Source organism: Loxodonta africana, chromosome X, assembly GCF_030014295.1.
Source record: "Loxodonta africana isolate mLoxAfr1 chromosome X, mLoxAfr1.hap2, whole genome shotgun sequence".
NCBI lineage: Eukaryota > Metazoa > Chordata > Mammalia > Proboscidea > Elephantidae > Loxodonta > Loxodonta africana.
Genome location: NC_087369.1, coordinates 72118290 through 72190378, shown reverse-complemented (window position 1 = coordinate 72190378; position 72089 = coordinate 72118290). Strand labels below are relative to the sequence as shown.

General features: G+C 44.3%; 2 protein-coding genes across 4 annotated transcripts; both read right to left on the bottom strand.

Moving 5' to 3' along the window:
- Window positions 1–23878: 23878 nt before the first annotated feature.
- AMER1 (APC membrane recruitment protein 1) lies at window positions 23879–59207 on the bottom strand. Of its 3 annotated transcripts, XR_002786457.2 has the most exons (3): window positions 59015–59207; window positions 25450–31045; window positions 23879–25244 (listed from the first exon to the last, which is right to left on the bottom strand). XR_002786457.2 is itself a non-coding variant. In XM_023551461.2 (2 exons), exon 2 carries the CDS (start codon window positions 30948–30950, stop codon window positions 27510–27512), a length of 3441 nt encoding a protein of 1146 aa, XP_023407229.1. In that variant the 5' UTR covers window positions 30951–31045; window positions 59015–59207; the 3' UTR covers window positions 23879–27509. The 3 variants fall into 3 exon arrangements, 2 of the variants coding, with proteins under 2 accessions (XP_023407229.1, XP_064134448.1); XM_023551461.2 differs by having other exon boundaries at window positions 23879–31045; XM_064278378.1 differs by lacking the exon at window positions 59015–59207 and adding an exon at window positions 32231–33570 and having other exon boundaries at window positions 23879–31045.
- An 8543-nt stretch (window positions 59208–67750) lies between these two features.
- ASB12 (ankyrin repeat and SOCS box containing 12) lies at window positions 67751–71793 on the bottom strand. Its single transcript, XM_064278376.1, has 2 exons — window positions 68357–71793; window positions 67751–67965 (listed from the first exon to the last, which is right to left on the bottom strand). The coding sequence occupies exons 1-2, from the start codon at window positions 69180–69182 to the stop codon at window positions 67832–67834; spliced, it is 960 nt and encodes a 319-aa protein (XP_064134446.1). The 5' UTR covers window positions 69183–71793; the 3' UTR covers window positions 67751–67831.
- Window positions 71794–72089: the final 296 nt, after the last annotated feature.

The window sequence follows — 72089 nt, the reverse complement described above, 5'->3', positions numbered from 1 at the left end:
AACATCCGAATAGCCTGAGACAGAGGGAGAACTCTGATAGGGATCTGACTGCATTTTTTTTAGCGGATTTTCTGGAAAAACTAGTTTCCCAGTGATGGCTCGGAGACAACAATCCATATCAAACCACTTAAAGAAGCAGACCGTGACAGATTCTCCAAGCCCCCAAACAAAAGAATCAAAATCTTTCCCTAATGAAGATACAATTCTGGAATTATCAGATACAGAATATAAAAAACTAACTTACAGAATGCTTGATGATATCACAAATGAAATAAGGCAAACTGCAGAAAAAGCCAAGGAACACACTGATAAAACTGTTGAAGAACTCAAAAAGATTATTCAAGAACATACTGGAAAAATTAATAAGTTGCAAGAATCCATAGAGAAACAGCATGTAGAAATCCAAAAGATTAACAATAAAATTACAGAATTAGACAACGCAATAGGAAGTCAGAGGAGCAGACTCAAGCAATTAGAATGCAGACTGGGATATCTGGAGGACCAGGGAATCAACACCAACATAGCTGAAAAAAAATCAGGTAAAAGAATTAAAAAAAATGAAGAAACCCTAAGAATCATGTGGGACTCTATCAAGAAGAATAACCTGCAGGTCATTGGAGTCCCAGAACAGGGAGGGGGGACAGAAAACACAGAGAAAATAGTTGAAGAACTCCTGACAGAAAACTTCCCTGACATCATGAAAGACGAAAGGATATCTATCCAAGATGCTCATCGAACCCCATTTAAGATTGATCCAAAAAGAAAAACACCAAGACATATTATCATCAAACTCGCCAAAACCAAAGATAAAGATAAAATTTTAAAAGCAGCCAGGGAGAAAAGAAAGGTTTCCTTCAAGGGAGAATCAATAAGTTCAGACTACTCAGCAGAACTCATGCAGGAAAGAAGGGAATGGGACGACATATACAGAACACTGAAGGAGAAAAACTGCCAGCCAAGGATCATATATCCAGCAAAACTCTCTCTGAAATATGAAGGCGAAATTAAGATATTTACAGATAAACACAAGTTTAGAGAATTTGCAAAAACCAAGCCAAAGCTACAAGAAATACTAAAGGGTATTGTTTGGTCAGAGAACCAATAATATCAGATATCAGCACAACACAAGGTCACAAAACAGAACGTCCTGATATCAACTCAAATAGGGAACTCACAAAAACAAACAAATTAAGATTAATTAACAAAAAAAAATACACATAACAGGGAATCATTGAAGTCAATAGGTAAAAGATCACAGTAATCAAAAAGAGGGAATAAATACAGGAGGCATTGAACTGCCATATGGAGAGTGATACAAGGTGATATAGAACAATACAAGTTAGGTTTTTACTTAGAAAAATAGGGGTAAATAATAAGGTAACCACAAAAAGGCATAACAACTCAATAACTCAAGATAAAAGCCAAGAAAAACATAAAGACTCAACTAACATAAAGTCAAACACTATGAAAATGAGGACCTCACAATTTACTAAGAAAAATGCCTCAGCACAAAAAAGTATGTGGAAAAATGAAATTGTCAACAACACACATAAAAAGGCATCAAAATGACAGCACTAAAAACTTATTTATCTATAATTACGCTGAATGTAAATGGACTAAATGCACCAATAAAGAGACAGAGAGTCACAGACTGGATAAAGAAACACGATCCATCTATATGCTACCTACGAGAGACACACCTTAGACTTAGAGACACAAACAAACTAAAACTCAAAGGATGGAAAAAAATATATCAAGCAAACAATAAGCAAAAAAGAAGAGGAGTAGCAATATTAATTTCTGACAAAATAGACTTTAGACTTAAATCCACCACAAAGGATAAAGAAGGACACTATATAATGATAAAAGGGACAATTGATCAGGAAGACATAACCATATTAAATATTTACGCACCCAATGACAGGGCTGCAAGATACATAAATCAAATTTTAACAGAATTGAAAAGTGAGATAGATACCTCCACAATTATAGTAGGAGACTTCAACACACCACTTTCGGAGAAGGACAGGACATCCAGTAAGAAGCTCAACAGAGACATGGAAGACCTAATTACAACAATCAACCAACTTGACCTCATTGACTTATACAGAACTCTCCACCCAACTGCTGCAAAGTATACTTTTTGTTCTAGCGCACATGGAACATTCTCTAGAATAGACCACATATTAGGTCATAAAACAAACCTTTGCAGAATCCAAAACATCGAAATATTACAAAGCATCTTCTCAGACCACAAGGCCATAAAACTAGAGATCAATAACAGAAAAACTAGGGAAAAGAAATCAAATACTTGGAAAATGAACAATGCCCTCCTGAAAAAAGACTGGGTTATAGAAGACATCAAGGAGGGAATAAGGAAATTCTTAGAAAGCAACGAGAATGAAAATACTTCCTATCAAAACCTCTGGGACACAGCAAAAGCAGTGCTCAGAGGCCAATTTATATCGATAAATGCACACATACAAAAAGAAGAAAGAGCCAAAATCAGAGAACTGTCCCTACAACTTGAACAAATAGAAAGTGAGCAACAAAAGAATCCATCAGGCACCCGAAGAAAACAAATAATAAAAATTAGAGCTGAACTAAATGAATTAGAGAACAGAAAAACAATTGAAAGAATTAACAAAGCCAAAAGCTGGTTCTTTGAAAAAATTAACAAAATTGATAAACCATTGGCTAGACTGACTAAAGAAACACAGGAAAGGAAACAAATAACCCGAATAAGAAACGAGAAGGACCACATCACAACAGAACCAAATGAAATTAAAAGAATCATTTCAGATTACTACGAAAAATTGTACTCTAACAAATTTGAAAACCTAGAAGAAATGGATGAATTCTTGGAAAAACACTACCTACCTAAACTAACACATTCAGAAGTAGAACAACTAAATAGACCCATAACAAAAAAAGAGATTGAAACGGTAATCAAAAAACTCCCAACAAAAAAAAGCCCTGGCCCGGACGGCTTCACTGCAGAGTTCTACCAAACTTTCAGAGAATACTTAACACCACTACTTCTGAAGGTATTCCAAAGCATAGAAAATGACGGAATACTACCCAACTCATTCTATGAAGCCACCATCTCCCTGATATCAAAACCAGGTAAAGACATTACAAAAAAAGAAAATTATAGACCTATATCCCTCATGAACATAGATGCAAAAATCCTCAACAAAATTCTAGCCAATAGAATCCAACAACACATCAAAAAAATAATTCACCCTAATCAAGTGGGCTTTATACCAGGTGTGCAAGGCTGGTTTAATATCAGAAAAACCATTAATGTAATCCATCACATAAATAAAACAAAAGACAGAAACCACATGATCTTATCAATTGATGCAGAAAAGGCATTTGACAAAGTCCAACACCCATTTATGATAAAAACTCTTAACAAAATAGGAATTGAAGGAAAATTCCTCAACATAATAAAGGGCATCTATGCAAAGCCAACAGCCAATATCACTCTAAATGGAGAGAACCTGAAAGCATTTCCCTTGAGAACGGGAACCAGACAAGGATGCCCTTTATCACCGCTCTTATTCAACATCGTGCTGGAAGTCCTAGCCAGGGCAATTAGGCTAGACAAAGAAATAAAAGGTATCCAGATTGGCAAGGAAGAAGTAATCACTATTTGCAGATGACATGATTATATACACAGAAAACCCTACGGAATCCTCCAGAAAACTACTGAAACTAATAGAAGAGTTTGGCAGAGTCTCAGGTTATAAGATAAACATACAAAAATCACTTGGATTCCTCTACATCAACAAACAGAACACCGAAGAGGAAATAACCAAATCAATACCATTCACAGTAGCCCCCAAGAAGATAAGATACTTAGGAATAAATCTTACCAAGGATGTAAAAGACCTATACAAAGAAAACTACAAAGCTCTACTACAAGAAATTCAAAAGGACATACTTAAGTGGAAAAACATACCTTGCTCATGGATGGGAAGACTTAACATAGTAAAAATGTCTATTCTACCAAAAGCCATCTATACATTTAACGCACTTCCGATCCAAATTCCAATGTCATATTTTAAGGGGATAGAGAAACAAATCACCAATTTCATATGGAAGGGAAAGAAGCCCCGGATAAGCAAAGCACTACTGAAAAAGAAGAAAAAAGTGGGAGGCCTCACTCTACCTGATTTTAGAACCTATTATACAGCCACAGTAGTCAAAACAGCCTGGTTCTGGTACAACAACAGGCACATAGACCAATGGAACAGAATTGAGAACCCAGACATAGATCCATCCACGTATGAACAGCTGATATTTGACAAAGGACTAGTGTCAATTAATTGGGGAAAAGAAAGCCTTTTTAACAAATGGTGCTGGCATAACTGGATATTCATTTGCAAAAAAATGAAACAGGACCCATACCTCACACCATGCACAAAAACTAACTCCAAGTGGATCAAAGACCTAAACATAAAGACTAAAACGATAAAGATCATGGAAGAAAAAAGCGGGACAGCCCTAGGAGCCCTAATACAAGGCATAAACAGAATACAAAACATTACCAAAAATGATGAAGAGAAGCCCGATAACTGGGAGCTCCTAAAAATCAAACACCTATGCTCATCTGAAGACTTCACCAAAAGAGTAAAAAGACCACCTACAGATTGGGAAAGAATTTTCAGCTATGACATCTCAGACCAGCGCCTGATCTCTAAAATCTACATGATTCTGTCAAAACTCAACCACAAAAAGACAAACAACCCAGTCAAAAAGTGGGCAAAGGATATGAACACACATTTCACTAAAGAAGATATTCAGGCAGCCAACAGATACATGAGAAAATGCTCACGATCATTAGCCATTAGAGAAATGCAAATTAAAACTACGATGAGATTCCATCTCACACCAGTAAGGCTGGCATTAATCCAAAAAACACAAAATAATAAATGTTGGAGAGGCTGCGGAGAGATTGGAACTCTTATACACTGCTGGTGGGAATGTCAAATGGTACAACCACTTTGGAAATCTATCTGGCGTTATCTTAAACAGTTAGAAATAGAACTACCATACAACCCAGAAATCCCACTCCTCGGAATATACCCTAGAGATACAAGAGCCTTGATACAAACAGATATATGCACACCCATGTTTATTGCAGCTCTGTTTACAATAGCAAGAAGTTGGAAGCAACCAAAAGTGTCCATTAACCGATGAATGGGTAAATAAATTGTGGTATATTCACACAATGGAATACTACGCATCGATAAAGAACAGTGAGGAATCTGTGAAACATTTCATAACATGGAGGAACCTGGAAGGCATTATGCTGAGCGAAATCAGTCAGAGGCAAAAGGACAAATATTGTATAAGACCACTATTATAAGATCTTGAGAAATAGTATAAAGTGAGAAGAACACATTCTTTCGTGGTTACGAGGGGGGAAGGGAGGGAGGGTGGGAGAGTTTTTTTTATTGATTAATCTATAGATTAGAAATGCTTTAGGTGAAGGGAAAGACAACACTCAATACATGGAAGGTCAGCTCAATTGGACTGGACCAAAAGCAAAGAAGTTTCCGGGATAAAACGAAGGCTTCAAAGGTCAGCGGAGCAAGGGCGGGGGTCTGGGGAACATGGTTTGCGGGGACTTCTAAGTCAATTGGCAAAATAATTCTATTATGAAATCATTCTGCATCCCACTTTGAAATGCGGCGTCTGGGGTCTTAAATGCTAACAAGCGGCCATCTAAGATGCAGCAATTAGTCTCAACCCACCTGGAGCAAAGGAAAATGAAGAACACCAAGGCCACACGACAACTAAGAGCCCAAGAGACAGAAAGGGCCACATGAACCAGAGACCTACATCATCCTGAGACCAGAAGAACTAGTTGGTGCCCGGCCACAATCGATGACTGCCCTGACAGGGAGCACAACAGAGGACCCCTGAGGGAGCAGGAGATCAGTGGGATACAGACCCCAAATTCTCATAAAAAGACCAAACTTAATGGTCTGACTGAGCCTAGAGGAATCCCAGCGGCCATGGTCCCCAGACCTTCTGTTTGCACAGGACAGGAACCATCCCCGAAGACAACTCATCAGGCATGAAAGGGACTGGTCAGCGGGTGGGAGAGAGACGCTGATGAAGAGTGAGCTAATTATATCAGGTGGACACTTGAGAGTGTGTTGGCAACTCTTGTCTGGAGGGGGGATAGGAGGATAGAGAGAGAAGCCGGCAAAATTGTCACGAAAGGACAGACTGAAAGGGCTGACTCAAGAGGGGGAGAGCAAGTGGGAGTAGGGAGTGAGATGTATGTAAACTTATATGTGACAGACTGATTGGATTTGTAAACGTTCACTTGAAGCTTAATAAAAGTTAATAAAAAAAAAAAAGAATTCCAGAACGCTTAATTGTGCTCATGAGGAAACTGTACATAGATGAAGTGGCAGTTGCTCGGACAGAACAAGGGGATACTGATTGGTTTAAAGTGTAGGAAAGGTGTGCTTCAGGGTTGTATCCTTTCACCATAAATCTGTATGCTGAGGAAATAATACGAGAAGCTGGACTATATGAAGAAGAATGGGGCATCGGGATTGGAGGAAGACTAATTAACCACCTGCATTATGCAGATGACACAACCGTGCTTGCTAAAAGTGAAGGGGACTTGAAGCAGTTACTGATGAAGACCAAAGACCACAGCCTTCAGAATGGATTGCACCTCAACATAAAGAAAATAAAAATCCTCACAATTGGACCAATGAGCAACATCATGATAAATGGAGAAAAGATTGAAGTTGTCAAGGATTTCATTTTACTTGGATCCACAATCAACAGCCATGGAAGCAGCAGTCGAGAAATCAAAAGATGCATTGCATTGGCTAAATCTTCTGCAAAGGACCTCTTTACAGTGTTGAAGAGCAAAGATGTCACCTTGAAGACTAAGGTGCGCCTTACCCAAGCCATGGTATTTTCAATCACATCATATGCATGTGAAAACTGGACAATGAATAAAGAATGAATAAATAAAGAATGAAGAAGAATTGACGCCCTCGTATTGTGGTTTTGACGAAGAATATTGAATATACCATGGACTGCCAAAAGAACGAACATAACTGTCTTAGAAGAATTACAACCAGAATGCTCCTTAGAAGCAAGGATGGTGAGACGGCGTCTTACATACTTTGGACATGTTGTCAGGAGGGATTGGTCCCTGGAGAAGGACATCATGCTTGGCAGCGTACAGGATCAGAGGAAAAGAGGAAGATCCTCAGAGAGGTGGATTGACACAGTGGCTGCAACAATGAGCTCAAGCATTACGATTGTAAAGGTGGCTCAGGACCGGGCAGTGTTTCGTTTTGCTGTGCATAGGGTTGCTATGAGTTGGAACCGACTCAACAGCACCTGACAACAACAACAACAAGAACAACGTGGACTTGTCTATTTTTTCCCTCATTTTTGTCTGCTTTTTGCTTCAACTCTTGGATAGCTGTGAATATTAGAGATTTGAATTCCTTATCAGGTAGTTCCAATGCCTTTTCTTCTACTTGAAAGTCATCTGTTGTTTTATTTTGGAGGCCTACTGGAACAATTCTGTCCTTTTTTTTTTTATTATTGATTTGATATTGTTTGGTGTGTTTGAGACATTCAGTGGCTATTTTCTTCATTTGTTTATTGTGGATTTGTTTATTTCATCCTGCTTTTTTGTTTTATTTGGTTATGCCTGAGCAGGCAGGCTGTGTGTTCTTTGTTGTTTGCTCATCTGTGGGCACAATACTTTTTACTTCCTTGTCAAATAGGTGGAAACCCTAGTGGCATAGTGTTTAAGAGTGACAGCTGCTAACCAAAAGTTCAGCAGTTCGAATGCACCAGGTGCTCCTTAGAAGCCCTTTGGGACAGCTGTACTCTATCCTATATGATTGCTATGAGTCTGAATCAACTCGACGGCAACAGGTTTTTGTTAAATGGGCAGGGTCAGTAGCTCAGCTATGGAGTAGCATGGGAGGTCCAACTGAAGGGGTGGGGCTGGGCTGGATTGTTTATGGCACCTACTGGAGCCAACAGGGTAAGCCAGGGATCAGTGCAGGTTAGGTTTCAGTAGGCCATGCCTGTGCTGCTTGGGGGTTCGATGCTCAGCTCACAGTGCAGACATGCAGAAGTGAGGGGAGAGGTTGTGATGTGCAGAGTTAATGTGGATAGGGTAAAAAAGAAAGGAGAAAGAAACAGGAGCCAAAAAAAAAAAAAAAGATGTTGAGGGAGCTTGCTTTGGGAGTGGAGAGACAAGAAACTGAGAAATGAAGAAAAAGAAAAAGGAAAAAAGATAACAAGAATAAAATAAATAAATAAAATTTTTAAAAATGTCCCCAGGGATCCCATCGGTGACTGGAGTAGTGGCTCCCAGGCCTTGGGGCACAGCCCATATAGAGGTGGCAGAGATGGCACACAGCACCAAATATTTAGGAGACAGGAAAAATAGGAAAGTACAGGGAGCCAAGAAACCGAGAAATGAAGAAAAACAAAAAGGAAAAAAGAAAAGATAATAATAATAAGTAAATAAATAAAAGCCCCCATGGTTCCCACCAATGCAGCTACACAGACTGGGGGAAATGACTACCAAGCCACACAGTACTGTCCTGCTAGAAGGGGCAGAGATGGCACACAGCTGTTCAGGACACAGGAAAACAAGTTAAGTAGAGAGAGACGAGAAACTGAGAAATGAAGAAAAAGAAAACAAACAAAAAAGGTCACAGAGATCCCATCAGGGTGGTGGCACCATCCAGGGAAGCAGTTCCCCAGCTGAGTGGCACTTCACAGCCTGTCAAGAAGAAGCAAAGATGGCACACAGAGCCAGGTGTTCAAGAGTAAGGTGGGAGAGGAGGTGAGAGACAGTGAAGAAACCAAAAGAAGCCAAAAAAGCAACATCAGCAACAAAGAAGTGGCACTATAGGAGCCAGCTGGTATGTGTGGAGCAAATCCAAGCAGCACAGAGCTGGCACCTCCTGGACAAGCGACCTCGGCCCACTGGGAAGCAGTGGAGGCTGAGCAGAGAGATGAAGGAAGGGGGTGGGAAAGCATGTATGGCTGGTTACCAGGTGCTCTGTCTCCTGCTGGGAGCTCCACGAAGCTGCTTGCCTGTACTCCCTGTCTGCCATGCCAATCTCTGACAAGAGTCCAAGATGGCGAATCCATGCTGCATTAGCTGGTAAGGGACCTCCACTCCATATCTCTCCTCACTGTCTGTTCTCTGTCAGTTTCTTATTCCATTTGGTGTTTGGTTTAGCTCTTTATCTCTTCATTCGATCTTTAAGTTTCCATGATTGACGTTTGTCTCTGTTTTATTTAGCTTTTTGGGTCTTTGCTGTGGAGGAATGGTGTGGCGTTTCTATCTATAGTGCCATGTAGAGAAAATAAATTTCTGTTTGTTAAAACCACCCACTTGTAGTATTTCTGTTATAGCAGTACTAGATAACTAAGATAGAATTTGGTACTTAGAGACTGCAGTGCTGCTCTAACAGATAACTAAAATGTGGAAGCAATTTTTGAATTGGGTAGTGGGTAGAAGTTAGAAGAGGTTTAAGGTCCCTAATGGTAAAAACCAAGATTGCCTTGAAGAGACTGTTGGTAGAATTATGGACATCAAAGGGAATTCTGGTGAGGGCTCTGAAGGAGTGAGGAAAGCTATATAGAAAGTCTCTATCATTTCAGAGAATACATATGGCACCAGTGACAAAATGTTGCTAGAGGTGGACTTTAAATGTGGCTCTGGTGAGGTTTTAACAGGAAATGATGAACATGTGATTGGACAATGAAGGAAGGGTGATGCTTTTTATGCAGTGGCAAAGAACTTGTTTGTATTGCATTCAAATGTTCGGTGGAAGGTAGAAATTTTAAGTGATGAATTTGGATAATTGGCTGGGGAGATTTCTAAGCAATCTCTTAAAAGGGCTGCGTGGTTTCTCCTTATAGTGAAATGTGAGAGGAAACAAATAGACTTAAAAATGAACTGTGTAATATGAAAACAGAACTTAAAAATTTGGAAAAGTCCGTTGTACAAACTAAGGACATGTGGCTTAGAATTTTCACCAAGGATGTGGCTACACAATCTTTTGTTAAGGAGATTAAGCCTGTGGCTTGTGGATCTAACCAACTACCACGGAAGAAAATCCATCAGATTAGACCGAAGGGATCAGAGACAGGGTGAAAGAAAAGAAAACTCTCTGCCCCTTGGAATTCATTCTACAGACAAGAAACAGGCCAAGAAACTAGATCTGTTGTCCTCCAAGATAAGAAAAGGACTATCCCTGGAGCAGCTTGGAGATCAACTGAACTGTCGGAAGGAGCCTGGAAAGCAGGGTCTTCTTGGTTTCAAACTGTGGGACCATGGTCTCTTGGATCTCAAAAGGTGGGCCACTGCTTCCTAGATTTCAAAGAGCCAGACTATCACCAACTCTGTTCCAGAATGTGGGGCTGCCATTAAGGTGTGCCATGGCGATGGGGCTGCCACCAAAAACAGAGAGAGCTGAGCTGCCTTGCCCAAGGGGCAGAAGAACGGGGCCTACCAGGGCCAAGAGGGTGGGGTCACCACTCAGACGGACTAGGAGAATGGAGTCCCAAAGCCAAGGGAGCAGAGTGGTGTGACAGAGGGCCTGGAAGGCAAAGCAGGAGCCCAGGGCAGAGGGATCTCCATCCAGAATCCAAACAGAGTGGCCAACACCCAGAGTCTGCAGGGCAGGACCATTGCCCAGATGGACTCAGAGGACAGAGTATTATTTTCAAGCCTTGTTAGCTAATGTAATGTGTTCCTCTGGGTTTTGAACTTGCTTGGTGTCCACTATCCCTTTTTCCCCCCGATTTCTCCCATATGTAATGGGAATGTCTAGCTTGTGCCAGTTCCACCACTGTACTTTGGAAACAGCTTGTAGTCTAGGTTTCACAGGTTCACAGATGAAAAGGAATTTTGCCCCAGGATGGAATATGCCTAAAATCTCACCCATATTTGATTTAGATGATTCAGAAGATGAGATTTTGGACTTGGAGTTGATTTAAAACTTTTGAGAAGATGTGTTGGGGTGAATGTGTTTTGCATGTGGGAAGGACATTAATTTTGGGGGGCCAAAGGGTGAAATGTTGTGGATTGAATTGTGTTCCCCAAAAATATGTGTTATAAATCCTAACCTCTGTGCCTGTGGTTATAATCTCATTTGGGAATGGGTTGTCTTTGTTATATTAGTGAGGTAGGATTAGCATAGTGTGTATCTTGAGTCAATCTCTTTTGAGATATAAAAGAGATTAAACCCTGGTGGCCTAGTGGTTAAGTGCTATGGCTGCTAACCAAAAGGTCAGCAGTTTGAATCTACCAGGCACTCCTTGGAAACTCTATGGGGCAGTTCTACTCTGTCCTATAGTGTCACTATGAGTCAGAATGGACTCGAAGGTAATGGTTTGTTTTTTTTTTTTAACTAGAAGAAATGAGGAAAGAGAGGTGCCAAGCTACATGAAGAACGCCCAGGAGCAGAAGCTTGAAAGAACAAGGACTTTCCTCCAGAACCGACAGAGAGAGAAAGCCTTCTCCTTCAGCTGGCAACCTGAATTTGGACTTCTAGAATCCTAATTTATGAGAAAATAAATTTCTGTTAGTTAAAGCCAGCCACTTGTGGTATTTCTGTTATAGAAGCACTAATTAAGACAGTTTGTAATGCCATTAACTGGAATGTTGAATTCTTCTGTCTTCAGTAAATGGAAAAAGACATTATAGCATTTTTTTTCTGTATAGCAGTCTGCTGAGACATGAAGACTATCATTCTGTTGATAAGCAGACTTCTTTTCTTAAGACAAAATTCCTTTTACCTTTCCTCATGGATCATATTTTCAACAGTTATAATCATTTTCTTTTGCTCTTCTCTGGACATGCTCTAATCTTGGGCACTTTCAGAATGCAAGACACAGGACAAGTGGCAGAGATGGGGGTGTAAAGTGAGAGAGGGAAAGTGGAGAAGTAAGGAAGAGAGAAAGATTGTGTTGAAACAATGAGAATAAGGATGTGGCCTGGATTCTAACCTTAAACTTACAGGGGACAAAAGACCTGTGGTTATCCTCCCCCATCAGTAATCCAGTTCCTTTGTCAGGGCTTTGTCCATTTTGAGCAGGAATCAGAGGACAATAAGGAGGTATTGGAGTCTTCAGGGTTAAGACAGGGACCTTGGATTCCTAGCACTTAACTCCAGCTCAGCCTAAGAGCATCTAGGGGACCTTGGGAAATCCTCTTCCATTCCAGGCACTCTCCTTTGCTATAGATAACATTCTATTAGGTTGAACAAAATGAAATTGCCAATAGTCAGCTAGTTTTGATTGACACACATAGCAACATCCCATGGTTCAACTTAATACTTTTCCCTATTATAGTCATGTGCTTGCCTTACTACCTCCCCACAGCATGTGTGCATGCACATTCACACATACACACACACACACACACAGAAAACCCCTGCTGTATGGGCAGCTCCCTGATAGTTGTAACAGGTGTCTCACGATTTGCCACTGGATCTCTGGAAAAAAGGCCCTTATTTGTACTGTTTGCTAATTTTTATGGTGCAGATTACTTCCACCATGGCCAATTTCAAGCCATCAATGTGATGTCACTGAATGTGGAGTTGAGAAGAGATACACATAATTGGCTCTTTTGAGCAGGTTCAAGCTGGATCTAGCACACTATTGTTCATATCCCCTTGCAGTATCTAGCACAGGATCTCAGCAGAAGGGAAGTAAATGTTGATTTGAAGATGCTACATCCTTCTTGAGAAATCAAACTGCACGATAATGCTAGTAATAATGACAACCATTTTGGCACCTTGCTTTACAGTTTTCAAAATACTTTTTGTATCAATTTTACAGGAGGGACACAGGACAGGGATCCATATTTTTACCTGATGGATGAGAAAGCTGAGGCCCAGAGAAGGGCAGGGCAGTGCCCAAAATCACATATTGAGGGACAGGCCAGAAGTGGAAAGGCAGGTCTCTGATCTAACTCACAAGAGGACAGATGGATACTCTTAGTGCTGCTGGATTCTACTCACTGGAGTTCAGCTCCATGACAAGCTACAGAGAAGATACTCCATGATTCATGAAGCAGGAGCTGGGAGACTGTGGGCTGTTTTGACCAGCTGTCCACAATAACCCTGCATAGTGCCTACCATGAACATGGCCAGTCAGGGAGGATGAGGCCATCTGTGCTCTGTGTGGTCCTCTGGTCAAGCCAGGAACACTCTCGGCCTTGAGAGAGAGACAAAGAGAGATTAAAAATTGAGGAGAGATTAAAAGATTCAGAGAGACTGAGAGTGAGAAATTGAGATTGAGGCTTTGGGAATATCAGAACGGTGTATCCTTTTAAGTCTGACAATTTTTCAAAATCCTAAAAAAAATGTCAAAAATAAAACTCCAAATTCACCATGTACAATGACTGGGCTGTCACAGTGTGGAGTCTGGCTGCTGGTAAGTGCAAAGCACCTTTCGCAGGGCGCTGCCCTAGAAGAGAGGTAATCCCATAGAAGGCCAAAGTACTAGAGCCAAAGCATTTAAACACTACTACCACCTTGAATTTCTATAAACAACAACAACAAAAAAATCCATTGCTGTCAAGTCAATTCGAACTCATAGAGACTCTATAGGACAGAGAAGAAATGCCCCACAGAGTTTCCAAGGAGCATCTGGTGGATTCCAACTGCTGACCTTTTGGTTAGCAGCTGTAGCACTTAACTACTACACCACCAGGTTTCCTGCATTTCTATAGCTTTTTATAATTTTTTGAAGTACTTTCATATCCAGTGTCTGCTACATTGTTTACTGGGGAAAATTATGATGGCTCCACTGGAGTGCAGAGTTGGTGGGAGGGAGGCAGAGCAGACATTACCAGCAAGTAAGAAAACATGCTCAGGGCTGGGTGTGGACTTATCCAGGTTTTCAAGGACTGGCCTGCTACACGCTCTGGCTGCTCCCAGCACAGGCTTGGCTCCAAGCCATTTCTCAACTTTCAGGTGAGCGTATTTCTTACTTAGACTGATCTAACTCTAAGCCCACTCCCAAAGGTAGTATTAGAGATGCCCCACAAATACATGGCTTTAAGGCTGGGCTCTGCTCAAAGTAGCCTTCAAGGTAGGGACCCTGAAGAAAGCATCTTAGAAAGCCCCTGTTTGCATGCTGTATGCAGATCTGGCTCATTCACCCACACAAAAAACTGCTAAGAACTCATAAAAGCCCACCCTTGGCATGAAGCACCAGCCACTGTCATCTCCTTCCTGCTGACCTGCTTGGTCCCACACAATTCCTCACTTTTTTCCTCTCTTGGCACCTGGGCTTCTGATGCCCATCTCAAGCTCCTTAGTTGGATGCTGATTTTAATCCTGATTATGCAGTTCAGGCATTAACCCACTCTCCCAGGTACAGCCTGCTGGCTCTAGCCACTTCCAATTGCTTGTAAAAGAAACACGTGCTACCCACTCACCTTGAAGTCTTCATTCCTCTCTTCCCTAAGTGTGGGGTTTTGGACCTTGTGCTTGGATACTGACTGCCCTAACTCTCCTGGCACCCTGAGATCCAGCCACCAAGAGGCATTCACAGAAGTGGCTCACACACTTACTCCCCTAGTTGCTTAGGCCTGTACAGAGGATGACCAGTTGACCAAGTTCTTTCCTACCACAGGGTCCACATCTACCAAGGATCCAAAGTGAGGCTGCTTATGTGCAAAGGACATGAGCCACAAGGACACTAGGACTGGCTACCATCTAGACAGGGCCTGAGTGGTCCAGACACTGGGCAAAGAGGCTTTATAAACATTATCGTTAATCTCTACAACAAGAAACAGATTATTTCTCTCATATTGCAGACAAAGATGCTTCAGCTTAGAGAAGGAAGTCACTTATTCAAGGTCACACTGCTGGTAGGTCAAGACCTAGTTCTGTTTGACTCTAAAACTCATAATACCACATTACCTCTTACAGGTTTCCAGGGTAACAACAAAGGGCCTTGGTGAATTTATCCAAAGTGTTCACACTTACTGTATTAAAATTAATAAAACCATGTACTCTATAGTGGTGGATTTTGAAATTTATTCATTCTTGTATTCTTAAAAGAATGTCAGCGTTAAACAGATCTTATAGAACATCAAGGAAATCAATGGCGCTGCATCTCTCTGGCCAAGTTTGGCTTCCCATGAGAAATTATGTCCAGTTCTGGGCCCCACACTTGAAGGGGCCATAAACACACTGGGGTGCTCCCAGGAGACAGTGAGAAGGCTGGAGGGGTGAGACTTGAACACATGAGGGAGGGGTGAGACTTGAACACATGAGGGAGGGGTGAGACTTGAACACATGAGGGAGAGGTGAGACTTGAACACATGAGGAAGGGGTGGAAGGAGCTAGAGATGTTTAGCCTGGAAAAAGAGACAACTCCAGGTGACATGGGTCAGGTCATATCATTCTCCGCTCCCATCTTACTCAGTACAAGAGTCAAAGCCTTTACAGTGGTCTACAAGACCTTTTCCCATCTCTCTGCCCCAGCATTACCTCTGTAATCTCATCTACTATCATTATCCCCCTCATTCACTCCACTTCAGCCACGATGAATTCCTGTTTGTTCTTTAAATAAGCTTCTCTCACCGCAGGGGTTTACTCCTCGCTTAAATGTGACCTGCTCAGTGAGTCTTGACCAGACTACTCTTTTAAATTCAAACGCCCATCTCTCCTCCTCTGCTGTATTTTGTCCATTGTATTTATCACCATCTGAGATATTATATCTTTGTCTATTTATTTATTTTCTGTCTCCTTACTCTAAAACATAATCTCTGAGAGGGTAAGGGTTTTTATCTCTCTTTTTTTTCACTGCTGCACCCTCAGCACCTAGAACAAAGCCTGGCATACAACAGGCACTCAATAACAAAAGAATATGGTCTGTGTCTTCAGATTTAGAAGGGATACCACAGGGAAAAGAGAATAAATAGTACACAGGATCTGTGTGGTTCTCAGGGACTGAGCTAGGCTGATTCACCTCAAATTCATATGAAATTGCTAGTGGCCTTGAATAGCCAGAACAACCTTGAAAAACAAGAACGAAATAGGAGTACTCACTCTTCCTGATCTCAAAACTTACTACAAAGATACAATAATCAAAACAGTGTGAAACAAACAACAAAAGACAAAAAAGATAAATTGGACCTCATCAAAATTAAAAACTTTCGTGCTTCAAAGGACCTTATCAACAAAGTGAAGAGCCAACCTACAGATTGAGAGAACATTTTTGGTAACCATATATTGAATAAAAAAAAAAAATAAGGGTTTAATATTCAGAATATATAAAGAATGCCTACAGAATACCCAATCAATAATGGGCAAAGGACTTAAATATACATTTCCCCCCAAAAAATACGAATGGCCCACAAATCCATTAAAAGATGCTCAACATTATTAGTCATTATCATTCTTATTGCTATTGAGTCAATTCCTACTCATACTGACCCTATAGGACACAGTGGAACTGCCCCATAGGGTTTCCAAGGCTATATTCCTTATGGAAGCAGACTGCCACATCTTTCTCCCAAGGATCAGTTGGTGGGTTCAAACCACCGATCTTTTGGTTAGCAGCCGAGCACTCTAACCACTGTACTACCAGGGCTCCTTCTTTATACCACTAGGATGGCTATTGTCAGAAAAAGAGAAAATAACAAATACTGGTAAGGATATGGAGGAATTGGAACCTTTGTGCATTGCTGGTGAGAATTTAGAAGGGTGCAGCCACTGTGGAAGTGTGCACACAGGCATAGTGTGTGCAGTCACTCCTCTGCGCCTCCATTTCCCATCTATAAGATGGGGATTCAGTCCCCTGCTCTGCCCACCTGCTACATAGGGGCTTTTAGAAGATAACAGAGACGGAAGGAATTTGCAAACTAGAAAGCGCAATCCTCAGGTTACTTGTTCTTACTGGCTGGGTCTGGCTCCCAGAAGCAATGCAGCTCAACCCAAACTGCACGAACAGTTCGGCAGTTCCTCAAAAAGTTGAACATAGAATTACATATGACCCAGCAATTCCACTCCTAGGTATATACCTCAAAGAATTGAAAGCAGGAACACAGATAATTGTATACCAGTATTCATTGCACCACTATTCACAATAGCCAAAAGGTAGAAATAACCCAAGCGTCCAAGAGATGAATGGATAAACAAAATGTGGTACGTACATACAATGGAATATTATTCAGCCATAAAGAGAAATGAAGTTCTGATACATGCTATTACATGGTTGAATCTTGAAAACATTATGCTGAGTCAAATAAGTCAGTCACAAAAGGACAAATACTGTGTGAACCCACTTACATAAAATATCTAGAAATGCAAATACATAGAGCCCAAAGTTTATTAGTGGTTACCAGGGGCTGGAGGGAGGGGGATAGGAAGTTATTGCTGAAGGTATACCGAGTTTGTTTGGGATGATGTAAAACTTTTGGAAATAGTGGTGATGATCGTACAACACAGTGAATGTAATTAATGTCACTTAACTATATACGTAAAAATGGTTAAAATGGAAAATATTGGTTAAATATATTTTACCACAATAAAATTCGTTGCTGTTGTTTGTCATTGGGTGTGCTCTCCTGTCAATTTTTGACTCACAGTGACCCCATGTGACAGAGTAGAACTGTCCCATAGCCTTTTTTAGGCTGTAATCTTTACGGGAGCAGATCACTAGGTCTTTCTCCCATTCCCACAGAGCCACTGGGTGGGTTCAAAGCACTAACCTTTCAGTTAGCAACCAGCGCTTAACCATTGGGATACCAGGTCTCCTTACAATAAAGTAAACAGAAAACTGCCCCAGGAATCAAGCATCAAATGGGCAGGGTTAGGAAAGAACTGCAGCCTGAGATTCTATGTTCTCCTCCAAATTGAGGATCTGGGAAATCAATTTTCCATGAGGTGCAGGCAAAGCAGAGACTAGAATTTTGGTATCCTGACTTATATGCCAGTGAAATCACTTTTTTCACAATGAGGCAGTAATTTTGTGGCAGGGTAATTTCAGAAAATATCCATGATTGTTTGTGTCTATTGTCCTTCTATGTCCCCACCCCTCACTTCCCTGCTCTGTGGAGGAAACCAGGTCCTTAACAGACCTCTTGCAAGAGAGATTTTGCAGTGTGAAAAGTTGAAACAGGTTGAAGTCACTGAATCTATATTTCTTTTATAAGAGCCTGAAATCCCATTGAGTACATACTGTCCTAAATGCAAAGAGGAGAGGGAAGAGGCTTTGGAGAACCCAAAGAGAGAGAGAGAGATAGAAAAGAAAGATTCTCACCACCCTCAGCCCCAGCTGGAAGGGAAATGTCCTGAGTCTGGGGAAGTACAGAAGGAGGGAGGAAAGGTGCCCACAGGGAGGGAGAACCTAACCCCCAAGGTCCCATCTTCCCCTACTGAATGCCTGGGAAATGAGTATGTCAGTGGTGACTAGAGTAGATAAGAGATAGGTTACCCTTCCCCTAATTTCTGGGCACCACAAATGTCCTTCTGATTCCATGTCACCCTTGAGGAGCTGGGGGGCCCACAGTCATGACTGACATGGAATTTTCTGCTTCCCTAATAGAGAAGGGGGAACGTGGAGTCGAATTCAGATACTGGAAGGAAAACAAACGAGGATTGTTTCTTGCCCACCCACATCTGAGTTTGTCACAGAGATCAATGCCCATTCCATTTTTAGCCTCTTGAAGGACCTAACATTACTTTTAATTACAGCATTTGTGGCCAGACAGAGGATCCACTTCCTGTTGGTGCTGGGTGCTTCACAGGAGCCCTTGAGATGCTGCCAGAGGTGCTCCATGGACTGGAAGGACCACAAAGAAAATGTGCTGGGATATCCAAAGGGAGGAAGTAGGAAAGCAAGAGAGAAACTAAGCGACCAAGGGAGAGCAGTCTTCAAGAGCCCATCAGACAGTAATTATTCTCCCAGACAAAGAGATTGTTTCCCACTGTGGCTATTAAGTGATTTACAATTAAGTAACTCTTCATTTTTTTTTTTAACTCTTCATGAGGTGGTGCTCCAATTGACGGCAAAGTCTGGAGTGGCAGGAGGCCTCATTCTCCAGGCACTTAAGTGCTCACATCTATTGACTCACTTTTCAATTCATCATTCCCACTCCCCCCCAGCTGCTTATTAGCAAGTTCAAGTGGGAGAAGGGTTGGGTCTACCTGTCTGGGAAAAAATTCCAAGATATTCAAAGTTGGAGATGGGAGTTGGGGAAGGGAGTCCTAGCCTGGTCTCACAAGGGCCTTGGATCTTGATATGCTGACCCAGGCTTGGGGTTAGGAGGCTGGGCTGGGCCCAGTGGGATCGGGAGGCAGTCAGAGATCCCTTTCTGCTTTAGTATGCTCTGACCTGGGGACAGCTGCTGAGGCCATTACTGGGGTTCACCCCTAAGACCTGTAATGTACAGCTGACCAGCAGTTTCACTACAAGTGCAATGAGAAAAACAAGAGATTTGGTGTCCAGTGAAATGGCTGTGTGAACTTTGGGAAGGGTCTTAACCTCTCTAAGCCTCAGTTTTCTCATCCAGAAATGGGAATAACAACAGTGTCAACCACATAGGGTTAAGGTGAGATTACACAAAAGAACACAACTAAAGTATCTAGTGCCTGTAATCTTCACCTTGACCCTACGAAGCTGACACTCATTTTGAGATGAGAAAACAGGCTCAGAGAGGTTAAGACCCTTGTCAAAGTTCACACAGCCATATCACTGGATTCCCAATCTTGTGCTTTTCCTTTTGCACTTGCCTGGGAAAGGTACCCTTGTGGCATTGTGGTTAAACACCAGGCTAGGTCTGTAGTTCGAACCCACCAGCACCTCTGTGGGAGAAAGATGTGGCAGTCTGCTTCTATAAAGATTAGCCTTGGAAACTCTTTGGGGCAGTTCTACTCTGTCCTATAGGGTTGCTATGAGTCAGAATTTCCTTGATGGCAGTGGGTTTGGATTTTGTTTTAGTGCCTGACACATATTGAAGATGTTACTATTCATTTTGTGCTTGGAGAATTATTAGCAGTATACTTTCTCTCTCACCACCTCTTCTACCCCAGCTGGCCCCACCCGATTTGCAGTCTTCATTCTTTATTAACTTTGTCCTAACCAAAAGGTTGGTGGTAGGAATCCACCATCACCTCCACAGGAGAAAGATGTGGCAGCCTGCTTCCGTAAAGATTTGGAAACCCTGTGGGGCAGTTTTATTCTGTCCTACAGGGTCTCTCTGAATCAGAATAGACTCAAGGGCAATGAGTTTTTGGTCTGGGTGGCTCCTAACCCAGTAGCTCTGTGGGAGAAAGGCCTGGCAATTGCTACCACAAAAGATTTATTGTTGTTGGAAAAAAAAATTAAACTCATTGCCATCGAGTCAATTCCAACTCATGGAGACCCCAGGTGTGCAGAGTACAACTGCACGCCACAAGATTTCCAAGGCTGTGACATTTCAGAAGCAGATCACCAGGCCTTACTTCCAAGGCTCCTCTGGGTGGGTTTGATCCGCCAACCTTTCTGTTAGTAGTGCAGCACTTAGCCATTTGCCCCACCCAGGAACTCTTTAGAATATTAGAGCCAAGAAAACTCTATGGGGCAGTTCTACTTAGAATTGACTTGACAGCAACAAGTTGGGGTTTTTTGGTTCTATATTACTATGAGTAAGTCATTTCAATTCTCCATGCCTCCATTTCCTCATCTATACAATGGGGATGACATCACCTGTTCTGTACAGAGATGGAAGGAATTTGCAAACTAGAAAGTGCTATCCTCAGGTTACTTGCTCTCGCTGGCTGGCTCTGACTCCCAGAAGTAATGCAGCCCAGCCCAAGACTAGGAATTATCCAAAGAGGGAAGAACATAGTCAGTAAGGCCCAGAGCCTAGTCAGCCTTCTTGGGGATGGGGGCAGTGAGGAGCTAGCAGCTTGTCCACAGCAGTCCCTGCAATCACAAAATACTTGAGAGCAATTTCCCCAGGAGACCTCCGAAAGTGCTTGCACAAAGTTCTCTTATATGTTGGGTTTACATCTGCTCTAAACAGGGAAACAGGACAAAGCAGCCCATTTTCCAAGTACAACCCCGGCCCCCATTCTGACCAGGAGAACAGCACTGGAGCTGACCAAGGTAGGTTTCATGATCTTAGGATGATATTAGTAGGTTCCCTCCTCCAACATCCCACTGTAGCATTGCAAAGGAATCCCCAGGGGCCACAGTGAGGCCAGCCACCAATCATGGCAGAACTGGAACAGCTCTTGGCACTCATCTAGTCCAACAGGTCCAATGCAACCTAGTCACCTCAGGTATCACAAAAAGTACTGATAGAAAAACCCCACCCCAGGCCAACTGAATCAGAGTCAGGATTGGGAGTGCAGATTTAGGTTGCTGAAAAAAGTTCCATGAGTCACTCTGAGGTACCACAGTCTTCTGACTTGCACCTGGGAACTACTGTAGTCAAATCTGTGCCCGCACCACTCCCATATTACTCATAGGGAAACTGAGACCCAGAAGAAGGGATTTTCCCAAGCCCTGATTGATTAATGAGGGTCAAAACTAACAGAAACCCAGGCCACCCCATCTCCACAATCCCCATGAATTTCCAGTGGATGTAATGAGATTTGATGGACCTTCTTGGAAGGCCATACACCGAAAGCTCCCTTAGCTCCTTCCTTCCCTGAGCAGCCCAGGGCAGATAATTCAATTTCTGTGAAATGTCAACTCACCTCTCAGAAGGTTATCTCTTTTCTTTCTTGCTAATTTGCTTTTATTGGCTTTGCCTGATTCACAAGGTCTGCCAAAATCCTTTGCTGGTCTGGGAAGGGGCCCCAAGGAGCCCTCCCAACTGTGTCTAGGGCAGCACTGCCCACAGCACTTTCAAGCAGCTGCTTTTTCAGGTCTTCTGGCTTGGAGATGAGAGTTGGGGGGGAGACTCAGGGTAGCCACCACAATAGGTGCCAGATATCCTTGCTGGAAGGCTCCACGGGCAAGGGTAAGAGTCTGGATTAGGAAAACCAAAGCCACAAGGACAATCACCTTCTCCTGGTTGGTGGACCAGCCAGGTCTTTGTGTGAGTAACAGAAAGTGGCAGGTGATTTCTATCTGGGCTAGGACAGGCCTGGAAAATCAGGACATAACTGCAAGGTGAATAGGTTGTTGCTGTGGTATACCCCTGGTGCCCTCAGGATCAGATACCCTGCAATAAGAGGCAGAAGCCACATACCCCCTCCAGCCTCCCAGCCAAATAGGTGGCCATAGACTTAGGTGAAGGATATCATCCTTGCAGCTTGGCCTGATAATCCAGCCATCCTTTTGACTGAGCCATCAGTAGGCAGTCTACACCTCCACCTCCTGGCTGTTGGGGAGACCAGCACACTTGCATCAACTGAGGCTAATTTCAGAGGTGTTAGCCAGCCCCTAGAAGTGCATGGGATTTAAGGGACAGGCCTTGGAATGTGGAAGGTGTGATGGAGAGAGTTTAATAACACTGACTGGGTTGTAGGACATGGCTTGAATGGATAACTGAAGTTTCTTCTACTTATGATTTCAGCTTTGATTTCTATATCCCCCGCTGGGTGCCCCCCACCCATCTCCCTTCTTGGTTCCTCAAATTCCCTTCAAGGGCAAACCCAACAACCACAAGTAACAGGCATACTGGTACGGAACAAACCACAAGAATACTCTTTAGTGTCGGCAGGGGGTCCCTCTTGAACCCAGAAGTTTATTAGCATTCAGCAAAAGAAACATATGTCATTACAAACAGGCAGTGCATCAAGATGTTAGTGAGAACTAGGAGTGGAGAGGTCACATCCCAGATGATTCCATGATGCCTGGGGGATGGAGAAGGTGAAGCTCAGGAGGAGCCAGGGGCCTCGCTTTCCTTTCTGCACTGGGAGAGAAAGAATGCTTACACCTGAGGTGGGGATGTATTGCGGTTCCTAATTTCTTCCCACCTTCACCCAGCCATTTTATTTAATATGACCTAAATATGCATTCCTGTGTTCTCCACCCCAATATACAGCAGGGAAAATAAGCACCAATTGAAACAAGAATAACAATTAAAGCCCCGCCTCTCAACAGACCCAAGCCTCACACATATACACGCCACGTGGACTTTCTTCTTTGGGGTGACTATAGGATGGAAAAGTGGGGTGTCAAGTCAGCAAGCCATCAATCACCCTGACAGTCACAATTTACCAAAGTACCATGCACGTGTGGGCTGGAACAGGGAAAGGGAGGAGGAATGGTGGTAGGGTACAAGAGATTTCCCCAAAGCAGCAAGAGGGGTCAAAGAGTTCCCCAAAGTTTCTTCTGGGTAAATGTCACAATTAACTGAACTCCTAGAAAGTCCCATGCAAGGGTTTTCTCAATGAGATAGCCAATTCCTGATAGTTCGCGCATCATTGTCATCATCTCCCCCAGCTTCTTAGGGAGAGAGATGTGTATTTGAAACCCCCTGCCCTCCACACTGTGTGCAGAATGTTCCCAAAATGCTCATTTGGAGAAACAACTCGACAAATAACACAACATGGGCACTCTAATTACAAAAGAAAAGCACAAAACATAGAGGAAAAAAAGAGAGAGAGAAACATGAATACTTCCCAAAGGTCTAAACATTGGGGTGGGGGAGAGGGCCCAAATGAAAACAAAAATAAAGCCATAGAAACAATATGCTGTCTACCAGGTTCCACACACCTGAGTCACCTGGTGTTTGTTTGCAGTACCTCGGCATCTTCTGCCATCCCTATCATGGGGGAAGGGGCAGGACAGTTCAATAAAGTGGAAGTAGGGAGAGGGGAAAGAGGGAGGGCCCTGGTCAGTTGAGATGCCAGCCCTCTGCACAAGCAGCAGCGATTTTTGTATCATCTTTGTTTTGTTTAAAACTGTAAACAGCACCGCTTAAAAATAAAATACATCAGAAAAGAACAATTGATACACATTTTCCATGAATATAAAATGCAAACAATACAAAAATAGATAATTGGCTTTTGAGATATATATATATATATATTAAAAACAACTTGGATGCAACATACACATGGGTAAACTTGGAGTCTCCCTGCTAAACCCCCCAAGTCTCCCTCTAGTAACTGGGGCTGGGGGCTGAGGGCATGTGGAGTGGTGGCACTGGCACAGGTGAGAAAATCGCTGGCAGCAAGATGAGGGGCATGCACTCAGCCTACTGGGGTGTGGAAAGCCACTTCCCTCCTGGGTACAGCATTGAGAATGGAGGGAGACTGGCATTTATTGAAGCCTTTGCCCCAAGAGACTTGTGGCCTGGTACCCAAGCTGAGTCTAGATGGGCAGGGCAGGCTGTAAATGGGCCCCAAGGCAGGGCTTCCTTGAAGGCTCTAAAGCACCAAGAAACTGGCATCCCAGCCCTGGGAGAGGTCTTCTGTATGGTCTTCTCTACTCACATTCACTGCCCCTCCCCGCCAAGGGCCAATCTCATCTGGGAATTCTCAGGATCAGAGTTGTCTGGCACTAGATAAGCCTACTGGGTGGCAAGATGAGTACAGCCACCTCCTCTCAAGTCATACCTTCTCTTGAAGTCATATCCAAAAGTATTATCCCAGTACCCTGGAATGGAGATGTTATGTTCATCTGGCCACAGCCTAGGGGCTCCTTCCTTCCTTTAATAGGAGGTGGTAGACATGACACCAATACCTTTAGCAATTCAGGGTATATTTGCTGCCAGACAAGCAAGCTTATGTTTGGAGAGAGGTCTGGAGCTTGGCTGGCTCTCCCAGTGTCACCCAGGCCTGTAATCATCATGTGTCCCCAGCCAAGTCTTCCTTACTCCTCTAGGTTGTAGCTGAGGTTTTGCCATGACCTTCTTGGATCTAGAGTGAAACTCAAAGCAGCCTGTTTCCACGGCCATGTACCCTGACTGCCCCATTTCTGGTGGTGAAGATCTTGTCCATGGGTCACCAGGTGGACTTGTGGGCAGTGATGCTGACTAAACCATGAACTTTTACTCAGCCAGGCCCTACTCTGTGTTGTGAGTGACCTTCCAAAAACCAGCAAGGTGTGTCAGGGCTATGTCAGCCCGTCAGAAGCAGTGCCTCTTGCTGCTTTCCTACCCCTGAGGGCAGCTCTCCGCCCTTGGCCAAAGGCTGGCAACCTACTTTTCTCTTCTCCTTCTTCAGTGGGTGCTGGAGGCTGGTGATGGCTCACTGCCTGATGTGGCTGGCACAGTCCACAGGCAGACACGAGCTTGAGCTGCCCTGAAGGACAAGCAAAGACAGAGGAGGCAAGAGGTGAGTTTTCCCGTGTTGTAAAGGCATTTGGTGAGTGTTTACTTCCTGCCAAACAGTCAAACCAATTTCAGCCCCACTTTCCCAGGGCAACTTTGGTGGGAGGCCAGATGGTTGGAATTTGGGCACTTTTTTCCTATAATGCTGGGCTTGGGGTTAGGAGGGCCTTTCTCACCTTCTTTCATTCTCTAGCTCCACAACTGATACACTTCTTTGCAGTGTCTGCCAAAGTCAGCCTGGAGAGCCGGTTTGATTTCCTTGAGAGGTGGTGTTGGTGCCATGCAAACTCACATGGTGCTTCCAGGTGTGCAGCTTCTTCCAGCCAGGTCTGCTCTTTGTGGGGAGTGGCACTGGGCCAACCCCAATCTGAGAAATGGTGACAAAGACCAGCTCGGACACATCCCCTGGCCAAGGGGCAATTTGCCCACAAAGTCACCTTGACCCAGGGGGCCAACAACATCTGTTCCCAAGCTAAGTTGCTATTTCTCAGGAATGGCAAGAACTCTGTTGACCTCTTCTCTTGAAAGGCATTGAAATGGTGTGGGGTGTGGGCACAGGTGAGTAGCGGGGCAAGATTCATAATTTGGGCTAACACATCCAGGCACAAAATATTTCATATGCCATTTCCAATTAAAAAATTAAAAGGGAACCCTCTTATGTTGGTGATTAATGAGAGGTTGAGCCTGGAAAGATTAGCCTATCACAAATGCCTTCCTGACAGCAAGGTCTTCCCCACCATTATTTCCAACCTAATTTAACATGCTACTGCCATGCAAATCAGTCTTACAGCTTGGCAGAGTGAGGGCGAGTCACAGTCTTTCTTCTCAAGAAGCCTGGTCCTTTGATGATGCTAAGGATTTGGCTAATTGGAAAATGAATGCTCTTAGAGAGCCCAGAATAGCAGGGCATCCGAGATGCTTTGGTATCCTGTCCCAGGAATGCTCCAGTAGCCATCAGCCAGGCAAGCCTGGAGCCTCTATACCGTGTCCAAACAAAGGAGTGGGCAAGACTTAGGGAACTTTTTGCTTGGCAGAGGGGAGCAATTTTCCCTTCTAAAAAAGCTAGGTTGTCTTGAGCTACGCAAAGTCTGAAATCCCCTCTTCTGATGTCTGAAGCAAAGGGGCCTCCTTTTTCTATCCTTCCCCTTGTTGTTGTTGTTAGTTGTCGTAGACTCATGAGTAGAACTGCTCTATAGGGTTTTCAAGGCTGTGACCTTTTGGAAGCAGATCGCCAGGTCTGTCTTCCCAGGCACCTCTGGGTGGGTTCGAAAGGCCAACCTTTTGGCTAGTAGTTGAGCACGTAGCTGTTTGCACCACCCAGGAACTACACCTTTCAAAAACCCCAGCCCTTACTTCTCTTCCAGTTTCTCAATTAAAAGAACATGTCCCTTGTGATGAGATTATGAAATCTTCCTTTAGAGGAAAAAAAAAATTCAACAGTATCTGCAACTTAGGCAGCCACAGGCTTAAGAGAGGAATTAAAAAATCCTGTCATTCCAGAGCTCAAGACTCTACGGACGTGTCCATGATAGAACCTTGATTTGTCTTCTGTTTGCAACTGGAAGAGTTTGATCACTCCACTAAGGGGATTAGAGTTTTTGTCTTCAGCTTAAGCTATGGCAGTCCAGGTTAAAAAGCATCCATCTGGTAAGTCCACAGCAATAGCAGTGAGACACATGCTACTTGTCTAGCTGAGACAAATACATTACAGGTATCTGACGTAATGGTGGCAGCTATGCCAAGGCCAAAGGAGTGGGGGTGGGGAGAATCTGTACCATAATTTCACATTGCTAACAGCGAACAATCACCCCATCCCTGAGTGGGAGGCAATGCCTATGCAGATCTGGCTGCTCATCAGTGGTCCATCATACACTGGGGGGGTGGGGTTGGAGGGATCAGCTTGTGTCAAGGATGCACTCTATATACATAATCACTAACTCAGCAACTGGAATAGGTACAAAATTACAGTATCCCAAGCCCTGAATGGGTCACAAGAAGAAATCCCAAAAAGAAAATCAGGAGTGTAGCAGCAGCCTCTCTGGGAAGATGTACCCAAGCCAAATGTGGCCACAGATGGTAGAAGGGGGGAGTGGGAAAACAAAGGCAAAAATTCAGGAGCTTTCCTTAGCCAAAAGGATTTTCAACTTAAACAGCAATCCTTACCCTCCCACCCCTCTGCCCAACCCGTGATCCCTACATGCTCAGGCCGATGCCCCTACTCTGGAATTGAGGATGACTACTCTGCTAGGTTTCCATTCACGACAGCGGAGGAGTAGCAGGTAGAGAGAGAGGAACCTTGCTCAGCCCCCTCCTTTGACAGGTCAAGGCTGGAAGCCCCATAGTGAATGGTCTGAGGCTGTCGGGGCTCAGGCAGGATCTTTGGCAGCTGAGGGATGCCATGGGTGATGCCCACAGGCTTGGCTTGGGACAGAGGGCTGGAGATGAAGCCTCCAGAACTAGAGGAGCAACTGGGCTCATCCACAGGCAACAGCACATCTCGAGACCTGGCCCTCTCATTCTGAGAGGTCTGTGGCTGGAGGTTATAGCAAGGGCCCAGAGGCAGGGATAGGTGTGAAGGCCGAGCTAGCTGAGGCCCGGATTCCCGGGGTGCCCTTGGCTCTGGCCCTGGTACTGGCAGAGGCATAGACATGGCCACAGGAGGTACATAGCAGGTTGCCTGCCTGTATGGAGACTGGTTGGAAGGCCCATCCAACTGGCTAGGGTTTATCCAGGCAGGACCTAGCCCCACTGGGAGAGGACAAGGGGCCCAGGTAGGCCAGTCATAGGCTCCTGGGGGCTCAGTGTAGAGGGACAGGGGACTGTCTCGTCCCCATTCTCTTTCCTCCTCCTCTTCTTCTTCATTGGAATCTTCTTGCTGGGCCTGAAGCTCATCAAACTCCATGTAGCCCTGAGCCAGGTGGGAACTGGAAAGCTCCAGCTCCAGGATCTCTGCAGTGTCGAGGGAGCGGCTCCTCCTGTTCAGAGCCATGGCAGCAGGTGGAGGCCGAGGGTGCATGCCAGGCAGTCCCAAGTATCGAGGGAGGCTGCTCACACCCCAGGGCAGGCCTTGGTAGAATCGGCTGCGATAGTTGTTGAAGGCTTGTTTGTGGCAGTAGCCCATAGCGAAAGCTTCCAAGGAGGCTGCAAGGTCTTCATTGTGGAACTCAGGATTCTCTTCGCACTCACCTTCCCCATCCCGTTCCACATCAGCAATGTCAAAGGTCACCATGGGAGGAAGCTCGGGGAGGTTTTGAGTGAAGGATGAGTCAGAATCAGAGCTGCAGGACATGCTGGAGAAGAGGTTCCCGTTGCTGGTGAACTCCACCAGGGCCTGTGAGAAACTCACAGTGGCATTCCCTTCCTTCTCAATCTCCTCTTCCTCTGGCTCTTCAGGGGGCGAGTAAGTAGGGTAGGCCCTTCTGGGGGACCCTCCAAAATTTGCTTCTTGCATGTCTGGCTCAAACATGGCATCACTCTGAAAGAGCTGCATCAGACAGGTACTTTGATCTTTCTTGGAGCAGGTTCCTTCAAAACGCTTCTCCAGAGGACGGAAGTCCCTCCAGTCTGGTTCACTGCTTGCAGTGGCAGGGAAAGCTGAGGTGGTTCCATGGTGGGAAGTCTGAGAGACCCCTGATGTCCCTGCCACCAGGCCCATCACTGATGGGCCTAAGGGCCTCATCTGATATTCCATGATGGGCTTCTCCTGCCAGGTTTGGGCCTCTTGGGCTTGGGCCTCTCGGGCACAGGCCTCCCTACTATGGGCTTCTTGGGCACGAGCCTCTCTGGTATGGGCCTCACAGGCCTGGGCCTCCCTAGCATAGGCCTCTTGGGCTAGGCCCTCTCTGGCATGAGCTTCCCAGGTGCGAGCTTCTTGGGCATATTTCTCCCTGGTGTGGGCATCCCTGACACGAGCCTCTCTAGCATGTGCCTCCCGGGCCTCTTGGGCCTCAAGCTGTTCCCGCCGAAGCTCCCAATACAATAATTGTTTCTGGATGGTCACTAGCCGTTCTTCTTCTGTCTCCATTGCCCCAGGTGGCCGGGAGGAAGAGAAGGGTTCAAAGTCCAAGAAGGGGTCAAACATTTCAGAGCTGTGACCATGGAGGTCATAAAGACAGTCATCTCCAGGTGGGGAATTCTCAAGACTGTCATCTAGCTCATAGAACTCATAAAGGGCATCTCCGCTGTAGCTGTCTCGGGGCAGGCAATCCCTGTGGACAAGCCCCAGGGCCTCACCTGAATCATCCTCAAATCCGGGTGTGATGGAGTCGTAATAACCTTCATCACTATTGGGTGCAGACTCTTGCTGGTCACTCTGAGGAGTCAAAAGGTCCCCGGAGGCTAGGCCAGGATAAGACCGAACCGGGTCAAGGAGCATGTAGCTGTGGTCGCCAGGGGATGTGGTGGGATGGTAGCTTAGGTTCAGGTTGGGCCTTAGGTACATCTGGGCACTTGCCCACAGATATTCCAAGTCATCATCTTCCTCTTCCCCCTTTACTTCCTCCTCTTCTTCCTCCTCCAATTCTACCTCTTCTTCTTCCTCTTCCTCATCATCATCTGGCAATGCCATCTCCTCTCCACCTCCTTGATAAGTCACCAGGCAGGAACTTCGCTTGGTCCCATCTCGGTTGGCCCTCTGGCCCCCAGAGGCCATGCTATCTGTCATGCTGTCCATGTCTTGTTCAGCTATGATGTCCCCACAACCTGTCAGTGAGTCAAAGCTTTTCAGGGATGTGACATCCCCAAACAAGAGGCTCAGTTGATCCCCCACAGGGCCACTGGGTAGATTTACCTCTCCTGCCACCACTTTGTCCCCTTTCTCTGGACTGTGGGGCTCTTCAGGGCCACTGGCTTCAGGGACAAGCTTGAGCTGCTGTAGTGCTGAAGCACAGACCTCTGTGGGTTCTTCTGGATCCTTATAGGCTCTCTTCTCAGTAGCTGGTGGAGAAGACTCTGGTGCTGGAGAAACTTTTGACCCAGAGGCATCCTGGGATTTGGCATCTTCCTTGCTTGAGGGTTGGAGGGTCTCCTCAGAGTGAAGCAGAGGGTCTGAGCTCACATGCTTATGAGACCTGGCTCTGGCCCCCTCAGACATCTTGACCCCTGGTTCACTTTGCTCAGTCCCAGTGACTTTGCCCTTCCGTTGACGGCGGATACTGCTGAAAAAGCCTTTCAGAACTTTCTTTGGTTTGAGCACAGAGGGAAACTTCTCAGCCTCAGCCTTCTCTATGGCTCCGGGCACAGACATCTTGCATCTGGGGCCTGTCTCCAAAGACCCATGGGTGCTCTGGGAGCTGGAAAATTTGCAGGGTGACTCAGGCAAAGGTAAGGTGAGGTCAGTTCCCTCACTGGCAACATCTTCAGGGCCATAGACTGCCTCACCCAAGCCATCGTGGGTTTTGCTCTTGCCGAGACCCTTCCTGGAGCTGCCTTTCCCAGAACCTTTGCTTCGTCCCCCCCCAAAAAAACTAGGCAGGGTACAGATGCCCTTCTTGCCACCAAACAGTTTCATGGCAGTTTTCTTCAGCCTACCTGGGCCGGATGAGGGTGGCTCTGACACTGACCCTTCCTTTGCCTCAGCTGTCTTGTTCTTGGCTCCTTTTGCTGGCCCTTGGACCTGGGTGTCCCCAAAGGCTGCCACTTCCTTGTACTGAGCCGCTTCATCATTTCGTGTCTCCATGGTGATGGGGACAACTCAGGTACTTTCTGGAAATGCAGCCTCAGGCTTCCTGTCACTGTTACAACATCATCGGTCAGGAAGCACCATAGCTGGGTCTGGAGGAGATGAAAGAGACAAAGACAGAGAGACAGATACTAGTGAGAAAGCATCCAGGCTGGGTTTGTTTTCACAGGTGTCTGTGGTCTCAGGCTTGAGTGGAACAAGAGAGAAAGTAAGGGAAAATGTGGGGGAAATCTTAATCCATTCCATATGCCTAGCTTGCTGGGCTGGCCCCCTCTAGGCTGTAAGGCAGCAAAACTCTACACTGAGCAACAGGCAGCCGTCACCCCCACCCCTCCACTGAGTTCCCTCTTTTCTGGACATCTTAAGCTCTAGGAAGCACTGAGCCAGGCAGGGAAAACTGTATATGTGTGAAATGCCCAGTGGTGTTATTGACTGTGGAAGGGATTATCGAAGTGGGGAGTTAGGGAACGGAAGGGGGTCTGTTCTGACTTCTAGAATTTTTGAAAGGCATCTAGTAAAACAGCCCATTGACTCCTCCCTGGTCTCCGCCAGTTCCAGGCCTTGATTTCAGATTAGCCTGGGCTCTGGTTGACATTTTGCTTGGGGCTGGGAAGAAAAGTAGACCTGATGTTTCATTTCTTCCCCAAGGGCTCTCTAAATTGTTGGCAGGGAATTTTCAGACCTTTGGAACCCCAGATTAGGAACCTCACACTCCTGGGCAGCAACTGAGGGTCAGACAAGGCAAGGTGGTAGCCTCAAGCAAGGTACTTAACCTCTCTGGGTTTAAGTCCCCTCTATCTAAGAGACCTACTAATATATCCCCCTCATAAGGGTTATGTGAGGGTGGGTCTAGGTCAGACTCTCAATTGACTTTCCTGCTGGGAAGGGATTTTAATGCTGCCCTCAGCAACCAGAACCCCCAATTTCCATTTAAGAAACATGAGGCAGGCTGTTTCTCTTCCACTCCCTGCATTATTTTGGTCGCCACGTAGCTTCTGATCTAAACAGAGAACTTCTTGAAGGCAGGACCTTACATAATTCATGGTTCTGGACTGGGAGACAGGCTCTCTGTAGGTATTAAAATAACTAACCCTAGTGCAAGACACCCTCTGCTCTAGGTTCCTGATCCTCCAAACACTTGAATGCCGCAGAGATGGAATAAAAAGAAGTACTAGCCATCACCCACTCTAACACATGCCCCACCCCCAAATCTGGTGTATTCCAATGACGGCAGATGTTCAACAAGTGGCTCAGTGACCACCTAGTAAGTCACTTACCACTGTGCCTTCTCTGTAAGGTAGCCGCCAGCAGACAGGGGTAATTAAGGTGGGAAAGGGAGGCAGAATAGTTGTTGTGTGCCAAAAAGAGGCAAGCACCCCTGTGGTCCCAGCGCACCTGGCCAGCACATCAGCCTTGTGATTGCCTGCCATGATAATAAGACAGAACATATTCACCTGCAGTGGAAGACTGTGGACTAGGATTCGTGGTAGAGACAGGCTGGCAGTTACACTCTAGCCTCTGACCTCGTTAGAGGAGGCTCCATGGGGCAGACTGTCCAATGGCAAGGTAAGCACAGTGCTTACCTTGCTTACCAGATCATCTGTAGTGAACAATTTCATATTTTTTCACCACATCAAAGATTCTGCTTCTAGGTATGGCTGGCATCTGTCTCTCCCCCATGCCCACTGCACCCTCCTACAGAATCAAAGCCTCTTTACAATTTTAAATTCTCTGACAGGGGCAGATGACCCAGTAAGCAAAGTAAGCACAGGCTTAATTGTGCTTACTTACTAATCTGTAGTGAAACTATTCACTACAGATGATCTGGTAAGCCAGGTAAGCACTGTGCTTACCTTGTCTATTGGATAATCCACTCCTAAGAGGAGGCCCTCCTGGAGCCCTTGGCCCTGTCTTGCAAACATTAATTTTATGCCTGATCCTTTGCTTGGCTTGACACTTGAATCATCAATGTGATCCAAGCTTCCATCAAGAGTACTCTGCAGAACTGAATATTAAAAGTACAGTGAAATAATGGCTGGATAGCCAGAAAAGAAGAAAGAGAAAATACTCATCTGCAGAGCTATGCATTGCTATTTGCTCAGGTTAGGAGTTTTTCTGTGTGGGTCATATTTTTACATGACACTGTTGAGGGTCAACATAATCTAACTCAGTCCTGTAATTGATAGCCCCACAACGGACAGGCCTCCTACAATACATAATCATACAGACACACACTATCTGCGAATCCGATGGGAAAAGAGGCCCTATCATCTATCTAAATCCTACTTTCCACAGCACAGGTGTTTTCACCCCAGTCCTAAAACCTCTGGCAGGGTTGTCATTATGGTGCTGGGCATGGGGGAGTTGGGGGTGGAAGTAGTAAAGTTCTTTGTGAAATTGTATTCTCCTCTGTGGAATTCATGAAACAAACCTCTCCTGAGCATTCGGTAAGTGATAGGCACTGACCTCAGCTCACAGGAGCTCATAGGCTAGCAAGGGAGAGAGTTCTATATTTAACAGTAAAAAAAAAAATATGAAGCAGTCTTAAAAAAATAGCACCTGTTATTTCTGAAGCTGGGTGGTAGGTATCATTCTTTATACCCTATTAACATATCCCAGGATAAATCTGAAAGGAAGAAATGCACACAGCCCACTGGGCTCAGAAAAACTGCCTTGAAGAAAGACATTCAATCTAGGCCTCATGAGGCAGGAGGGAGTGGAAATGGCAGTAATTTAAGGGAGAGAATGAGTGAGACTAATAAATGTGCCTGAGTGTCAAGGAAAACCCAAGGGCCAAGCAGACATCTTTGTGAATCAAAGGATAACTTGTCCTGCTGGGTTTGAGGATGGAGTTCCTGGGAACAGAAAAATTAGGTAAATTGAATCACAGAGGGCTGCTTTCAAGAGCCATGATGTCCCAGATGCAAGGCAGTCCCTTTGGAAGGAGCTGTAGGCCACAGAGCTGGGGTCCAGGCCATGCCAGCCTCATGTCTGTCAAAGGACCCTGAAGAGATTAGGGCACCCCTGAGTCTCAGGTGCTTGTAAAATGAAGATCAAACTAGTTCCTCTACCTAGCCCCAACTCCCAGTCCACTGCAGTATGGTGAGGATAAGATGTGATAAAGGACACCAAAAGCACTTTTTAAACTATAAAGTGCAGTGCAAATGAGAAAGATTGGCATTATTGTTATTATTACCCCTTCCAGGTCACATCTCAGTTTCTTAGGAAGCAGCAGACCATGTGTGGGAAAGTCATTCACGGGGTGGGGGAGGGGGTAGAGCTTGAGGGATCAGACGCCTTGACCCACACTGGAGGGGGTGGGGAGGTCAACTGTAAGGGGATTTTAAAGACACGTGTGTGGATATACAACGTTCTCTGCTAGGGCAGTTTTAAAAAGTCCCCTCTGTGTATGTGGCGATGCTGAGGTGAGGAAGGCATAGCTGTGTCCCTGAGATTGAAATTCTCTTCCACAAGCTTTAGGTCCTCCTCCTACTAGGTGCAGGGTCATTTCTGCTGGCAAGGACCAGACCTGAAACTGTGCTGTCTTCCACCCCCAGGCCTTGGCCCTCCAAGAGCCATGTCCCCTACAGCACTCATAGTGACTTCCTGTGTCTCCCAAGATAGTAGGAAGGAGGACAGCAGGGGTGATCCATATATGGAAGCCCTCTAGCCTAGCCAGAACTAGCTACCTATGGTTCAGGCCCCTTCTCCACATTTCTTTTTACCCCACCAGGTCCCAAAATTGTTCTTCCCCAATGGACTATGCTGTCTTTACTTGTGACCAAAGAATTCACTGATCAGGAGAGTGGGGTGGGACAGAAGATGAAGGTGACAGCCAGAGACCAATTCCATGCTTCCCCCAAGCTGGGGTTGGCTCCCTTAGGGGCTCCTGCCAAAAATATAACCCTGTCAAATCCAGGGTCCCTCAACCCTCAGATTTCTCAACCAGTGTGGCTGTCTAAGCCTCAGGTGGACAGATGAGTAAAGGAAACCTCTCAAGCTGCTCCTTGGTCCCCGGTAGGGGTCACTTGCTGCAGCTGCTGCTATCATGGCAAGAAGTGGACTGTGATGGAAAGTGTTAGGACCATCCCAGCTCCCAAGGTCAGTGTCAGGCTATTCTGGGGCCAGTAGAAGGTTCGCTACTAAGGGCAGACTGTCTTCCTCCTCCTCTCCCCTCACAACACAGGCAGGAGACTAAGCCACAAACCTGCCCCCCAGAGACTCTTCTCAGGGAGAAGGAAACAATTGCAGCCTGAGACTTGCACCTTTTGCTCCTGGGCCAGTTTCCCAGGGCCAGCTAGGCCAAATAGAGAAGGCTGAGTCCAGAGAAGAAGGAGAAAGTATGGATTTATGCAGCTGCTGCAGAGGCATGGCCTCAAACAGCCTTGGCTCCCCAGGCTGCTTCCAAGCATTCTTTCTGGAGGCAAATCCACTTGGGGATCCTTCCTGCCCTTGTGTATGTTGGGTTGGGGGGGACAAGAAAGGAGCAAGGAAGATGAGGAGTCTGCACAGAACTCAGATCTGTTCAGCTGTTCAGCTGCAAGTAATTAACATGTCTATTTTTTATACCTCAGTTTCCTTAAATAGCCTTAAATGAGGCTATTGAGGGTCCTTACCTCTTAAGGCTATTATAAGGAGCAAAACCAAGGTATACAAAGTACCAAATAAAATGCATTAAATAGCAGAGCCTCAGAAACATTATAGCAACTAACTTTTTTTTCTCTTTCTTAATTTTTTTATTAGAATTTTTTTAACAATTTTTATTGCGATTTAAGTGAAAGTTTACAAATCAAGTCAGTCTGTCACATATAAGCTTATATACACCTTACTCTATACTCCCACTTACTCTCCCCCTAATGAGTCAGCCCGCTCCCTCCTTCCAGTCTCTCCTTTCGTGACCGTTTTGCCAGTTTCTAGCCATCTCTACCTCGATCTCCCCTCCAGACAGGAGCTGCCAACACAGTCTCAAGTGTCCACCTGATACAAGTAGCTCACTCTTCATCGGCATCTCTCTACAACCCATTGTCTAGTCCCTTCCATGTCTGTTGTCTTCGAGAATGGTTCCTGTCCTGGGCCAACAGAAGGCTTGGGGACCATGACCACCAGGATTCTTCTAGTCTCAGTCAGACCATTAAGTCTGGTCTTTTTATGAGAATTTGGGGTCTGCATCCCACTGTTCTCCTGCTCCCTCAGGGGTTCTCTGTTGTTGTGTTCCCTGTCAGGGCAGTCATCGGTTGTGGCCAGGCACCATCTAGTTCTTCTGGTCTCAGGATGATGTAAGTCTCTGGTTCATGTGGCCCTTTCTATCTCTTGGGCTCATAGTTATCGTGCGACCTTGGTGTTCTTCATTCTCCTTTGATGCAGGTGGGTTGAGACCAATTGATGCATCTTAGATGGCCGCTTGTTAGCATTTAAGACCCCAGACGCCACAGTTCAAAGTGGGATGCAGAATGTTTTCATATAGCAACTAACTTTTATTAACATTTTATTCAAACCATAGTTGGACACTCCGTGTGTCTGTCAGTTCATCATAGTGTGGTGACTTTCATATTGCTGTGATGCCGGAAGCTATACCACTGGTATTTCAAATACCAGCAGGGTCACCCATGGTGGACAGGTTTCAGGGGAGCTTCCAGACTAAGACAGACTGGGAAGAAGGGCCTGGCCATCTACTTCTGAAAAAATTAGCCAGTGAAAACCTTATGAATAGCAGCAGAACATTGTTTGGTATAGTGTCAGAAGATGAGCCCCTCAGGTTGGAAAGCACTCAAAATACAAATGAGGAAGAGCTGCTTCCTCAAAGCAGAGTCAACCTCTTTGACATGGATGAAGTATAGCTTTCAGGACCTTCATTTGCTGAGATGGAATGACTCAAAATGAGAAGAAACAGCTGCAAATATCCATTAATAATCAGAACATGTCATGTACAAAGTATGAATCTAGGAAAATAGGAAGTTGTCAAAATTGAAATGGAACACATAAAGATCAATATCCTAGGCACTAGTGAGCTGATATGGACTGGTATAGGCCATTTTGAATCAGACAATCATACAGTCTACTATGCTGGGAATGACAAATTGAAGAGGAATGACATTGTGTTCATCTTCAAAAAGAACATTTCAAGATCTATCCTGAAGTACAATGCTGTCAGTGACAGGATAATATCCATGCACCTACAAGGAAGAAGAGTTAATACGACTATTATTCAAATATATGTACCAGCTACTAACGCCAAAGATGAGGAAATTGAAGATTTTACAAACTTCTGCAGTCTGAAATTTATCAAATACGCAATCAAGATGCATTGATAATTACTGGTGTTTGGAATGTCAAAGTTGGAAACAAACAAGAAGGATCAGTAGTTGGAAAATACGGCCTTGGTGATAGAAACAATGCTGGAGATTGCACGGCAGAGTTTTGTAAGACCAATGACTTGTTCATTGTGAATACTTTTCTTCAACAACACAAACAGCCATTACACACAAGGACCTTTCCAGATGGAATAACACAGGATTCAAATTGACTATATGTGTGGAAAGAGACAATTGACAAGCTCAATATCATCAGTCAGAACAAGGCAAGGGTCAGACCATGAAACAGACCATTTATTGCTCATATAAAAGTTCAAATTAAAACTGAAGAAAATTAGAACAAGTCCACAAAAGCCAAAGTATGAACTTGAGTATATCCCACCTGAATTTAGAAAGCCTCTCAAGAATAGATTTGACACGTTGAACCCTAATGACAGGAGACCAGATAAGCTGTGGAATGACATCAAGGACATCATATATGAAGAAAGTGAAAGGTCATTAAAAAGACAAGAAAGAAAGAAAAGACCAAAATGGATGGCAGAAGAGACTCCAAAACTTGCTCTTGAATGTAGAGTAGCTAAAGCAAAAGACGGAAATGATGAAGTAAAAGAGCTGAACAGGACATTTCAAAGGGCAGCTCGAGAAAACAAAGTAAAATATAATGAAACGTGCAAAAACCTGGAGTTAGAAAATCAAAAAAGAACACACTCATCATTTCTCGAGCTGAAAGAACTAAAGAAAAAATTCAAGCCTAGAGTTGCAATATTGAAGGATTCTACAGGGAAAATATTAAAGGACACAGGAAGCATCCAAGGAAGATGGAGGGAATACACAGAGCCCCTGTACCAAAAAAGAATTGGTCAACATTCAACCATTTCAGGAGGTAGCATATGATCAAGAACTGATGGTACCGAAGGAAGAAGCTGAGCTGCACTGAAGGGTATAACAAAAAAACAAGGCCCCAGGAACTGACAGAATACCAATTGAGATGTTTCAACAAGTGGATGCAGCACTGGAGGTGCTCACTCATCTATGCCAAGAAATTTGGAGAGGCAGGGCCAAGATGGCGGACTAGTTATATGCTTCCAGTGATCCCTCTTACAAAAAAGACCTGAAAAAACAAGTGAATCGATTATATATGTGACAAGCTAGGAGAGCTGCACATCAAAGGCAAGGTTAAGAAAATCAGACTGAGCAGCAAGGGGAGGGAAAGACAGTTCAAAAGCAGCAAGGAGTTGTCAGACCCGACTTGAGGGGAACTGGTGCCCCTCAGCTCCAATCCCCTGGTGTGACCACTGCATGTCTGATAGTAGTGTTTGGGGTGCAGATTCCTCAGCGAAAGAGAGCAAGGGAGCAGTGTACTACCGAGGCAGAGCTAGTGATGGTATTCAAGACATGGTTTCCTCAGCCAGAGAGCCAGCGGCACAGTCTACTCTTGCCTCCAGAATCAGCAAAGAACAGTGCTTTCAGCAAAGATAAGTGCTTGCATCTAATTTACCGTGAGGATCAAATACCACCCCTTTAAAAGAACTCTCTCCCATTTATCTGATCCTCCCTCCCCCTGCCACAGGTCCTGAGCTGGCTTCAGTGACAGCTATTTTCCCCAGGCCTGAGATAGGTCCTGCTGCATGCCATGAGCCATTCTCCCAGCCTTGGAGAAGGAACAAATTAGCAAATGGGGAAAAAATAATCTGCGGGCACCCCCAAGCTGGGAACTCAGGTCAGAAGTGGCTCCTGTCTAGGCACAAGTGGTCCACAGACATTGAATGCCTTTCACCACTGCACGGACCCATGTGGGCACATTTCAGCAGCTAGGCCCTTGTTATCACAGTGCAAGGGTGTATGTGCCTGAGGTTTGCTTTAACTGTTCCAGCTGTGAGGTGGAGAGGCGGGTCTTTTTTAATAATTTTTATTGTGCTTTAAGTGAAAGTTTACAAATCAAGTCAGTTTCTCACACAAAAACACATATACACCTTGCTACACACTCCCAATTACTCTCCCCCTAATGACACAGCCTGCTCTCTCCCTCCACTCTCTCTTTTCATGTCCTTTTTGCCACCTACTAACGCCCTCCACCCTCTCATCTCTCCTCCAGGCAGGAGATGCCAACCTAGTCTCAAGTGTCCACCAAATTCAAGAAGCCCACTCCTCACCAGCATCCCTCTCCAACCCATTGTCCAGTCCAATCCATGTCTGAAGAGTTGGCTGCGGGAATGGTTCCTGTCCTGGGGCAACAGAAGTTCTGGGGGCCGTTACCACCAGGGTCCTTCCAGTCTCACTCAGAACACTAAGTCTGGTCTTATGAGAATTTGGGGTCTGCATCCCACTACTCTTCTGCTCCCTCAGGGGTTCTCTGTTGTGTTCCCTGTCAGGGCAGTCATCAGTTGTAGCGGGCACCATCTAGTTCTTCTGGACTCAAGATGATGTAGTCTCTGGTTCATGAGGCCCTTTCTGTCTCTTGGGCTCGTAATCACGTTGTGTCCTTGGCGTTCTTCATTCTCCTTTGATCCAGGTGGGTTGAGACCAATTGATGCATCTTAGATGGCTGCGTGCTAGCGTTTAAGACCCCAGACACCACTCTTTAAAGTGGGATGCAGAATTGTTTTCCTAATAGATTTTATTATGCCAATTGACATAGATGTTCCCTGAAACCACGGTCCCCAGACCCCTGCCCCTGCTATGCTGGCCTTCTAAGCATTCGGTTTATTCAGGAAACTTCTTTGCTTTTGGTTTAGTCCAATTGTGCCGACCTCCCCTGTATTGTGTGCTGTCTTTCCCTTCACCTAAAGAAGTTCTTATCTACTATCTAATTAGTGAATACCCCTCTCCCACCCTTCCTCCCTCCCCACCTCTCAGAACCACAAAAGACTGTTTTCTTCTCAGTTTAAACTATTTCTCAAGTTCTTATAATAGTGGTCTTATACAATATTTGTCCTTTTGCACCTGACTAATTTCACTCAGCATAATGCCTTCCAGGTTCCTCCATGTTATGAAATGTTTCACAGATTCCTCACTGTTCTTTATTGATGCGTAGAATTCCATTGTGTGAATATACCATAATTTATTTATCCATTCATCCGTTGATGGGCACCTTGGTTGCTTCCATCTTTTTGCTATTGTAAACAGTGCTGCAGTAAACACAGGTGTGCATATATCTGTTCTTGTAAAGGCTCTTATTTCTCTAGGATATATTCCAAGGAGCAGGATTGCTGGATCCTATGGTAGTTCTATTTCTAGCTTTTTAAGGAAGCGCCAAATCGATTTCCAAATTGGTTGTACCATTTGACATTCCCACCAGCAGTGTAGAAGTGTTTCAGTCTCTCCACAGCCTCTCCGACATTTATTATTTTGTGTTTTTTGGATTAATGCCAGCCTTGTTGGAGTGAGATGAAATCTCATTGTAGTTTTGATCTGCATTTCTCTAATGGTTAATGATCGTGAACATTTCCTCATATATCTGTTAGCTACCTGAATGTCTTCTTTAGTGAAGTGTCTATTCATATCTTTTGCCCATTTTTAATTGGGTTATTTGTCTTTTTGTAGTAGAGTTTCTGCCGTATCATGTAGATTTTAGAGATCAGGCGCTGATCAGAAATGTTATAGCTAAAAATTTTTTCCCAGTCTGTAGGTAGTCTTTTTACTCTTTTGGCGAAGTCTTTGGATGAGCATAGGTGTTTGCTTTTTAGGAGCTCCCAGTTATCTAGGTTTTCTTCTAGATCCTTTGTGTTTTGTATACAGTTTATGCCATGTATTGGGGCTCCTAACATTGGCCTTATTTTTTCTTCCATGATCTTTATCGTTTTAGATTTTATATTTAGGTCTTTGATCCATTTTGAGTTAGTTTTTGTGCATGGAGTGAGGTATGGGTCTTGTTTCATTTTTTTGCTGATGGTTATCCAGTTATGCCATTTGTTAAAAAGACTGCCTTTTCCCCATTTAAATGTTTTGGGTCCTTTGTCAAATATCAACTGCTCATATGTGGATGGATTTATGTCTGGATTCTCAATTCTGTTCCATTGGTCCGTGTGTCTGTTGTTGTACCAGTACCAGGCTGTTTTGAGTACTGTGGTGGTATAATAGGTTCTAAAATCAGGTAAAGTAAGGCCTCTCGCTTTGTTCTTCTTTTTCAGTAATGCCTTATTTATCCGGGGCCTCTTTCCCTTCCATATGAAATTGGTGATTTGTTTGTCCATCTCATTAAAGAATACCCTTATGATCTGGGTTGGAATCACATTAAATGTATAGATCGCTTTTGGTAGACTAGACATTTTTATAATGTTAAGTCTTCCTATCCATGAGCAAGGTATGTTCTTCCACTTATGTAAGCCTCTTTTGGTTTCTTGCAGAAGTGTACTGTAGTTTTCTTTGTATAAGTCTTTTACATTTCTGGTAAGATTTATTCCTATGTATTTTATCTTCTTGGGGCCTACTGTAAATGGCATTGATTTGGTGATTTCCTCTTCTATGTTCTTTTTGTTGGTGTAGAGGAATCCAACTGATTTTTGTATGTTTAGCTTGTATCCCGATACTCTGCTGAACTGTTCTATTAGTTTCAGTAGTTTTCTGGAGTATTCCTTAGGGTTTTCTGTGTATAATATAATGTCATCTTCAAATAGAGATACTTTTACTTCTTCCTTGCCAATCTGGATGCCCTTTATTTCTTTATCTAGCCTAATTGCTCTGGCTAGGACCTCCAGCACAATGTTGAATAAGAGTGATGGTAAAGGGCATCCTTGCCTGCTTCCCAATCTCAATGGGAATGTTTTCAGGCTCTCTCCATTTAGGGTGATGTTGGCTGTTGGCTTTGTATAAATGCCCTTTATAATGTTGAGAAATTTTCCTTCTATTCCTATTTCGCTGAGAGTTTTTATCATGAATGAGTGCTGAACTTTGTCAAATGCCTTTTCTGCATCAATTGATAAAATCATGTGATTCTTATTTTTTGTTTTATTTATATGGTGGATTACATGAATTGTTTTTCTAATATTGAACCATTCCTGCATACCTGGTATGAATCCCACTTGGTCATGGTGAATTATTTTTTCATATGTTGTTGAATTCTATTTGCTAGAATTTTGTTGAGGATTTTTGCAACTACATTCATGAAGGATATAGGTCTATAATTTTCTTGTGGTGTCTTTAGATGGTTCTGGTATCTGGGATATGTTGGCTTCATAGAATGAGTTTGGTAGTAGTCCATCCTTTTCTATGCTCTGAAATACCTTTAGTAGTAGTGGTGTTAACTCTTCTCTGAAACTTTTGGAGAACTATGCAGTGAAGCCGTCTGGACCAGGGCTTTTTTTTTGGGGGGGGGGGAGTTTTTTGATTACCTTTTCAATCTCTTCTCTTGTTGGGGGTCTGTTTAGCTGTTGTACCTCTGTTTGTGTTAGTTTAGGTAGGTAGTGTGTTTCTAGGAATTCATCCATTTCTTCTAGGTTTTCAAATTTGTTTGAGTATAGTTTTTTTATAGTAATCTGATATAATTCTTTTAATTTTATTTGGGTGTGTTGTAATATCGCCCATCTCATTTCTTATTTGTGTTATTTGATTCCTCTCCCGTTTTTCTTTTGTTAGTTTGGCCAGTGGTTTATCAATTTTGTTGAGTTTCAAAAAAAACAGCTTTTGGTCTTGTTAATTCTTTCAATTGTTTTTCTGTTTTATATTTCATTTAGTTCAGATCTAATTTTTATTATTTGTTTTCTCCTGGTGCCCGTGGGTTTCTTTTGTTTTTCTCTTTCTATTTGATCAAGTTGTAGGGATAGTTCTTTGATTTTGGCCCTTTCTTCTTTTTGGATGTGGGCATTTATTGATATAAATTGGCTTCTGAGCACAGTTTTTGCTGTGTCCTAAAGGTTCTGATAGGAAGTGTTTTCCTTCTAACTGGATTCTGTGAATTTCTTTATTCCATCCTTAACGTCTTCTATAATCCAGTCTTTTTTGAGCAGGGCATTGTTCAGTTTCCAGGTGTTTGATTTCTTTTCCCTGCTTTTCCTGTTATTGATTTCCACTTTTATGGCCTTATGGTCAAAGAAGATGCTTTGTAATATTTCAATGTTTTGGATTCTGCTAAGGCTTTCTTTATGACCTAATTTGTGGTCTATTCTAGAGAATGTTCCGTGTGCACTAGAAAAGAAAGTATAGTTGGTTCCTGTTGGGTGGAGTGTTCTGTATATGCCTATGAGGGCAAGTTGGCTGATTGTGGCATTTAGATCTTCCGTGTCTTTATTGAGCTTCTTTCTGGATGTCCTGTCCTTCACCGAAAGTGGTGTGTTGAAGCCTCCTACTATTATTGTGGACCTGTCTATCTCACTTTTCAGTGCTTATAGAGTTTTTTTAATGTATCGTGCAGCCCTGTCATTGGGTACATAAATATTTAATATGGTTATATCTTCTTGGTGTATTGTCCCTTTAATCATTATATAGTGTCCTTCCTTATCCTTTCTGATGGATTTAACATTAAAGTCTATTTTGTCAGAAATTAATATTGCCACTCCTGCTCTTTTTTGATTGTTATTTGCTTGATATATTTTCTTCCATCCTTTGAGTTTTAGTTCTTTTTTGTCTCTAGCTCTAAAACGTGTCTCTTGTAGGCAGCATATAGTTGGATCTTGTTTTTTAATCCATTCTGCCACTCTCTGTCTCTTTACTGGTGCATTTAGTCCATTTACATTCTGGGTAATTATGGATAGGTATGAATTTAGTGCTATCATTTTGATGTCTTTTTTGTGTGTTGACAGCTTCTTTCTCCCACTTGATGTTATATGCTGAGTAGATTTTCTTCGTATATTGTCCTTTCCTCATATTTGTTGTTGTTGATTTTGTTTCTGCTGAGTCTCTATTTTTCCCTTGTATTTTATTTTGATGAGTAGGATAGTTTGTCTCCTTTGTGGTTACCTTATTATTTACCCCTATTTTTCTAAATTTATAACTAACTTTTATTTCTTTGTATCGCCGTATCTTCCTCTCCATATGGAAGGTGTATGATTACATTTCTTAATCCCTCTTTATTATTTTAATGTTGTCTTCTGTTATATAATAACATCACCGTTACCCTGTGTTGGGCTGTTTCTTTTTTTTAATCTTACTTTTTTTTTTTTGATTTCCCTGTCCGCGTTGACTTCTGGTTGCTCTGCCCAGTGTTCTAGTCTTGGGTTGATATCCGATATTATTGATTTTCTAACCAAAGAACTCCCTTCAGTATTTCTTGTAGTTTTGGTTTGGTTTTTATGAATTACCTCAGCCTGTGTTTATCTGGAAATTTCTTAATTTCACCTTCATATTTAAGAGACAGTTTTGATGGATATATGATTCTTGGCAGGCATTTTTTTTCCTTCAATTTTTAAACTATGTCATCCCATTGTCTTCTTGCCTGCATGGATTCTGCCGAGTACTCTGAGCTTATTCTTATTGGCTGTCCCTTGTAGGTGACTTTTCTTTTATCCCTCGCTGCTCTTATAATTGTCTCTTTGTCTTTAGTTTTGGCAAGCTTGATTATAATATGTCTTGGTGACTTTCTTTTAAGATCTACCTTATGTGGAGTTTGATGAGCATCTTGGATAGATATCGTCTCATCTTTCACAATATCACAGAAGTTTTCTGCCAACAAATGGAGAGGTGGGTTTTGATGTTTGACACCACTCTACCTCTTAAGCAGGGTACTTACCTATCCGCATCACAGTCCTAAGGACTGATAGCTCCAACCACGCCACCTAGCCACCTGTGACAGATGCCCAAGGATACATGGTACCTCCCAGTCCTTACAGCTAAAAGCATTGGATGCCTATGGTACAGCTGCAGAGCCCACCCACCAGTGGTCTCAAGGGAATCGGGACATTCCTTCCTTAAAGACACTTAGGGGATGGTTCTCAGCCCCCTGCCTTGCTCAGAGTGTGACCTCCTGCAGCAACCAGATGCCTGTGCATACACCACTCACCACTGCTCCTCTACAACCATAGGTAAGAGCCTGAGCCACACACTTGGTGAATGTCTACCTGGACACATCAGTTGAATCTATACAAGAAAAGTGAATGGACTCCTAGGCTCATATACCTTGTAACTGCTATAGCTCTCTGATGACAAGACATTAGAGCTTCAAAGGGGCCAATAATCAAGTTAGCTCACTTGAGCAACCTATTTTGGTATATCAAAACAAAACAAATCAAGAAGCTAGGACATAGTAAGAAAACAGAAAATAAATTAATACAATGATTTATAGATGGTTCAGAGACAACAGTCAATATCAAATCACATAAAGAAGCAGACCACGATCACTTCAACAAGCTCCCAAAACAAAGAATCAAGGAATCCTCTGGATGAAGAGATACTCCTGGAATTACCAGAGGTAGGATACAGAAGATTAATATACAGAACTCTTCAAGACATCAGGAAGGAGATCAGGCACAATACAGAAAAATCCAAGGAGCACACAGCTAAAGCAGTGGAGGAAATTAAGGTTATTCAAGAACATAATGAAAAAATTAATAAGCTGCAAGAATCTATAGAGAGACAGCAATCAGAAATTTAGAAGATTAAAAACAAAATTTCAGAAATAGACAATGCAGGAGAAAGTCAGTGGAGCAGAATTAAGTAAATGGAAGTCAGAATTAGTGAGACTGAAGATAAAACACTTGGCAACAATATATTTGAAGAAGAAATCAGATAAAAGAATTTTTAAAAAATTAAGAAACCCTAAGAATCATGTGGGATTCTATGAAGATAAACAACCTATGAATGATTGGAGTACAAGAACACAGAGGCAAAACAGAAAATACAAAGAGAATTGTTGAAGATTTGTTGGCAGAAAATTTCATTGATATTGTGAGAGATGAGAAGATAGCTATCCAACATGCTCATCAAACCCCATACAAGGCAGATCCCAAAAGAAAGTCACCAAGACATACTATTATCAAACTTCCCAAAACCAAAGATAAAGAGAAAATTTTAAGAGCGGCTAGGGATAAATGAAAAGTCACCTACAAAGGAGAGTCAATAAGAATAAGCTCAGACTACTTGGCAGTAACTATGCAGGCAAGAAGGCAATGGGATGATATATACAAAACATTGAAGAAAAAAAAAATTGCCAACCAAGAATCACATATCCAGCAAAACTGTCTCTCAAATATGAAGGCAAAATTAGGACAGTTCCAGATAAACAGAAGTTTAGGAAATTTACAAAAACCAAACTAAAACTACAAGAAATACTAAAAGGAGTTCTCTGGTTAGAAAATAAATAACATCAGAAACAACCTAAGACTAGAACACAGGACAAAGCAAACAGATACCAACCCAGATATGGAAATCACAAAAATAAATCAAGATTTAAAAAATGCTCAAAACGGGGTAACAGAGACATCATTATGTAAAGGACAACAATATTAAATCAATAAAGAGGGACTAAAAAATGTTTTTTTTTTTTAAAAAATGTAGTCATAGTTCTTTCATATGGAGAGGAAGTCATGGTGATATAGAGAGACAAAAGTTTGCTTTAAACTTAGAAAAACAGGGATAAATAATAAGGTAACCACAAAGGAGATTAACAGTCCTGCACATCAAAATAAAATACTAGAAAAACATAAAGACTCAGCAAAAACAAAATCAACAACAATGAAAAAGAGAAAAAGACAATTTATAATGAAAAACCACTCAGCACAAAAAAATTAAGTGGAAAAAAGAAACTGTCAACATCATACAAAAAAAGACACTCAAAATGACAGCACTAAACTCATACCTATCCATAATTACGCTGAATGTAAATGGATTAATGCACCAATAGAGAGACAGAGAGCAGCAGAATGGATAAAAAAAAATACATGCAGCTATATGCTGCCTACAAGAGACACAGCTTAGACTTAGAGACACAAACAAACTCAAACTCAAAGGATGGAAAATAATATATCAAGCAAACAACAATCAAAAAAGAGCAGGAGTGGCAATATTAAATTTTCACAAAATAGACTTTAAAGTTAAATCCACCACAAAGGATAATGAAGGACATTATATAATGATTAAAGGGACAATATACCAGGAGGATACTACCATATTAAATATTTATGCACTCAACAACAGGGCTTCGAGATACATAAAACAAACTCTAATGCATTGAAAACTGAGATAGGCAGCTCCGCAATAATAGTAGGAAACTTCTAACACCCCACTTTCAGTGAAGTACAGAACATCCAGAAAGAAGCTCAACAAAGACATGGAAGATCTAAATGCCACAATCAACCAACTTGACCTCGTAGACATATACAGAACACTCCACCCAACAGCAACCAAGTATAACTTCTTTTCCAATGCACATGGAACATTCTGTAGAATAGACCACATATTAGTTCATAAAGCAAGCCTTAACAGAATCCAAAACATCGAAATATTTCAAAGCATATTCTCTGACCATAAAGCCATAAAAGTAGAAATCAATAACAGGAAAAACAGGGGAAAGAAATCAAACACGTGCAAACTGAATGAGATCTTGCTCAAAAACAACTGGGTTACAGAAGAAATTAAGGATGGAATAAAGAAATTCATAGAATCCAATGAGAATGAAAACACTTCCTATCAGAACCTTTGGGACACAGCTAAAGCTGTGCTCAAATTTCAATTTATAGCAGTAACTGCACACATCCAAAAAGAAGGGCCAAAATCAAAGAACTATCCCTACGCCCTGAACAATTAGAAAGACGGCAATAAAAGAAACACTCAGGCACCAGAAGAAAGCAAATACTAATAGAGCAGAATTAAATGAAATAGAAAACAGAAAAACAATTAAAAGTTAACAAGACCAAAAGCTGGTTCTTTAAAAGAATAACAACATTGATAAACCATTGGCCAGACTGACAAAAAAAAAAAAAAGGTGAAGAAGCAAATAGTTCACCATGACCAAGTGACATTCATACCAGGTATGCAAGGTTGTTTCAACATTAGAAAAACAATCAATGTAATCCACCGTATAAATAAAACAAAAGACTTAAACCACATGATCTTATCAATTGATGCAGAAAAGGCTTTTGAAAAAGTCTAACACCCATTCATGATAAAAACTCTCAGCAAAATAAGAACAGAAGGGAAATTCCTCAACATAATAAAAGGCAGTTATACAAAGCCAACAGCCAACAGCATCTAAATGGAGAGCTTAGGAAAGCATTCCCCTTGAGGACCAGAACCAGACTAGGATGCCCTTTATTACCATTATTATTCAACACTGTGCTGGAAGTCCTAGCCAGAGCAAATAGGCAAGAAAAAGAAACAAAGGGCATCCATATTGCTATGGAAGAAGTAAAGTTATCCCTAATTGCAGATGATACAATCTTACACACAGAAAACCCCAAAGAACCCATAAGAACACTACTGGAACTAAGAGATTTCAGTAAAGTGTAAGGATATAAGATAAACATACAAAAATCAGTTGGATTCCTCTACACCAACAAAGAGAACTTCGAAGAGGAAATCACCAAATCAATAGCATTTACAATAGTCCCCAAGAAGATAAAATACTTAGGAATAAATTTAACCAGAGACATAAAAGACCTATACAAAGAAAACTACGAGACACTACTGCAAGAAACCAAGACAACTACATAAGTGGAAAAACATACCTAGTTCACAGATAGGAAGACTCAACATTGTAAAAATGTCTATTCTACGCAAAGTGATCTATAGATACAACGCAATCCCAATCCAAATACCAATGACTTTTTTAATGAGATGGAGAAACAAATCACCAACTTCATATGGAAGGGAAAGAGGCTCTGGATAAGTAAAGCATTACCGGAAAAGAAGAACAAAGTGGGAGGCCTCACACCACCTGATTTTAGAACGTATTATACCACCACAGTAGTCAAAACAGCCTGGTACTGGTACAACAACAAATACATAGGCCAGTGGAAAAGAATTGAGAATCCAGACATAAGCCCATCCACATATGAGCAGCTGATATTTGACAAAGGCGCCGTCTGTTAAATGGGGAAAAGACAGTCTCTTTAAAAAAAATGGCACTGGCATAATTGGATAACCATCTGCAAAAAAAATGAAACAAGACCCATACCTAAAACCATGCAGAAAAACTCAAAATGGATCAAAGACCTAAATATAAAATCTAAAACGATAAGGATCATGGAAAAAAAAAATAGGGACAATGCTAGGATCCCTAATATGTGGCATAAACAGCATATAAAACATTACTAACAATGCACAAACACCAGAAGAGAAACTAGATAACTGGGAGCTCCTAAAAATCAAACACTTATGCTCATCCAAAGACTTCACCAAAAGAGTAAAAAGGTTACCTACAGACTGGGAAAATGTTTTTCGCTATGACATTTCTGATCAGCGTCTGATCTCTAAAATCTACATGATACTGCAAAAACTCAACCACAAAAAGAAAAATAACCCAATTAAAAAATGGGCAAAGGATACGAACAGACACTTCACCAAAGAAGACGTTCAGGTAGCTAACAGATACCTGAGGAAATGCTCCTGATCATGAGCCATTAGAGAAATGCAAATCAAAACCACAATGAGATACGATCTCACCCCAACAAGGCTGGCATTAATCCAAAAAACACAAAATAATAAATGTTGGAGACGTTGTGGAGAGGCGGGAACACTTATACACTGCTGGTGGGAATTTAAAATGTTACAACCACTTTGGAAATCCATTTGGCACTTCCTTAAAAAGCTAGTAATAGAACTACTATACAATCAGCAATCCCACTCCTTGGAATATATCCTAGAGAAATAAGAGCCTTCACACAAACAGATATGTAACACACCCATGTTCACTGCAGTGGTGTTTATAATAACAAAAAGATGGAAGCAACTAACGTGCTTATCAATGGTTGAGTGGATAAATAAATTATGGTATATTCACATAATGGCATACTATGCAATGATTAAGAAAAATGATGAATCCGTGAAACATCTCATAACATGGAGGAATCTGGAAGGCATGATGCTGAATGAAATTACTCAGAAGCAAAAGGAAAAATATTGTATAAGACCACTATTAAAAGAACTCAAGAAAAAGTTTAAACACAGAGGAAAATATACTTTGATGGTTAAGAGGGTGAGGAGGGAGGCAGAGGAGTATTCACTAATTAGATAGTAGGCAAGATCTATTTTTGGTGAAGAGAAAGACAACACACAATACAGAAGAGGTCAGCACAACTGGACTAAACCAAAAGCAAAGAAGTTAACCTGAATACAACCAAACACTTTGAAGGCCAGAGTAGCAGGGACAGTGTTTTGGGGACCATGGTTTCAGGGGACATCTAGGTTAATAAAAAAAAAAAAAAAGGTTAATAGGCATCACAAAATGTATTAAGAAAACATTCTGTGTCCCACTTTGGTGAGTGGCATCTGGGGTCTTAATTGTTAGCAAGCGGCCATCTAAGATGTATCAATTGGTCTCAACCCTCCTGGAGCAAAGGAGAATGAAGAACACCAAAGACATAAGGTAAAGATGATCCCAAGATATAGATAGCTATGCCCACATAAACCAGAGAGTACATCACCCTGAAACCAGAAGAATTAGAAGGTAACTGGCTACCACCGATGACTGCCCTGACAGGGAACACAACAGAGAATCTCTGATGGAGAAGAGAACAGGGGGATGCAGATTTCAGATTCTTGTAAAAAGACCAGACTTAATGGTCTGACTGAGACTAGAGGGACCCCAGAGGACATGGTCCCCGGACCTTTTGTTAGCCCAAGACTGGAACAATTCCCAAATTCAACTCTTCAGACAGGGACTGGACTGGAGTAAAAAACAGAAAATGATACTGGTGAGGAGTGAGCTTCTTGGCTCAATCAGACACATGAGACTATGTGGGCTATTCCTGTCTGGAGGCGAGATGAGAAGGCAGAGGGGGACATGAGCTGATTGAATGAACATGGGGAATACAGGGTAGAGAAGAGGAGTGTGTTGTCTCATTAGGACGAGAGCAGCTAGGAGTACATAGCAAGGTGTGTATAACTTTTGTATAAGAGACTGACTTGATTTGTAAACTTTCACTTACAGTACAATAAATTAAAAAAAAAGAAATTTGGAAGAGAGCTTATCGGCCAACTGACTGGAAGAGGTCCATATGTGTGCCTATTCCAAACAAAGGTGATCCAACAGAGTATGGAAATTATTGAACAATATCATTAAGGTCATACACGAGTAAAATTTTGCTGAAGATCATTGACAGGGAACTGCCAGAAATTCAAGCTGAATTCAGAGGAGGACATGGAACGAGGGATATCATTGTTGATTGTCTGTTGGATCCTGAAAGCAGAGAATAACAGAAAGCTGTTTACCTGTGTTTTTTCGACTGTGAGGATCACGACAAATTATGGATAACATCGCGAAGAATGGGAATTCCAGAACACTTAATTGTGCTCATGAGGAAACTGTACATAGGTCAAGAGGCAGTTGTTCAGACAGAACAAGGGGATACTGAGTGGTTTAAAGTCAGTAGAGGTGTGCGCCAGGGTTGTATCCTTTTCCCATACCTATTCAATCTGTACGCTGAGCAAATAATCTGAGAAGCTGGACTGTATGAAGAACGCGGCATCAGGATCGGAGGACGACTCATTACCAGTCTGCGATACTCAGATGACACAACCTTGCTTGCAGATAGTGAAGAGGACTTGAAGCACTTACCAATGAAGATCAAAGAGTACAGCCTTCAATATGGATTGCACTTCAACATAAAGATAACAAAAATCTTCACAACCAATAAGCAACATCACGATAAATGGAGAAAGACTGAAGTTGTCACAGATTTCATTTTACTTGGATCCACAATCAATGCTCAAGCAGTGGTCAAGAAATCAAAGGACTTGTTGCATTGGGCAAATCTGCTGCAAAAGACCTGTTTAAAGTGTTGAAAAGCAAAGATGTCACTTAGAGGAGTAAGGTGCGCCTGACCCAAACCACGGTATTTTCAATCACCTCATGTGCATGCGAAAGTTGGACAATGAGTAAGGAAGACCAAAGAAGAACTGATGGCTTTGAATTATGGTGTTGGCAAACAATATTGAATATACCATGAACTGCCAGAAGAATGAACAAATCTGTCTTGGAAGAAGTACAGATGGAATGCTGCTTAGAAGCAAGGATGGTGAAACTTTGTCTCATGTACTTTGGACATGTTATCAAGAGGGACCAGATAAAGTATGGTGTCAACAAAAAAGAGGAAGACCCTCAATGAGATGCATTGACACAGTGGCTGTAACAACGGGCGCAAGCATAGCAACAATTGTGAGGATGGTACAGGACGTGGCAGTGTTTTGTTCTGTGGTATACAGCACCTAACAACAACAACATAGTTGGACAATCTCTGGCAGTAAAACCACCATAGTCAGTGTAGAGCAGGGTGCTCCCAAGGGCTCTATGGGTCCCTAAGTAAGTCACCAAACTACCTAAGGCCTCAGTTTCCCCAAATGGTAAGTGTGTAGTAATCTCACAGGAGGCTTTAGTTGCTCATTTAGACAATTTTTTATATGCAGGCACCTGAAATGTTGCCATGAGTCAGCTCCTGGCTAACAGCTGTGGATTATCTGGTAATTTCAACTAGTCAGAATCCCTAGCCCAGGGTAAAAAGGTAAAAAAAAAAAAAAATCAAACTCAGTTAAAAATACCAGCATCAAAGGAAATGTGAACCAGCAGATATCCTTCACCCACTCAGGGTACATACCAGCACTCCCTACCCCCACTTCTCATTTGTACTTCCCAGCAAACCTTTAATCATGTTGGGTGGGGGATGGTAACTCCTTGTCTTATCTGTGGGGTCAGGCTTGTGGAAAGTCTAGTCCAAGATCACACAGTAGGATGTGACAGAGCCACACTATCTCTTAGGTGTCTTAAGTCCCAATTTCATGTCTTTCGGCTGCACCATGCTGGTCCACAATCAAATGAAGAATGCTGAGAGCAAGGTCTGCACAGGTTCCCCTCACACCTACAAGAACCATCACCTCTCTCTCCCATTCCACCTTGTCCCAGCCCAGCTAAGTCTTCTCTCCAGTATTTTTACTCTTCACTGGCTGCAACTGTATTGACCCCACCCAGCACATTCCAGAAAGTCTGCTGACTCCAGAACCCAGCCTGTGGCTGTTCTCATCAGCATCCTCCCATCACCACTCCCAAAACTGTGGAACAAGTCCCCTTTTCCTTGGAAAAAGGTTCAAATAGAAACCTGCCAACAGGTTGGAGATAAAGATGTGGGGAATTTGAGCTATTATTTAAAGACAATGACATCTTAGATGATCTGGAACTTGAATTACCCATTTCTAAATTCCACAGTCAAGGTCAGCTTTCAAAACCATTTCTTCAGGGTCTGAAGGAAGAGCTGTCTGGTGGAGCTGTAGAGGCTGCTGGCAGATACCCACTCAAACTACCCCTGAAACTACCCTTCCCCTAATTTGAAGACTTCCTGCTGAGAGGCACTTCCTCTCAAGGGGGCATCCCACCAACTCCAGATGCAGCACAGCCCCCAAACTGGGTCTTCTCTCCCCTGCCCCATTCCAATACCACCAGCACCTCATTTGAGTTGTTCACATTTTCAGCTTTGGATAATTCATTCTGGCAGGCCTAGTCTGTCCATTCATTGCTCTCAAATGGACTCTCATTTATCTTATAGTCACTATGTATAACACATAACAGGAGCTAAAAAAAATGTTGGTTCGACTGAATTCTATCTAATTCAGTTGGAATTTGGCAGCTCACAACTGGTATGCTGGCTTCACCTCTTAAAGGCTGTGTAGCTTTGAGAAAGTGACCTAACTTCTCTAAGACTCAAATGCCTCATCTGTAAAATGAAGAAAATGCTACCTTCCATGCAGCATTGTGGTAAAGATTAGAGATGATAAATGTAAAGGACAAACCTCTCACTAGGCACTAGCAGGTGGTCAATAAAGGGCCATTGTAATGGCTCCTCTACAGCTCCTCAGCTGCCACCCCAATTCCTCAGAAGATGACACAAGCCTCTTAGTTGAGCTTCATCTGATTCTTCCCTGCTGCAGCGCTGCAATATCGCCTTCTGTCTTCCCCCTCCCATCCCATCTATCCTGCACACACTTGCCAGATTCATTTTCTTACAACCCTTATTTCAGTGCATCACTCTTCTACTTACCAAGTTATTCTGCATTGCCTACAGGATTGAGGCCAAATCCCTCTGCCTGATCTTCAAAGCTTGCTCTCCGTGCATGCCCCTTGCAGGTTCCCCAGTTTCACTTTTCTGCACTTCCGCCCCAGCCCCAAATACACAGAGGCTTCTCCAGCCTGGTGATGTGGTCATCCAGACACCTCATCTCCATAGAAAGGGATTTCTTGGTGAGTGTTCTTGACGCCCCAGATTTCTCCTCAGGCTGCTGAGGTCCCCTGCTAGGTCACCTGGGACAATGGGAGCTCTGGTAGCCACCTACTTGCCATTCTACTTTCAGGCTTCCCAAACCTTCTTAGAAATGTATCTACGGTGGGTACCATGCCTGCATAGTAAGGTTTCCACTCTGTCAACGCCAGCCCAGTAAGGGTAAGGTCAAAGACAGAAGCCACCCCTCTTTCCACCCCCATTTTAGATGGTGATCAAGAGAGGAGCTAATCCCAGGTAAGCAGATATGACATGGGAGCTGAAAAAAAGCCAGCCTGCAGCTGGGCCAAGTGAATAATGGAGGCCCTTGACTTTCCTATGTACCCATTCTATATTCATCAGGAAACTGAAGCTTGTGAAAGGGATCAGGAGAGTGTGATTAGAGGAGGGAGTCTTGAATTGGGGGCCAGGAGCTTTGGGCTCTGATTCTGAGTCACCATCAACTGCCTGTATAAGCTTGGACAAATCTTTACCCTTTCCTGGGCCTCAGTATTCCCCATCTAGGACTGGGAGATGGGTCTGCGGGTCCACTTGCCCCAAGGTAGGCCTGAGAGGCTGGGAGAAGGGAGATCCTGTGCCCAGTTTTCTAGTGGTTGATGAGTCAGGAGGTGTGGTGGGCAGTGGATTGGTTTGGGAGTCCTAACACTTGCTGCAAAGCCTGGGTGCTTAGATGGTTGGGCCTCACTCACCACTGTAGGACAGAGATGCACTATGGCCCAGACTCATTCTTCCCACCACCCGCCCCACCTCCAATATTTCACTTTTAAAACGCACCAGGCCTGGCCTGTGAATTATTTCCTATATGTCCAGAGAGTAGGGAGATCAGAACTGGCTTGGCTCAACCTTCTCTCCCCTGAGAAGAGCTACAGTCCCCAGCAGGGAGGGTTGAGCAGAAGGGGAGGGAGGGCTCAAGAGTACTGATTGGGGAAGGTCGGTGAGAATCTGCTTGGAAACTCAACACGGGGGAAAAAAAAAACCTGTAGAAGATGAAAGCAATGAAGGCTCTGCAACAAGGAATACAGATAAAAGGGTCACAAAGGCCCCTGCAAGCCCAGTATGCATTTCTCTGGCCCATCCAAGCCCCTTTGGGCCATTCTGTCCTAGTCTGTATTTTCTCCTAATCCAAAAATGGGAGGTGGGGGAGTACTGCACCTCTGCAGTGGTTCTGGTTTCCCTGTCTGCCTTGCTGGAGATATACTTACACATGCACAGATTTGAAAAATAAGACCACAGAGAGTACATGAAAGGCTCTGTGATTATTCAATTCACAGAACAGAAGTTGGGGATGGGAGAGAGTGTTTAATACCTACGAACTTTCCAATGGATTGTTAAGCAGAAGAACAATAGTGGCCAACTCTTCTCAACCCCACCTCATCCAACACACACATACAAGGTTTAACTAAGCATGAGAGGCTCAGATTGGCTCTGAGAAAGAACTTCCTGGCAATGAGATGGGTGACCCAGGAATGAGTGACAGAGGAAGGCTATGAAATACCTCTTCTGGAGCTTTACCTTTACCATCTAGTTTATCTGCCTGGACAGAATTTGAAGCAGGGGAATTGATGATGGAATGATGTTGGGCCTTCCCTCTTCCCACCTCACCTAGCCTATCTGAAAATGAGGGGGCTGGAAACCCTCTTCTCCTTCTTCACTTCAAGCAAGCCTGTAACCTCCAAGGTTCACTGCTATTCCTCTCATTCCCTTATTCTTCTGGGCCACCAGAGCAGGGCTATTACCCACACATATTTTCTGAGAGTGTAAATGTAAAAGTTCCTGAGAAAATTTTAATACCTCCACTAGACTAGGAGGGAATCATTGGACTGCCAACTTCTACCAACTACCTCTCCTTCTTCTGAAACTTTCAGCCTAAGACAGGCTGCAGACCAAGACCAAGAAGCAAAAGCGGCATTAAGGGGGAGAGATTCCCCAGGTGGTGCTCCCAAGCTAACCCAGCCTCCACCTCTTACTCTTGGAGAGTGGGGGAAGTGAGATGAGGGGGTGGTTAATGAGATTTGTGTTGAATGGAGGCTGCCAGAGACAGCAGGATACAGAGGAGAGAGCTGCTGTATAGGAGGCAGCCACCTATCCCTAAGTAGCTGTGTGACCATAAATAAGCCCCTGTTCCTTTCCAGGGCTCAGGTTTCCATTCTGTAAGCACAGTGGTCCAAACTGGTGTTCCTTAAAGGCCTGTCCAGCTGGGAAGAAGGAGCTCAGCAGAGACCAGGGGGATTCTTCTCAGCCCTCACCATATTGGTGTTTAGGCTCAAGGTCCCCCCACCCCACGCCCCACACAAGGCCAAAGGGTAGTTGACATTATGCCACTTTCCTCTGGAGATAGCTCTACTGCCAGATCCAGAGGTGGCATCTTATCTGCCTTACTTGTGCCATGCTTCCAATCCCATTCTAAAACCAGTTTTTATCATGATGCATTTATACACACACACACAAAAAAAACAAAATTCCACAACCCCTCACTCTTCAGTGTCCCCTTACCCCAATAGGATTAGATCTGCATTCTGCTGCCTGGTGTTTGGGAGCCCCCACCACTGGGCCCCAAACTACTCTTTATCTAGGAGCTATACCATTCAACCAGAATCAACTCAGTCACCTCAGGCTGCCTGCCAGCCACGCCTCTCTCATTCCTAATGTGGACCTCTTTTTGCTTATGACATTAAATTCTTTCCCTAGCCAAACTCCTCTACTGTCTGGAAGCATCCCAGGATGACCACCTCCCCATTAACAAGTCTCTCATTTCTCTCCAGGTTAGTAGGCCTCTGGGCTAATGAATCAGCAAATCAAAGATATGTGTAGTCTGGGGTGGGGACAGCCCAGATCCTGAGCTTGTTGCTGAAGAGACACATCATGATTTATTTATTTTCCTTGTAGTTCCAACCCGTCCCCCTTCTTCATCCTCATTAGGACTACTCAGTTAATATCTGAGCCTTGAGTACCATTTCTCTAGTCACTTTCATGTAGATCACCGTAAGTGCAAGTTGGAGCAGTAAAGGTTTCTCCAAAGCTCTGCAAAAACATCCAGTCCTTCCAGAGCATTAACAACTTGGCACTGCTAGGCTTTGAGCGGGTTGTGACTGATGTCCCAGGTTTCATCTGTCCCTCTGAGGGATTTTGAGAGAACATAGACATTCATGATATGGAGGAGACAAACCAGAAGCAGGGAAACTAAGTAATTGGCCTCCTATTGGGTTTTTTGTTTGTTTGTTTGTTATAACTTAAGCCTTAAAACGCCCAGGATATAGGGGGACTCCTGAAGGAGTTCTGGGAAGGAAGAGGTCATCATTGGTTGCAAGAGGCAGGCAACAAAAAGAGGTGTCTGCAGTATAGACAATGACTGGCCCAACGACCTGGGTATTTTAAGTTACTGTGAAGTTGGAGGGTTTGGCTCTCATGTACACCCAGGCGGTGCGTTCCCTACTGCAATGCCTGCCCCTTCGGCCGCTGGATCGGAACCCCACACGTGCGCGCGCACACACACACACACACACACAGCACCGTGTCTATCTCTATTTTTAAACAGGAGGCTGGAGAGGAAAAAGCGGTCAGTGCCCTCTAATGGGAGAGGAGGCAAGGCAAGGGGGGAGACAAAGCGGCCTTGGAGCGCTAACCCAAGGACCAGCTTGAGCTGCAGCTCTAACCGAGGAACCAGCGACAGCTCCGCTGCCAACCCTCCTGCCGGAGGTGTCAGGAGCCAGATGCGCCCTGGAACCCAGGAGGAGGGGGCGCGGCTGTTTGGGGCAGCAAGACCGAGGTTCCGAAGGGAAGTGATCAGCCCACAGGCCCAACTGAGATCCTCCTCACAGGGACTCAGATAGTGTGGATCCCTCAATCCACGCCAAAGCCAGTCCTTATCCGGATTGGGCCAGCGCGCGGGTTTCGTGGGCAGGAGGGAAGGAGAGGCAAGAGATGCGCAGGGGAGGGGAGAAGTGGCAGCAGGGCCTCCAGGCTGTCGAGCGATACTCGTGTAACCCAGCTGTTCCAGCAAATCAGTTACAACAAAGCTGCGGAGCTCCCGGCCTACAAATGCACAGCTGGTGGTGCTGGCCGGTGGAGCCACTCCCGGGACCGCGCAGCAGCACGTGCAGCCCCAGGTTCGAGTCTCCCGAGAGCCCAGAGGCATGGTCCATGCTAGCCCGCCAGTCTGCTTGCCTCCTCCCCCTGCTGCTTCCCCACTACCAGCTGCAATCGCCTGCGCCCTGGGGACGCGCGGCCTCTCAGTCCCTCACCGGACAGTCAGCAAAGCAGGGTCCAAGGGGAGCAGCAAGCGGCCCAGACACCGATCGGCCCACCCCTTGGTTCCCCTCTCCGGGCGGCTTGAGCGGAGTACGCAGGACTGCACCGGACGGCAGGCAGAAGGAGGTTCCTGGCTATGCGCAGCGCTTACCCGGCCCTTTCTGGCTCCCAGTCCCGGTATTGTCTGCTGCGCCACCCTGGTCGGGGCTGGAGCCTAGGCTGCTGCGGCTGAGGGTGCCGCCGCCGCCGCCTCAGCTGCCTCCGCTGCTCCTGCTGCCGCCACCTCTGCCACCGCCACCGCTGCCCCAGCCACCTCCTGTACAGGCTCCCCTTCCTTAGGCTCGGGGCAGCTCCCCCATGCCCCCTCCCCCGGGACTCCACAGTCACAGTCACAGGGTGGGAAGTCCGCGTCCTGATCGACAGGAGTGTGGCCCAATCGCCACGACGGGAAGGCGGGGGGACCCTGGCCCGCCCACTGTTTTCCTTGGTACGTTTCTCTTTAAATGCAAATAAGCGCGGGCGTGGTGTTAGCAGGGGGAGAAAGGGTGGGGAGCTCAGCCCTGGGGCTCCCCACTCCAGTCCCCAAACCGGGTGGGTCACATGGTGGTGGCACTACGGGCCCCTGGAGTGGGGCTCCCCGGGCCCCTGGAGCTCGGTTTCAGTTTTGCATGCCCTCCCATTTCCGTGGCTGCTGTGCCTTCGCACTGCGGCGCCCCTGCCACCACCAGGCAATTAATCTCAGAGCCCGAGGCGGGTGAGTGAGGCGGGGCGGAGGAGCTAGGAAGGCTGGGGGACTGCAGAGCCCCTGGGCACCTCACCTGGCCCATCGTTAGGCGTAGAGGTAGGGCCCCGCGGCACTCACGCCTAGGCCACACAGAGGAGAGACTGACTCACCTGCCAGGAAAAACCAGCTGCAGCGCCTGCGCCCCGACTTCACCTGCCTCTCTGGCACACCAGGGCCTTTACTGACCATAGAGGCCAACCTCACCCCACCCGTGACTGTGCTGCCCAGAGAAGGGAAGGAGCCTCACCAAGGTCACCCAGCCTGCCAGCGGCAGGAGCTGCTTTCACTTTTCATCTCTGGGAATTTACCTGTTCCTGTAGTTTGACCCTCACCCGAATTTTCCACTTTTCTCTGAACATGAGGGGATCCCCACATTCTCCACAGGACCATCAACCCTTTAACGGTGAGCCTAGCTTTGTGTAATTATCTGTCACCGAAAAGCCTAGATATTAAGAGAAAAATCTTGTCTGGGCTGAGACCAGAGGTAAGGCTGAGGGCTGAGGGTAGATTGTGGAGTCCTGTGCTTGCCTTGCCCACTGCTGTGCCTGGGATGTGGCAGGGGGCCAACTGAGCCTGGGTCTCTAACAAGCCTGAGGGCATTAAGTGGCATTAGTGTCTTCCAGAGGCAGGTGAGCTGAGGTGACAAAGAATCCAGTTCTACCACTAGCTCAAGAACATACAGAAGGTCCAGCCCTAAAACTCTGTGAGCCTAAGAAACAAAGTGGGAGGGAGTGGGGATTGAGTTTGAGGCAGGGGGAGGGATTAGAGAACAATAAAAGCCATTTTTGCATTGCAGGAGAAGTTCTCCATTGCTCTACTATGTCCCATTTGCCTTGAAATGATGCAGGTGCTAAACATAAGATAACTAACATGGTTGCTGGGATCTAGCTTCCAGCTTTGCCTTAGACTACTGTATGACCTTGGCCAATCTCTTTACCTCTCTGGGCCAGTCCATCACTCCATCTCTACAAAGGAGGGGGTAAAACTCATCAAGCTCCTCAATCCAGTCCCAATCTGACAGTTCAACTCAAATCTTTCTATAGCATTTTGTGATGTCCCATGACCTTCCATAACATTCTATACATCTTCCGAAAACAACGTAAGCAATTTTTACTAATCAAAACACCCCAGTATTGGTTTAATGATAGAAACATAGACAAATGGAATAGAATTGAAAATCCAGAAATAAATCCAAACATCTATGGTCAGCGATTTTTGACAAGGGAGCCAAATCCATTCAATGGGGAAGGAATAGTCTCTTCAACAAATGATGGCAAAACTGGATTTCCACAAACAGGAAAATGAAACAAGATCCTTACTCACACCATACACAAAAACTAATTCAAAATGGATCAAGAACTTAAATGTTAGATCTAAAACCACAAAGTTCTTGGAAGAAAATATGGAAGCAAAGCTTTGGGACCTAATTTTTTTCAATGATAAATTATCAAACACTACAACAAATGCACAAGCAACAGAAAACAAAATAGATAACTGAGACCTCATAAAGCTTAAATACTTACGTTCATCAAAAGACTTTATCAAAAGAGTAAAGAGAAAACCTACGGACTGGGAAAAAATCTTTGGGAATGATATAACTGATAAGGGTCTAATATCTAAAATATATAGAAAACTACAACTTAACAACAAAAAGACAAATAACCCAATCAAAAACTGGGCAAAGGACATGAGCAGACACTTCACCAAAGAGGATATTCAAACAGCCAACAGACACATGAAAAGATACTCAACTTCATTAGCCATCAAAGAAACACAAATTAAAACCACAATGAGATGTCATTGCAAGCCCACTAGGATGGCTAAGATTAAAAAAAACAAAGGCAAATAATAAGTGTTGGAGGAGATGTGGAGAAATTGCAACCCTCACCCATTGCTGGTGGAAATGCAAACTGGAACAGCCATTGTAGAAAACAGTCTGGCGGGTCCTCAAAAAACTAGAGGTAGAGCTAAATGACCCAGCAATTCTACTCCTAGGTATATACCCTAGGGATCTAATAGAAGTGACATGAGTAAACATATGCACACCTATGTTCATCGCAGCACTATTCACCATAGCAAAAACATGGAAACAACCTAAGTGCCCTTCAACGGATGAATGGTAAGTAAAATGTGGTACATACGTACAAAGGTGTGCTATTCAGCCATAAAGAAAAATGAGCTCCAAAAACATCTTGAAACATGAATGAACCTGGAGGACACTATGTTGATTGAAATAAGTCAATCACAAAAAAACAAATACTACATGTTCTCGCTTTTATGAAATGACGTGAACAGGTATATATACAGAAACTAATGTTCATTAGTGGTTACAGGGATGAGGGTGGGAAGAAGAGTGGGATTCACTATCTACACAGAAAAACCCATTGCTGTCGAGTTGATTCCGACTCGCAACGACCCTATAGGACAGAATAGAACTGCCCCTATGGGGTTTCCAAGGAGCGCCTGGTGGATTTGAACTGCTGACCTTTTGGTTAGTAGCTGTAGCTCTTAACCACTACACCACCAGGGTTTCCATATCTAGATAGTAGACATTTGTTATTTTTGGTGATAGTAACATCGAATGAGGGTGAAGTACACACAGGTTGACGAAAGGTAAAAAATGCCACTAAAATGTGCAAGAAAAAAGGATCTATCGGTAATTGCTATAGCATATATAATTTTGAAACAACAGTAACAACAACCAAAAAATATATATAGGCATAAATGTATATAGGTATGTGTATGTGAGTATATATGTGTGTGTATATAGGTGTATGCATATGTATATGCATGTATGTGACTGTATGCATATATATTCATATATGTAATAAAGCACATAGGGGACACAGTTATGGATGTTGATATGAAGGATTAGGATATCTTGGTCAATTGGCATAATATAGTTCATAAAAGTTATGTTCTACATTCTAGTTAGGTGAGTAGTTTCTGGGGTCTTAAAAGTTTGCAAATGGCTATCTAAGATACAACTACTGGTCCCTACTTGTCCGGAGCAAAAGAGAAAGAAGAAAACCAAAGACAAAGAAAAAACTAGTGTACAGGACAAATAGTCTACTCGAACCATGGTCTCAAGTGTTGGAGGAGATGTACCCTGAGACCAGAAGAACTAGATAGTGCCCGGCTACCTCTACCGACATTTCTAATCAAGGTCACAATACATGGATCCTGATAGGGTGGGAGAAAAATGTGGAACAGAATCTCAAATTCCTAAAAAAAAAAAAAATATATACATTTATTGGACTAGTTGAGACTGGAAGATTCTCAGATAGTCTTCAAACCTTAAACCAAAACTAACTCCTAAGGTCAACTTTTAGCTAAATAACACATGGGCTCCCAAAATAATGAATATCACCCATAACCACGTGCTTCTTTTAAAAATCACCTACATGAGACCAAATGTCGATAATCACTTTAAAACATAAATGAGAATGTAAAGGGGCAGGGAAACCAGATTAATGGAAACAGGACAACTAGAACAGAAATAATGAGAATGTTCATGCCATTGTGAAGAATGTAACCAATGTCACTGTATAATTTGTGTAGAAATTGTTGAATAGGAACCTAAACTGCTGTATAAACCTTCATCAAAAACACAATAAAATATTATTTAAAAAAATTAAAAGGAATTTGGACGTCAGATCTCCTAGTCTAGTCCCTGGTCTATACAAATGGTGGGTGAGGTGGTGAGGCTGCCACTAGCTCATTGTGTGTCTTTATTGGTCAAATTTCTTCTCCTCCCCAGCATGTTTCCCCATCTGGAGGGCTGGAGCTATACTTTCTTGCTTTACAAAATCCTAATTGTCACTTGTCAGGCCTGATCTGGAGGTGTCTTCTTTCCCAGCACTTCATTCATAGGCTTTTCAGCTGCCTTGTGCCTTTGGGTCTGCCACCTGCTCACATTTCATCCAGAACTTTGGTTTTCTAAAGTAGGCCAAAGATAACAATTTGGAAAAGCAATTCCTAAATGTGGAGTCCAGGGCAACAATGGGCTAGGGCAGTCTCAACCATGGAAACAGAGAGAAGATATATGCAAAGTAGTCAGGTGGTGGACTCCAAATATCCGTGAGCGAGGGCGCACTGTCATGCTGCTTTTGTCATAGGAGGTAGTCTTCCATGCTTTCTGCCCAGCTGCTAAACATTCTGTCACACCAGTCCTTTGGAACTGACAGACATTAGGGTGGGCCCAAAAGCAATAAGGCTTCAGGGAAATGAAAGAGATATTCAAAATGCTGAAGAGGCTTCCCAGCTGGATGCCTTCTTTGTGGTCCTGACATTCCCTAGTCTCAGGTGTGTGTGCTCTGGAGCATTGTGGATGAAGGTATTCCTTTTCCTCAGGATGGGGAGGGGCATCAGAAAAAGGTTTCATGGAGGATGGCTTTGAGGATTGTGTCAAGTGAGAAAAGTAGGGGAAGGAATTCTGGCCTAGCCAAATCCCAGCCCTGTGAGAGTATATGGTGAATTGGGCAAGAGCTGGGATTCTGGACAGTTGGGGTTGATTATAGGTGTAGGGTAAGAGGAAGAGCTGGAAATTAAGCTAGAAATATAGGACCAGGGCCAAAGTGTATGACTATAACAGCCTGGCTGAGTTGACAGTCAACTAGCTTAGTTCATCCGCCCCCCCACCCCCGCCAAGTGCTGCAACTTGTGCATGAGGCAGAGCATAGCATCCTGGAAAGAGCCCTGGTCTGAGTGACAGGATCCCCCTGGGTTCCAGCCCTGGCTCTGCCATTGCCTCACTGCCTGACCTTGGTCAAATTTTTCCCTTCCCTGGGCATCAGTTTCTGCATCTGTATAAAACTATTCTGCCTACTTCACACATGTGTTCTAAGAAGCAAATGAAATGATGGACGTGCAAATAATTTGTGAAAAGTCAAATGCTCCGTGAACACAAGAGAGTGGTTAAGATAATGCTGCAGATTTGTCCTGAGAAATCAGGGAGCATGTTCTCCATACACTCACCAAGTCATTCCAATGACTACATGTCTCATTCTCTCTAAGAACTGAAATCTTCAAGTCTGAAAGAGGTGGTATTCAGAGACTAGTTCCCTGCCTAGCTCCTGTTAAAATACACTGGACATGAACCAAACTGAACTGGTTACCCAAATTGTCCTGCACTTTCCCCCTCTAAGCTTTTGTTCACTGAGTTCATTTCACTAATACATTTTCCTTCCTCTCTGCTGAGAGAGGCCAAGGGCAAGATTAAATACTACCTCTTGCGTCAGGCCTTCCCTCAAACTGGCAGCTAAAGGAGGTCTCTTTGGTTTCTAGAGTTCCATTGGCCATTTTTCACTTTGGATATAATTCCTGGGGGTCATCTTTCCATATAAAACAAAAATAATTTTTCCACTGCTGAAGACAGAGCAGACTGCTTTCTCTCCTGCAATGGGAAAATTCTGCGCAGAGCCGAGTGGAGCCCCAGGCTCCTGGCAGTGCCTGGAAGAAAGGAAGGAAGAAAAGAAGAAAGGGATGGAGGGAGAAGAGAAAGGAGGGAGGAAGTGGGAAGGAGGAGAAAGGGAGAGAGGGAGGGAGAAAGGGAGAGCAAGAGGAAGAGAAGAGGCCTAACTCACCTGAAGTGGTTAAGACTTGGCCTTCCTGAAAGCTGGGGGCTGCGGAGGGGAGAGTGGACTCTCACCCAGAGCCAGTGTTAACATGGAACTTAGGAAAGCCTAAAGGCCAAAGGTGAGATTTTTACTCCAGGAATAGTGACATCACCTTGCCTCCTCCTCTTGCCTCCCAGGGAAAGTCACCTTGGAAGACTCATCATCAGAAGTGGAAGGACTATTTGAGGTGAGCCATTCTAACCCTTGACCCATTGTCTGCGTGTGAATGATGAGGCTTTGGGAGAGGAAGGAACTAAGGCACCAGGTCTTAAAATTAGCTCTGCCTACCAGGAGCACAGGCAACTGGAAAAAGAACAACTAGGAGTAACCTGGACAGCTGGGATACCAATAACATGGGCAGTAAACCTCGTTGGATTCTCAGTCCTTTCATCTGAGAAATGGGGCTAAGAGTTTCAGAACTTCCTCTCTATTGAGAATTTGGTGCACTCCTATAATCTGCTCGAACACAAGTCCTCTGAAATGCCCAGTGTCTGCTTGCTTTCATGGGACAACCAGAGAAGCTGTGTCCCAGATGCCTTGAGAGATGCCATGGGAGAGGTCACCCTGGTCAGGGCCCATGTGAAGGGTGTACTTTTCCATGGCCCTAGGACTTCTGAGGTTGACTCCTAATTCCCAAGGGCCCTAACTTAGAGGATGAAGGGAAGGGCCAGGGTTGGGTCCTGGACAAACCTACCCCTTAGGAGCCCAGATTGGAAGAAGATGGGAGAGAGCTCAGATGGCCTGTCCTAAAGCCCTCTGCCTCTGCTTACAGCCCTGTCCCTCAGTTCTCAAGCTCCTTGAAGATAAACAATTTCACTATTCTCTAAATTGCCTAAGGATGAAAATCTAGAAGCTGAGATGGGCAGGAGCACAGAGACAGATGCCCAGTTTTCTCACCTTCCTTCCTAAAGTCTCTTAGGTACTAGGACCTAGGGAGAGTGAGGGAGGTGATAGGGAGCAGAGGCAAGTCAGTTCAAGGTCCTATTTCCTGCCTCCCTTTCCCCACGATAGAGGGTCATGATGCAGGGGGCTGTCAGGGAAGGTACCAGGAAAGGATCTAAATAGCTCAAGTGCTTCCTGGGTACAGATTATCTGGGTTCTCCTTCTCAACCCCTTCAACTTGCGTCCCTTTCACAGCTCATCCACATGCCCACCTGCAGCTATGCAGGGGAAATACAAGAAGATATTGTGGAAGGATGAAGATTTGGCAAAATTAAGGTACCTGGATTTGGGTGGATATCTGTGCTGATTCAGGGCTTGTTTGCCTGCAGATCCATTCCACATCTTTTCTCTGCTCTTCTTCACATCATAGGGAAACTGACATCTGCATGCTATGTTTCCCAGGATTCTAGTCAATCACTTTTTGGCTGGGTTTGGTCAATGGGAGGAACTGGTAGAAGTACAGTAAAAATGAAGAAGCCTCTTCCTCTGCCTTGGGGAGGGAGTCTTTCTGTTGTGTCTCCTCTATGGCTCTTGTTGTCAACATAGTTCCAACTTCGGCTGCGTTGCCCCAGTTGCTGGCTTAGGTCACACCACCTCCTCCCACTGTCGCTTCATTCTTCACCTTCCCCTTCTTTGTCCTGTATTGCAAGGGAATTGATCCCTGTAGGCTGCATTTCCCAGGCTGTCATATTAGTTGACTTCTGGTTTCCCCCAAGGGGAGACACGAGAGACAGATTGGAGGGCAGGGATGCAGGAAAGGAGATGGTATTTCTTCTCCTCTAGTTTGAGCAGTTTCTCCAGCAGAAGTGTATCTCTCCTATAGTTCTAACTCTCGTGTACAGGCCTGTGATTCTAGTTTCCAGCAAGTGAACCCCTTCCCTGGACTCTGGAAACGCTTCTTCACTTACCCCTCTGGTGGTGCTGGTTTCCTCCAGTCACTAACCTTCCTATCCTGTTTGGCTTCTCAGCCTATCACCTGTGTAACCAATTTCTATTCTGCATCAAATTTCCTGTTGTAATTATTTGGTGGTTTATTTTCCCAGTTAGATCTTGACTATAAACTACACTAGTGGGAATGTAGTCTACGATTCAAGGTGAATGAATAGGGGTGGGGTGACTCTTAGGCCACGTCACTCAAAGCAAATAAGAGGCTCAAGGACAGCCCCTGAAAATGTGCCTTGCAGCAGCCAGGAAAGTGAGGATAGGTGGGGAGGTACAGGGCTGGGCAAGCTGATGTTGCCTTCCACCCACTTGGATTCTTCAGGACCTTGGTTCCAGGGCAATTCAGCTCTAAACTCTCTAGAGAATCTTGATTGGGGAGGTATGGGCCATTTTGGGTTAGTTTTCTCTTTTGCTTTTTCAGTAGCCAGGACTATTGTGCCCATCAGATACCAGACCATCCTTCCCCACAGCCAACTACATCCCTTCCCCCAACAGCCCCTCCCCCCTCCACACACACAACAGACACAACAACAACCAGGATTTATTTTGTGGAGAATTTTATTGTGGAGGATAATGCAGGAGAGCAGCTCCAGATAGATGAGTGGAGCTGTAATGCTCTTCAACTACCTGGGTCCCCAGGTGGTTTTTGGAGGCATCATGGGCTCCTGGGAAGGCTGTAAGACTACAGTTGGTGTTTGAGGTAGCTGATCAACACCGGGGGAATATCCAGCTGGTTGATGGCTTGTGGCTGGCCAGCCTGGCACAGTGCTCTGCGGATAACTAAACGGGCCTGTGATAGTAGTGACCGTGGGGTAGCTACAGCAGGGAGAAACAGGTCATGAGGAGCAATTCTCAGTGGAGGCCCCCACCCCTAACTGCCCTCTCATTTCTCAGAAGTGTCCCTCACCCTGCCCCCAATATATGGTACCAATGAGGACACATTGAGGCCTAGACAAGGCTTGTTCAAGGCCACACAGCAGTCATTGGCAAAGCCAGGACCAGAAACTGGGCTTGTTCTACCCCCATCTCATCTTAGTGACCCCTTCCCTGACATGGAATGTGTAATCTCTTCTCCATTGGGATCCCAGGAGAGAGAAGAAGATGATGTTTTCCCCAATTCATCCCAAAAGGATTGGCTTCAGGGGCGATATGGGGCCCTAGGACCCCCAAGCAGGAAGCTTGTATGGCTGCCCTGCTCACCACTCACCTCGGGCCTGTAGCAACAATGCAACACCTTTATCATCTTGTGAGGTTAGGTCCAAAGAGAGAGATGGAAGGTAGATGTTAGCACCAAAATCAATTAACAGCTGGATGTACTCTGGCTCACAATTATGGTGGAGGCAGATTTCAAGGAGGGTGCGGGGTCGTGGGACACGAGCCAAAAGGCACTGATCTGTGCAGTTGTAGTCAGGGTCTGCCCCATATAGCAAAAGCAAACGGAAACAGTCAAGGTGCCCGTAGACCGCAGCTAAATAGAGGGGGCCAGAACATGAAGCTATGTTTGATGCCCAGACTGGCAGTTTGGCCTTGACGTTGGCCTCTGCACCATGGCCTAGGAGCTCCTGCAGGATGGCAATGGCACCATCGCGGGCAGCCGTGAGCACAGGAGAGCAGTTGTTGTAGATGCTACCACCAGGACAAGCACCAGCTTCCAAAAGCACACGCACACAGTCCAGGTGGCCATGACTGACGGCAGTGAAAAGGGGTGTTTGTGCCTTGACATCTAGGCTGTCGACGTCAGCGCCATGTGCCAGAAGGACCCGCAAACAGCTCAGGTGGCCATAAGAAGCAGCCAAACGCAAGGGTGTCCCAGGAACGCCCCAGCCACTCCTGCTGTTGATGAAACGTTTGTAACGCTCCTGGCGCAAAAGCTGGTCCAATGTACAGGAGTCGTTGTCATATACTGCCTGATTGAGAGCCTGCTTTTCCCCGGTGTCAGTGTCCTCCTCCTCCTTGTCTGGCTGCAGGAGGGAGAAGATCTTGGTGATGTCCATGAGGTTCATCTTGGCTGAATGGAGCAGGACTATTTTCATTATGAGCAGGAAGATATGCCAGATCTGTGGGTGACAAAAAAAAAGGGAGAGAAGCTAAGAGTCCTCATCAAAAACATGTATTGTAAACAATGCAAACCCTTACCCTTCGCCATCAGGGTGTTCACCAATAGTTCCCCTGCTTCTCACTCTCACTCCCGCTGCCTTATTATAGGCCCCAGAGACAGCTGCCAAAACAGGTCAGGCCATTTCACAGTTTGGTGCCTTTGCCTGTGCTGTTCTTCCTGCCCCTCAAACTCTTACCTCTAGGAAGCTTTCTCTCATCTCCTCCTTCCCCTGCTCAGGGGTTCCAAAGGATTGCATCCAGACTTCAGCTATGAACTTTCATGCCACATTTCCATTTATCTGTACTTCATTAGTGTGTGAACTCCAGGGTGAGGATCCTGCATCCATCTTGTATTCCTCCACCCCCAATAGGGCCTACATCACGGCTGGGAATTTGGTTCCTCAGTTCCCAATGCATACACTAATGAGGTAGCTCTGGCCTGGCAGTTGCTAGGCCAACAGAACAGTGCTTTGTGGTGTCTTGCCGTCATCCCTGAGCATTCTGACATCAGTGTCATGCGGCAAGCCTTCAACTCCACCTCTTAGCCTTTTAGATAAAGTTCAACCTTTTCATAGCTTTTCATGATCTGACCAAATCTTCCTCTCCCAAACCTTCTATGACCTCCTCTTAGACTCAGAACCGATGCTTCAAGCAACAAAGATGTGCAGGAAATGGATATTAAGTGGCATTTATTGATTAAATACAGGGGTAGCATTACAAACTACACGCTTCAATAAAAAATGAAGGCAAACAGATGGCAGGAAACAATTGAGATTTCCAGAGCAAGTCCTACTCTCTAGTGACAATTGGTTTCTCCTCCAGAACCACCTCAACCCAGGAGTCCTTTGATCGCCAACACCTCCTCAGAGCCCACTGCTTTCACTCCCCTCTAGCTCAAATCTTTTCCTATCCTCTCTTGACCCTAAGGCCCTACAAAATCACTCATGGGCCCAATGACTGACTCAACCTAACTCACTGACCTTATCAGTCCTTTTCCTAGTCCTCCAAAGTCAAGGTCACCCACCTCAGTTTTTAATGTCATGAGGGTAAGCTGGTAGCTTTTTCAGAGTTCCCTTACTCTCCCATACCCTGCAGCCGTGGTCTCAGGGTCATGCACATCATTTTATTCACTGTCCACTCCCACCCTTCTTTGTTAGCTGGGGATCTCTGGTACCAACCTCATAAAAAGAAAACTATGAGGTGGGTAGGTGAGGTCACCCTCAACTTTAGACCCATCCGCACCTCAAAAATCAACTCTATATATCGACTTATAATTTATTGATTCTTGGGGTGTAATGGGAAGAATAGGATTTTACAAATCAGGTAGACCTATGTTTGGAACTCAGCACCCACAGTTCCTAGCTGGGAAAGTCTCTTCCCTTCTTTGGGACTCGGTTTCCTTATCTGTAAGACGGAAACGATAGTTCTTGCTTCATGGAGCTGTTAGGAGGAAAATAGCTATCTTCTAATAGATAGCTATTAGATTTCAAAGGTGAGCTTCCTCTTTGTACACCTTTACCACCTCACTGGTTCCCCCACCCCAACTATCTTAGAAAACAAACAAAACATTTCCATAGTCCTCTGTCCCACTCTATCTACCCTTCTCTCTCAACCTCCCCCTTCTCTACCACACTTGTCCAGTTATCTACAGTTTACTTCCCCACTTACCATTCTGTTTTTGACCTTTTGGAGTCTGGCTATCCCTACCCTCAATCACACACTGAGACAGCTCTTGAAAAGGTCATCCTTGTAGCTAAATCCAGTGGGCACTTCTCAGCTACTGTCTTCCCTGACTTTTCCAGGACATCTGTTCCCACTAACCACTCCCTCCTAGGAGCTCCTCCCTTTGCTCCCTAGCTAGCTCACTCTTAGGATTTTTCTCCCCTGAAATATTGACGCTCCCCTTTTTTTCTCCTCCATCGTCTTCTTACCAGTCCCAGAGTTTCAGCTCTCACCTTTATTCTGATGATTTCAAGCCTATCATTCTAAGTCCCCAGCTCCAGGAATGTATCCACTGAGTTTCTTCAGGTACTTCAAAGTCAGCAGTATCACCCCCACCACCAAACTTGGTCCTTACTTATCTCATTTCCTCACCATTTACCTGGTCAACCAAATGAAAAACCCAAGACTCATCTCAGTTCTCTCACCTCTTCCTCCACTCCCACCCCACTGGTCATCGAGTTCTGTGGTTTTTACCTCCTAGAGACTTCCCTAGGTCATTCTCCTCAGGCCCACCCCAGCCAGTGCTTTAGATAGCTTGCATTTTCTTTTGTCTCAGCTGTTGAGTGGTGTCATAGATAGTTTCCCCTTTCAATCTTTTCTCCTCATTGTAGCTAAAGTGATCATTTAAAAATATAATCATTTAAAACTGTGCCAGTCCCAGTTTTAAATCTCTTAATGGGCCCCCTTTCTTTCAGGGTACAGCTCAAATGACCTAGCCTGGCTTACACAGATCCTTCACATGCATTTCTTGGCCAGCCTCTCCAGGCTCACTTTCTACTATCCTCTGCTTATGTCCTGAGCTTCAGCCATAAGGGAAGGGAAATGATGGTTCTCCATATTTCTTCTGCTGAGTTAGTTCCTCCAGAGTCTATGTTCCCCTAGCACTATAGCAGTCATCTTTTTTTTGCCCCCACTGCAGTGGAAGAAGTCATAGTGGTAAAACACAGGTCTGGTGTTCTGCTTCAATCCGTTAGTAGCTGTATGACCTAGGGCAGATCACTTAATGTCCCTGTGCCCATTTCTTTATCTGTAAAGAGAAGATAATAATAGTACCTGCCTCAGAGGTTATTGTTAGTATTAAATGGGCTAATACATATTAAGTGCTTAGAACAGTGCCTGAA

Excerpts from the sequence above, each read along its gene's own strand:
- AMER1 (XM_023551461.2), bottom strand. The coding sequence starts at position 30,950 with ATGGAGACACGAAATGATGAAGCGGCTCAGTACAAGGAAGTGGCAGCC.
- ASB12 (XM_064278376.1), bottom strand. The coding sequence starts at position 69,182 with ATGAAAATAGTCCTGCTCCATTCAGCCAAGATGAACCTCATGGACATC. Across the intron at positions 67,966-68,356 it reads ATTGTTGCTACAGGCCCGAG|CTACCCCACGGTCACTACTA; the intron begins GTGAGTGGTGAG and ends TCCCTGCTGTAG.